The sequence below is a fragment of the Malus sylvestris genome, chromosome 11 (assembly GCF_916048215.2).
Source record: "Malus sylvestris chromosome 11, drMalSylv7.2, whole genome shotgun sequence".
In the NCBI taxonomy this organism is placed as follows: domain Eukaryota; kingdom Viridiplantae; phylum Streptophyta; class Magnoliopsida; order Rosales; family Rosaceae; genus Malus; species Malus sylvestris.
The window spans coordinates 3,333,406-3,403,672 of record NC_062270.1 but is presented as its reverse complement, the minus strand read 5'-3'; the positions used below and the strand labels follow the sequence as shown (position 1 = coordinate 3,403,672).

At 37.0% G+C, this 70,267-nt stretch overlaps 8 protein-coding genes and 1 long non-coding RNA gene across 14 annotated transcripts; 1 reads left to right on the top strand and 8 right to left on the bottom strand.

Annotated features, from left to right (window-relative positions):
• Positions 1 to 11,762: 11,762 nt before the first annotated feature.
• LOC126588623 (uncharacterized) lies at positions 11,763 to 21,628 on the bottom strand. Its single transcript, XM_050253730.1, has 11 exons — positions 21,600 to 21,628; positions 16,026 to 16,173; positions 15,059 to 15,332; positions 14,855 to 14,954; positions 14,634 to 14,758; positions 14,481 to 14,562; positions 14,265 to 14,397; positions 13,401 to 13,558; positions 12,277 to 12,726; positions 11,939 to 12,091; positions 11,763 to 11,847 (listed from the first exon to the last, which is right to left on the bottom strand). The coding sequence occupies exons 2-11, from the start codon at positions 16,167 to 16,169 to the stop codon at positions 11,817 to 11,819; spliced, it is 1,650 nt and encodes a 549-aa protein (XP_050109687.1). The 5' UTR covers positions 16,170 to 16,173; positions 21,600 to 21,628; the 3' UTR covers positions 11,763 to 11,816.
• LOC126589277 (uncharacterized) lies at positions 16,169 to 21,190 on the bottom strand. The gene is made up of 6 exons (XM_050254529.1): positions 20,887 to 21,190; positions 19,293 to 20,675; positions 19,016 to 19,181; positions 17,190 to 18,640; positions 16,307 to 17,095; positions 16,169 to 16,173 (listed from the first exon to the last, which is right to left on the bottom strand). Exons 1-6 carry the CDS (start codon positions 21,188 to 21,190, stop codon positions 16,169 to 16,171), a joined length of 4,098 nt encoding a protein of 1,365 aa, XP_050110486.1.
• Positions 21,629 to 23,135: 1,507 nt separating the features above from the next.
• On the bottom strand, positions 23,136 to 29,121 carry LOC126588626 (uncharacterized). Its single transcript, XR_007611537.1, has 3 exons — positions 27,796 to 29,121; positions 26,779 to 26,840; positions 23,136 to 24,211 (listed from the first exon to the last, which is right to left on the bottom strand). It is a non-coding gene; the product is annotated as an uncharacterized LOC126588626 (long non-coding RNA).
• A 6,375-nt stretch (positions 29,122 to 35,496) lies between these two features.
• Positions 35,497 to 36,336, bottom strand: LOC126588625 (heavy metal-associated isoprenylated plant protein 47-like). Of its 2 annotated transcripts, XM_050253732.1 has the most exons (3): positions 36,277 to 36,336; positions 35,876 to 35,954; positions 35,497 to 35,777 (listed from the first exon to the last, which is right to left on the bottom strand). In XM_050253732.1, the coding sequence occupies exons 1-3, from the start codon at positions 36,280 to 36,282 to the stop codon at positions 35,497 to 35,499; spliced, it is 366 nt and encodes a 121-aa protein (XP_050109689.1). In that variant the 5' UTR covers positions 36,283 to 36,336. The 2 variants fall into 2 exon arrangements, with proteins under 2 accessions (XP_050109689.1, XP_050109688.1); XM_050253731.1 differs by lacking the exon at positions 36,277 to 36,336 and having other exon boundaries at positions 35,876 to 35,978.
• A 6,685-nt stretch (positions 36,337 to 43,021) lies between these two features.
• On the bottom strand, positions 43,022 to 45,892 carry LOC126588346 (uncharacterized). 5 transcript variants are annotated; one of them, XM_050253438.1, is made up of 3 exons: positions 45,798 to 45,892; positions 44,842 to 45,580; positions 43,022 to 44,623 (listed from the first exon to the last, which is right to left on the bottom strand). In XM_050253438.1, exon 3 carries the CDS (start codon positions 43,863 to 43,865, stop codon positions 43,191 to 43,193), a length of 675 nt encoding a protein of 224 aa, XP_050109395.1. In that variant the 5' UTR covers positions 43,866 to 44,623; positions 44,842 to 45,580; positions 45,798 to 45,892; the 3' UTR covers positions 43,022 to 43,190. The 5 variants fall into 5 exon arrangements, with proteins under 5 accessions (XP_050109395.1, XP_050109393.1, XP_050109396.1 ...); XM_050253436.1 differs by having other exon boundaries at positions 43,022 to 44,665; positions 44,884 to 45,580; XM_050253439.1 differs by lacking the exon at positions 44,842 to 45,580 and having other exon boundaries at positions 43,022 to 44,665; positions 45,798 to 45,845.
• A 3,974-nt stretch (positions 45,893 to 49,866) lies between these two features.
• Positions 49,867 to 51,190, top strand: LOC126590944 (uncharacterized). The gene has a single exon (XM_050256461.1). The coding sequence runs from the start codon at positions 50,109 to 50,111 to the stop codon at positions 51,063 to 51,065; it is 957 nt and encodes a 318-aa protein (XP_050112418.1). The 5' UTR covers positions 49,867 to 50,108; the 3' UTR covers positions 51,066 to 51,190.
• A 789-nt stretch (positions 51,191 to 51,979) lies between these two features.
• LOC126590943 (sufE-like protein 1, chloroplastic/mitochondrial) lies at positions 51,980 to 53,768 on the bottom strand. The gene has a single exon (XM_050256460.1). It carries the CDS (start codon positions 53,681 to 53,683, stop codon positions 52,541 to 52,543), a length of 1,143 nt encoding a protein of 380 aa, XP_050112417.1. The 5' UTR covers positions 53,684 to 53,768; the 3' UTR covers positions 51,980 to 52,540.
• A 1,725-nt stretch (positions 53,769 to 55,493) lies between these two features.
• LOC126589583 (fructose-bisphosphate aldolase, cytoplasmic isozyme 1-like) lies at positions 55,494 to 58,096 on the bottom strand. The gene is made up of 4 exons (XM_050254915.1): positions 57,939 to 58,096; positions 57,064 to 57,336; positions 56,520 to 56,929; positions 55,494 to 56,004 (listed from the first exon to the last, which is right to left on the bottom strand). The coding sequence occupies exons 1-4, from the start codon at positions 57,964 to 57,966 to the stop codon at positions 55,642 to 55,644; spliced, it is 1,074 nt and encodes a 357-aa protein (XP_050110872.1). The 5' UTR covers positions 57,967 to 58,096; the 3' UTR covers positions 55,494 to 55,641.
• A 539-nt stretch (positions 58,097 to 58,635) lies between these two features.
• Positions 58,636 to 64,306, bottom strand: LOC126589582 (uridine kinase-like protein 3). The gene is made up of 15 exons (XM_050254914.1): positions 64,167 to 64,306; positions 63,020 to 63,180; positions 62,815 to 62,906; positions 62,574 to 62,643; positions 62,070 to 62,188; positions 61,776 to 61,872; positions 61,305 to 61,384; positions 60,709 to 60,903; positions 60,532 to 60,615; positions 60,354 to 60,414; positions 60,194 to 60,254; positions 59,778 to 59,871; positions 59,587 to 59,659; positions 59,339 to 59,421; positions 58,636 to 59,231 (listed from the first exon to the last, which is right to left on the bottom strand). The coding sequence occupies exons 2-15, from the start codon at positions 63,174 to 63,176 to the stop codon at positions 59,052 to 59,054; spliced, it is 1,446 nt and encodes a 481-aa protein (XP_050110871.1). The 5' UTR covers positions 63,177 to 63,180; positions 64,167 to 64,306; the 3' UTR covers positions 58,636 to 59,051.
• Positions 64,307 to 70,267: the final 5,961 nt, after the last annotated feature.

The window sequence follows — 70,267 nt, the reverse complement described above, 5'->3', positions numbered from 1 at the left end:
GAATATTCCGTCAAGTCTGACAGAATATTCTCACGCCATTAGTTAGTTTAGAAGGATTTCGTTAGCTTTAACGGAATATTCCATGGAATATTCCTAACGGCAGTTAGGATTCCGTGAGGGTTGGCCGCTCGTGGGGGCCGTGCACTCGCCGACGCGTGAGGCCTCAAAAATTTATTCTAAAAATTTAGGGATGATCCTGAGATTGTGTAGGTCACTGTGGTATATTCATATACCCAATATGAGCTATGTATGAAGAGTTATTACATAGTTTTGTATATGTGCATTAAAGTGACGTTTATATAGTTGTTGCCTCTATAGGCGAGACTTATCCGGAGGACGAGCGTAGCCAGGCTAGGCATGGGGGTTGCGACCCAGCTGCATATTTGTGAGTGGGCAGTTATTTTCAGTAGTGTATATATATACACTTGACGTTTTTCCCAAAAAACGTATTTAAGAAAATGTGATTGAAATGCCATGCTATGCCTATATTTTATTTTAGTATATGCATTATCATAATTATGCATATTGTTGCATGGTGCTGTGGAGGCTCAGGTAAGCTCAGGTAAGTTATGTTTGGTTATGTGAATTGTCGATGATGTGATATGTAATTGAATATTGTTGAGCTCATAAAACTGCACGAAGGGTGATTGTGATTTTAGCCAGAGATATGACAGAGGCCTATTTATTATGTCACCTCCCGCACCATATGCTCACATTGGATCCAATTTAGGTGTACAGTCTTGTCGTACAGACCTTATTTATGGTTCCAACTCGTAGGTGACTAGCGATTTATAGCCCGACTATTATGTGAGAGTAGTATTGAGCATAATTATATTACACCCATTATCGTCGTACAAACCTTTGCATTTGGTTCCGACTCTTGTGCAGTATATTGTCGTATAGGTCATTGTAGTGACTCTGGTTAGATTGACTTTTGAGCTATGAATTCAGCCGTACAGACTACCACAGGGGTTCCGGCTAACATGTTATATTTCTATGAAATTATTCTTATCTGAATCGCTTATTTGGTTATATATATATTTATGTATTCTATTTTCTGGGAAAGTATCTATATACTTGTTTTACGGCGAGGGGTTAGTATATTCAAAGAAAAATAAGGTTTTCGTGTAAGAATGTTTTTACTGACCCATTCAACTTTGTTTTTTCGCCCCTCCAGGTCTTAGATAGCAGAGTTTGGTGGCCACGAGAAATCCCACGGTGTTCTGACAGAATTCGAAGAAGTAGGATTCACCTTCGGGTGTTGTATCTTAGTAATTGTCCTACTTGACTACAACTAGACTTTCTCATTGCTCTGAAAGTGTATTCATACACTTAGACTCTCACTAGCATCCTTTCTTAACTAGGATTGCTAGTTGTTTGGTTTTAAATTGTTCATATTTCCTTACTCTTTATTGCTTCTGCTTTGCGCACAAGGCTACGTCACGCTCACGTGACGGCCAACACGTCTCTCTCCGGTCAGGGTGATACCATTGTAACATCCCACATCGCCTAGGGGAGTGATCCTTAAATGTACATTCTCATCCCTACCTAGCACTAGGCCTTTTGGGAGCTCACTGGCTTCGAGTTCCGTAGGAACTCTGAAGTTAAGCGAGATGGAGGCCAGAGCACTTCCAGGATGGGTGACTCACTGGAAAGTTGCTCGTGAGTTCCCAAAAACAAAACCGTAAAGGCGTGGTCAAGGCCCAAAGCGGACAATATCGTGCTACGGTGATTAGGGGTGGGTTCGGTTTAAATCGGTTCGGTTTTTTGCCAAAACCGAAACCAAACCGAAATTTCGGTTCGGTTCATTTTTTTTTCGATTTTTTTCTGTTCGGTTTTTTCCGGTTCGGTTTCGGTTTTTTGTTTTTTTATTTTTTCAAAAAATGAAATACATTGAAATTTTAAATTTTAACATATCCAACACAATCATAACATAAGCATTCTAACTAGAATAAAAGACAAAGAAAATAAACATTTAAAGTTGAACTAAAATCATCAATCAAGTCTTCCAAAGTCCAAACTAACAACCTCACAACACAAAAATCGTACAAATGACTTAGAAAAGTTTAATTGTATGATGTTGTTCAAAGATCAGGGTTGTTTGCTTGTAACTGCATGTTGACAACTTAATTAGTAAAAGTAATGTGTGGGTGGATTTATTTAGTGTGTGTTGGATTATTTTCCATCACAAATTACCCAAGTAATCTACCCGAAATAAATGTCTATGGATTCTGTTACATGTTATATGAGAGTAGATTTGGAAAAGAAAGTTGGGGCAGAAGTAGACAGTGCTATGGAGATGGATGTATGTACTTCAGGAGGAGGTTTGGTTCCGGAACCTTATATGGGGGAGAAATAATAGGTTAGGGTTTAGAGTTTTTATAGGCATTTTTTTAATATTTTGAGCTTAAAGTTTGGCAACACATTGAGTTTAGCACATTTTAACTTACAAATTGGGTTTAGAAAATAATACCCAAAACAAATAATTAAATAAAAAAATTAATTTAATTAATTCGGTTTGGTTCGGTTTCTAGATCACTAAAACCGAACCGAACCAAAAGAATTCGGTTCGGTTCGGTTTTTTCGGTTTCGGTTCGGTTTGGTTTTCGGTTTTTTTCGGTTTTCGGTTTTTTGAACCCACCCCTAACGGTGATGAAGCGGGCCCGGGAAGTGATTCGCCCCAGGCCGGGATGTGACATCCAAGGTGTTTGAGCTTTGCGTGTTTCGTTTTAGTTCCATAGGATATCAGAGATAATTAATAGATAAAATTTATCGATCAAAACTTTGAGTCTTAAAGCATTTTGAATGCAAGTAAACGCTTTTAATTACTTGAATGATAATGAATATGTGTACATGGGTTTAATACAAAGCAAACTAAACTTTCCATTTAATTTTTACAAAGGGATATTATGAGGGTAGAATCGAAAAAAGTCTAAGCCCGTTGTTATCATAGATCTTGCTAATGCGAAAAAAAATACTGTCATGTGTGAGCAAAATTTAAAGACCCGTTTGATACCTATTTTACTTGTAATTTTCAGTTTTATAATTTTTAATTTTGTGTTAAAGATAGAGGATAAATACATTATCATCTATGTGAGTGTTGATGGTGTGTGTCTATCCTGGTAAAAACATGGTGGAGTCTAATTGGCTATTGGTACAATTGATCAACCGTGCATTTGCATGCAATGTTAATTTGATCCACCCGTTTAGTCTTTGTCACTTAAATGAGGGGAAGACCCAAAATATCTAGAACACATCCTTATTTATTGGGGCTTTATCTGTTTTGTACTAGTTCCGTAGGATATGAGAGGATAATTAATCCGTACTAAATGATAATGAGTACATTGACACAAAGTAAACTAAACTTCCCATTTAATTATTTAATTTTTTTTTATGCAACCGATATTATAAGGGCACGTTGAAAAAGTCAAAGTTTTATTTATTTATTTATTTTTTGGGAAATTGTTGGTTGTCATGGATCTTGCAAATGCGAGACGAAAGTATAAATTGAACAAAACAAAAATGTAAGGGCTTATTTGGGATTATGATTATCTTCCTTCCTTTTTTTTTTTCATTTCTTTCCCTTCTTTCCTCATACATTTTTTATTTTGTCTTTCTCTTTTTACAAAAAATTAACATAAGATGTTGACGTAGTTTAACCGTAACCGTTCAAATAGAAGAGGAGGGAAGGAGAGGAAAAAAAAGAGGAGAGAGAATCCTACTCCATCCATTTGACGTTTATCTTGCTTTAATTTTCAATTTTAATTTTTTCTAGAATTAAAGGACAAATATATGGACGAAATAGGATATACAACAAGACGGGAGAGAAAGAGAGATAAATGCCACTTTGGACTTCAATGCTCACATAAGGTCACTTAAGCTCACAAACAACGGAGGAAAATGATAAGACATCAATTGGCATTATGGGACTCTTCACATATGGGTCAATCTGACCCAACATGAAGAAAGATGAGATTTCACCATAAAATTAATTGACAAATGGGGAGTAATCCAATCTATTGTAAACCCTTGCAAGATTTCTCTTTTATGAGACTCTTTTACCTTTATAAACTAAATTTGATTGTAGCACTGTTTTCTTGTAGGTCGCACCCTCCAAATTTTGACTTATTGGTGGCAAGCAAAGTTGGTGTCCTATTTCACAAACATAAATTGGATAATTGCTTGTTGGAGGCAATGTCTGAAATTTCGATATTATCGGTGATATTTCGCCGATAATATCGTTTTTGTGAGACATCGATATTTCACACGTATCCACTGAAATATTGTCCAAATATCGCGATATTTTAGGCTAGTGCGAATCGGAGAAGAACGCCAGAGCTTCTACAACTCCGGCCGACTGTAAAAGAGCACCCTAGACTCCGATCTAGGTATCAAAATGAAATACAAGACGAGAGGAATGTTTTTATAACTTGCGTTTGCCGTGAAACGGTTGGAGGTGTTCGGAAAGTTCCTCGACACTCACGGCCTCGCCGGAGAGTTCCTGGGTTCCACTGTCCTAGCTGCACTGAGAGAAAGGGAAAGAAAGACGAGGTTTAGATGGTGATGATGATGTTGTTGACGGAGTACTACGAAGGGCGTAGAGGTCACGGAAGATGGAGACGGCGCCGACGAGGCGGAAGACGCGGACGAGGAGGAAGGCGAGGGAGGAGCAGAAGGCCATGTGGGAGAAGGATCAAGAGACTGAGGTCTCTGTGCGTGTGTGTGGGAGAAGGGAGAAGAGAGAAGGATCGAGAGATCTGTGTGTGTGTGTGTGAGAGAGAGAAGGGAGAATGGAGAAGAGAGAAGGATCAAGTGAGAGAGACTGAGGTCTCTGTGTGCATGTGTGGTGGCGTGTGATGTGAGAGTCTCTGACTCTTTGTGTGTGTGTGGTGGGTGGTGTGTGAGAAAAAAAGAGCATCCAAATAATTCAAAACCCTGACAACTTTTACAACTTGTACAATTTTTGACAAGACAAAAATAATGGTGGTTTCATCAAGATTCAAAACTGTGCGCCACGCGTGGTATTCTTTCACATTCTCAGAGGTGGAGTATCAGATCATCACACATTTTTTGACCCTTCGAAAATTGAAAACCCTCTATTACACCTTTTCGTTTCTTCTTCTTCCCTTAGCCCTTTCAGAGCCATTTGAAATCCATTCCAGAGCCATTTCAGAGCTTCAAATTGAATAAATAGATCTGCAGCTCACGCCACTCCAAATTAAATGTTAAATACCTTATTTCTCTCTCATTTATTCACAGACGGCAAGCTGCAGAGGATCGTCGAGGTTTTGCTGCTACGTACGACATCGAAAGTTCCAGATTTGTTACATTTGTGTAATTATTATTTTATTGTTGCTCCACGTAGATTCATTATATATAAATGATTATGGTGCGTTTAAACTTCTTTCATTAATTACTACATATTTTCTACACTCACAATGTTTGCCAGCTCGCTATATAATCAACTTAAATCAGTTAAATCCATCATGCAATGCATTTCCTTCCAATTTTTTGTGATAAACTAATATATAATTGACTAAATAAACATCCTGCAAAGTTTCAATAAAAATTTCCAAGTTTTTCTTACAATTTCCGTAGTTTTTATTCAATTTTTATCGATATCGATAATATTCTGATATTTCTATCGATATTTCCGTATTTTTGGACTACCGATATTTCCAATATCATCGATATTTTATACCTTGGTCAGAGGAACTTAAATATTTGCACTAACAATTGGCGAGGCCGGTGAAAATTGAACAGTACCGATATTGATAAGCGATGCACAAAATTTTCCTAACCGCTCTTCTTTGATTTCCCCAATTGATAAGAAAATATGACTTTATCATTGTACATGTTCGCAGTCGAAACAAGAAAGAATTATACCAAACCAATCCCTCCGTGTTTTAGAGTTTTAGAAAAGAGTTCACTTATAAAAAGTCTTTTAACATTTCTATCTAGTTTCAAAGAGCTTGATATCAAAATGTTGTATTGACATGTATGCAATTATGTAACAAAACAAATTAAACCAATCTTTTTTCTTTTTTTCTTTTCAGTTTTGTCTTATTTTGTGGGTCTTGACTTCGTCTCCCCAATTTCATCTCTTTATTTTTATTTAAATTAAATTTTGGAGATGGGGGACATAGGTTTTTTCTAGGCTTATTATATGAGCACCTCATTGAATAAACCTCACATTTACTTTTTTTAATTAAAAATTATCTTAATACTCCCCACTTCCTTCTCCATAATACCCTCAAACCCCACATTCTTAATATACACCTTACATTTTCTACACACACCTTACATTTTTTATACACCCCACATATCTCAAATCTTATAACATTCATTTTTAATTTTGCCAAATAATTTCAAACCATCTGAACGTTAGTTTGCCGAATGATTTCAAATTGAATGATTTGAAAAAATGTTTAGGTTCATTTGAACGTTTTTCAATAACAATAATAATGATTTCAAAGCTTTCGAAACACCGATTTCATGTTCCATTTGTCAAAAATATTTTTTCTCAATCAACATATTTGTAGTTTCATTACTTAGGGGTTTTATTCAACAATGGAGGATGATAGGGATTTTGATAGTTGAAGTAGATAAATAATACGTTAAAAGTGATTTGAGATGTATTTATAAATTTTTTTATTATTTTTTACAAACCTAATAAGCTCAAAATTGTCATTGCATAATAGAGTAAATAAGTTATTAATATTAAATTTTAATGTGGGGTGCATTCAACATTTTATGGGATGCTAATATAAAAAGCCTTTTTCTATTTGGAAGTTAGTAATTTCAAATCGCTACGAGCAGAAAGGAAGTAGTCTACTTCTATAGTTGATGGCTAATTCCTGGGTTTTGGTTCTTTTTGACCACTTTGTCCGTATTAAAGAATAAGCAGTGTTCTAAAAATCGGCCTAGGCAGAGCCCCGACTCGATTTAGGCCAAAGAGTTTACTTTAGGCGGGGAAGATTTAGGCGCCCGCCTAGGCACTTGCTAGGTGGTCCAGCGGCGCTAGGCAGCAGTCTAGGCGGCTACAAATCCTAAACTTGCTGCAACTCTCGCAACAAATCTGAAACTTTCGTTGTTGTACATAACAACTTCTGTAGCTTGCCGTCTATGAACAAATGAGAGAGAGAGAGAGAGAGAGAGAGAGAGAAGAGAGAGAGGGTATTTAACATTTAATTTGAAATGGTGAAAGCTGCAGATTCACTGATTCAAGGATCTGGAAGGGCTCTTAAAGGGCTAAGGAAGAAGACGAAACGAAAAAGGAAGAAGAAGAAATGAAAAGGTATAATAGAAATGGGCTTTTCAATTTTCAAGGAGTCAAAAGGTATGATTATCTGGGACTCCACCTTTGGGAATGTGAAAGAGATGGGATAGCACACGGTGTTGAATATTGAAACCACCCACAACTTGGGCTTTTTGTCTTTTCAAAAGTTTGAGATTTACATAATATATATATATATATATATATATATATATATAAATGTTATATGAATTATTTGGATAATATTCTTTTTTTCCTCAGACCATCAAATTATGTAAATAAAATAAATAATATATAAAAAATTATCTAAATCCACCTAGCCTGCCTAAGCGTCCTTCTAGCCGCTTAGGCGCTAGACCCCAGCTCGCCGTCCAACTAGCGGGTAGCATCTTTTAGAACCTTGAGAATAATGCTACTTTTGTAGTTCAACTCGCCTGATCCTTCATCATTCTCATTTATATATAAAAAAAGATTCAAAGTATTTAAGTATATATATGCTTAGGTAAAAGTGCTTATACTTGGGTTGGCTATTTGCTACAATGAGAATCTAGAATAAAATAACTTTAAGGGTAAATTACATAAAACTACCTCAACTATTGGGCTAGTCACAGTTTCATATCCCATCTTTAAAACATTTCAATGTGATATCTCATCTTATGAATTTGTTACAATTTCATACCTTCCGTTAGTTTGTCTGTCAATTTTTCTGTTAAATAGTGATGTGGCTTGAGATGGGACCCACTCTCGACTTTGCTCAAGGGGTTGTGGGTTTTGGCTCAAGGGACGAGAGGTAGCTGTGCTTGGGTTATGGGGTCGAATGAGAGCGGGTTCGATTGGATTTTTTTGGGTTTTGGTTTAGGGTTCGGGAAAGGAGGCAGGGAGCGACGTTGACGAGCCGTGGGGGCGTCGGGGGGGGGGGGGGGAACAACGGCAGAATCGGCCATAAGAGAAGAGAAGAGAAGAGTGGGGAGAGAATAGACGGAATTGGCGTAATCGATCACCTGCAAAAAAAAATTTGGGTTTTTTTGTTTCAAAATTTGTTTGTTTTTGGGGAGAGGAGAAGAGTGGGGGAGTGGGATGAGTGGCCGAGGAAGGTGGGGTGGGGGGAGATGTTGGCACGGGTGGAATCTGGGTTTGGGGTGGTTTTGGTTTTGGGTTGGGGAAGGGGATAAGGGTGGGTAAAAAAAAATGATTTTATTTTTTTAGTTTTTAATATTTAATTAATTTTTTAATAGAGAGTGGGTCTTGTCTCAAGTCACATCACTATTTAACGGAAGAATTGACAGACAAATTGACGGAAGGTATGAAATTGTAACAAATTCGTAAGATGAGGTATGACATTGAAATATTTTAAAGATGGAATATGAAACTGTGACTGACCAAATAATTAAGGTAATTTTATATACTTTAGCCTAACTTTATGTAAATGTGCCTAATCCATCATAGTAGTACTGCACAGCTGGATAATGTGGATAGTGAATATAGCTTGACGCCAACTGAATTGGCTCAGCTGGCTTCTCTTCCCCATTTTTTACTTCTTCAACACTTACTACGGTGGTGAAGCCAAGCTTGTTCTTCAACGACTTGGCCAAACAAACGGCATCAACTCCATTTCTGATCGCCTCCACCTTCTCTTTCTCTACTTCTAAGGACACTTTGCTCACACCTGCTTAGTTAGTAATTAACTCATATTAGTTAAGTGTCAATTAACATATTTATTTCCTATCGGTGACACATCATTTGATTTGTAAATTTGGTTTAAAAATTTGGTCTTCCTAGCATTATCCGTTGAGGAATGTAAAGTGACGTATGGTTGTCTATTATACACTATTAAGTTGAGAAATAATAATGTTATGGGATCCAATCTTTGACAATTGTATTCCAATTAATCTTTTCCCTGGTAAAGAAATTAGGTTAAAAATAGAAATGTGCCCTTACAATATCTTACAAGTAACAAGATGAAGTAATATTGTGATGAAATATGGTTAAAAGGATCGAAGAACATGAAATCAGCATCAAGGCTCGAGCATTGTAGATTTGGGTTTCAATATTTGATTTGTGCCTATGATCAACAGTTTTGAATGGCGAGGCAAAACATTGAGCGCTATGCTTGACGTTAAATGTTTTGTGCAATTTTGGCCTTGACCCTAAGGTGTTAATTGTTTTGTGGATGCAAATTTCCGCCTTCTTCTTCTTGGACAAAATTGCACCTACAAAACAATTAACACTTTAGGGTCAAGGCCAAGAGCCTCACGCGCCCACGATGAATGGAGGGGCTTTGGCCCAAGAACCTCCGATGCCAAAGTTAGAATTTAGGGAGAAAAAATGTTTAGAGAGTTTTTGGAGTTTTGCAAGAGTGTGGACCTAAGTTTGTAGAGAAAATGGGGCTCAATTTATAGAGTATGGCCGGTCCCCTTTGAAGAAAGGTGGCCGGCCTTTGGGATGTTTTTTGGGTGTTATTTGGTGATTTAATTAGCAATAAATATATTGATTAGGAATAAATATATCAATTGGCTAATTAACATAATAAAAGGAATGTTTTTGGGAGGTTATGGAATGAATAAAATAAATAGCTAATTGATTAGCTAAAAAGGGAAAATGAGGTAAAAAAATATATGGAATGAAATAGGTTTTGGGAGTTACCTTGTAGAAGGGATTTGATGAGATATGTTTTGAATTGTTACCTATTTTGGGAACTTTTGACTTGATTGAGGGATGATTGCCCCCTGCTCGCGCGTAGGAATCATTTGGAGAAAAAATTGGGCTCAATATATAAAGTATGGCCGGTCCCCTTTGGAAAAAAGGTGACCGGCCTTTGGGATGTTTTTGGGTGTTATTTGGCGATTTAATTAGAAATTAATATATTGATTAGGAATAAATATATTAATTGGCTAATTAACATAATAAAATGAATGTTTTTGGGAGGTTATGGAATGAATAAAATAAATAGTTAATTGATTAGCTAAAAAAGGGAAAATGAGGTAAAAAAAATATATGGAATGAAATAGGTTTTGGGAGTTACCTTGTAGAAGGGATTTGATGAGATATGTTTTGAATTGTTACCTATTTTGGGCACTTTTGACTTGGTTGAGGGATGATTGCCCGCTGCTTGCGCGTAGGAATTCTGTTATACCTCAAGAGTGTTTTTGTCCTCTTCTATCCAAAAATCTTGCCTTATGATTATTTTTGGCTCCACAGGCTTCACTTTTTCAACTTCAACTATAGTGCAGGAACAGCCGAGCTTCTTCCTCAATGACCTCGTCAAGCAAACGGAGTCCACATCATCCCCGATCTGTTAGTGTTTAGGCTAGTTTTAGACTAAACTAGGAAATAAGCCCGCACGTTGCTGCGGGAACCAACTATTTCAGGCGTAACTGCATGAAGAAGACACATTTCAAGCGTAACTGCATGAATAAGACACAAAGTCAGTAAGTAAAGCTCAAATTTTTAACAGTGTTATTTTAACAACAATTTTGAGTCCTACTGAATTCTATGTCCAATAGGAATTTAATTGCTTTTCTATACCATGGAGTGGTGCCGAAAGATTATTTCATGGAGTTACTGATGAAAGATCTGGAAAATACTCAGTGGTGTTTTTTGCAATAGGCGTGCAGCAGCCAAAAGTAAGGTTATATTTCTATCTATTTAAATGGCTGCCATATTGTTGTTTTTATACATGTCTACGGATTATATAACATCCTATTAAATTTTTGTTTCTTTTCACTATTTCTAATTCCTTGATGGGTTTCGTTCCTTGCATGTTCTGTATTTCCAATTGCCTTAAGCTACGGCGGGATGGATGATGATTACAACACGTTTAAGTTGATGTCTTCTCATATTCGTGTAGAAGAATCATATTTGCAACATCGTTTGTCATTCTTGAAGAAAGAGGAAAATATTAGTTTTAAAAAAGGGAAAATTTCTAGTGCTCAGAGTTATATGTTGATGGGAACCACTGATCCAACAGGAACTCTAGAAAAGAATAAAGTTTGTGTTCTTCTGTATGTACAATTTCTGCCCTTTTTTTAATCCCTCCTGTTACACAATTAGTAGGATGAAAGTGAATGTTAAAGTACTTGTTTAAGCAGCTAACTTCCGAAGCACAAATATTAAAAGCAAAAAATATGCAAAAAGGTTGTTACCATAAGAAACTGAAGAAACAGAAACAACATGCAGTTAACACTTTGTTTGCTCCTGCAGTTAAGATGGTTAAATATATGTGTTGCAAGCTAGCCACTTGTTTTAGCATTAAGAAAAAACATTTCCGAAGCACAAATGTTAAAAGAAAAAAATATGCAAAAGGGTTGTTCCCATAAGAAACTGAAGAAACAGAAGCAATATGTAGTTAACAGTTCGTTTGCTTCTGCAGTTAAGATGGTTAAATATATGTCTTGCAAGCTAGCCACTTGTTTTAGCACTAACAAAAAACATTAAAAAGTGTTTCATTCTTGTTCCAGCACCTAAGTTTTTAAGCACAAATTTTCAACCCAAAAAACATGTTGCACATCCTGTAGCACTCGATGATGAAGATTGTGGGTGTTCACTTTTTCTGAGATCGGACATCTTCCACACTATAGCAAAAACACATAAATAATAATTTAGCAGATACTGCCATCATTGATATTGTGTAGATGTGGGTGTGAAAAACAAATTATAATTTACCTATCTTTGGTTTTTTTGGCCTGAGTTTTTGTCTTGAGTGCGGCTATTGGTACTTTGTCGGCCGGTTCAATTTTGGGGACAACCAGATTGTGGAATTCTCTAGCAATTCTTGCTGAATTGGTTGTGTCTGTTTGCTGGGGGCGAGGTTTTTTGCTGTTAATGAAGGTAAATTTTATAAGGTTAAAGAGAAACATGATAGCCATGGAGAAGAGTGCGAAAGAGTGGTGCAAAAAGTTTTGTAGACAGTTTTTCATGATTGGCTAGATTTACACTGAAGAGAAGCAAGTATAATTATTAAGATTGACACATGACAACATTTATTGTCAGGAAAACTTTACCTGTCAGGTTTGTCCGTTTGATCAGGGAACAATACTCTCTTTGAAGTTATGGCGGGTGCAACTGATTTGGGTTGTTGATCTGGTTGTTGGGAAGGTGTCAATGGGGCGGGGGTTGCTTGACTGGTAATTTGTTTGCCTAGACTGGTAGCGGGTGTTTGTGGTATGACTGAGGCAATTGTTGGGTTGGAGAGCGGTTGGTCTTCAACCAGTCCATTAACGATGAAGTCTGTTTTTGCAAAGTCGGTGTTTTGCTTTCCAAAAGAGAGTTGAAATGTTTTTGAGTTGCCGACCAAATTGTTAAGAATTGGTGGCACCACGAAAGGGTCCTCGTGTCCGTTCTCTATCACCAAAGTGTAGCAAGAAACGCCAAGCATCTTTTCGGCTTGCCTTCCTATCATGAGGAAGTTGTGTTGGTTCGTGTTATCTTCGACAATCAGATTGATCTTGAACCTGTGCAAGAGGAGGATATTTTGTGTTAGACAATCATACATTCTAAGCGAAAGTTGGTAACCAAAATGGAGAGGTCCTACAATATCCATTTCGTCACTGAACTTATTGAATTCAACATACCAGTTAACTTTAAACTAAAGAAAGTGTGCTACAATATTTAAAAGCGGTCATATGACAATAGTTGAGAAAACAACCATTCCTCCTAAGCGGTGTAAATTTTATTGACTTATTACATCAAAGCAGCATTCACGTATCATCATTATGGTTGTTTTGGAAACTCTTAAGTTTCTTCTTTAAAGGTGGGAAAAACACTATAGGTGTAGAGTATCCTAAACACATTATAGCAGGAATATTTACGATAATGTCACTAATACACTCCCAAGGGTCAAACAGTAGTCAAAGTATAATGGAGATGGAGACCATTGTAAAGTTATTTGTATGCACGCATTTTAGATCATGAATCAAAGACCAACATATGCATGAGAGTGAATGCAAAAATATATGTTGGTTGAAGAAAGCTGTGTGCTCGTCACATGTTCTACCTTCTCGTCTCATAAAATATCATAGATATAAAAGCATTATTATGTGTGAATTTGATAATCATAAGAATTTCAAAAAGGACTCAACAACTTAATATAACCGTTAGACGTAAAATAGATGCAAAAGATTATTACCATGGTTCGGGTAATTTGTTTATCAAACCATGTTCGTTGCACTGAAATGATCCAGACATCTTCTTTACAACTTTATGGCGGGATGGGCAAGAGTTGTACCACCAACCTCTGGCCAAATCGAAGTCAACAACAGTCGCTTTGCATGTGAAACTTGTATTCTGTTATTGAAACATAGGTTTTAAAATGATCATCGACATTTAATCATCACCTTGGAAACATGGTGTATAAACGAATACACACTCTGTTATACTTTTAATATCTTGGTTATTGGAAGTTATCAACAAAATATTTGTGGACTGCTTGTTCACTTTAATTGTTTCTCCTATTCATGTTAGTTATTATTCTAAAGCCTATGTTTACATAAATATTAAGCGTGATAACCATAAAGAAAAGGTATCTGATAGCTTAATGAACTTTACATGTTGCATTTGACTTTTCTTTTGAGATGTCTTAGGGGTATCATATTTTCATTAATCATTTAAGCATCGCTTTGGAAACATGGAGTAAAAACGAATAGGCACTCTGTCATACTTTTAATATCCTGGGGGTATTGCACGTTGGCAACATCATATTGGTGGACTGCTTGTTCAGTTTGATTGTACTTCTCATTCATGTTAGTTATTATTCTAAAGCCTATGCTTACATAAATATTAAGCATAATAACCATAAAGAAAAGGCATCTAATAGCTTAATGAAGTTTACATCTTATATTTGACTTTCCTTTTGAGATATCTTAGGGATATCATATCTTCATTGATCTTGATATTAAATAATTGATTTCATTCCGGGGCATTATAATTGTTGGTGTGTTTTTTTTTGTAACAGTTTGAAATTTTTGTAACAGGTTGGTAATGATAGACTAACCTTGTGCAACGTAGGATCAAGTAAAAGCAACTCGTCTATCGTTTTTGGTTCAGAAGCAGCACCAATAGCATGCCTTGTATACATGTCAGTTGAGCTGGGTAAGATCCGCATAGGTGATTTTAGATGTTCAAACCTATTTTTTGCATGTTTTGGGTGAGAAAGATTAAACTAAAAAATATAAATGCAAAAGTTCTTAAAGAAGGGTTGTTTATTTACCTGCGCTTGTATTCAGAGAGTTGTGGAATGTCCGGATTGAAAACATAAACGGTTGATCCTGTGCTTCCAAGAACAGGCTTTCCTATAGATAAAAAGAGAATAATGAACAAATTGAAACTTTAAGCAGTTTAATAAAGCATGTCGGGGCATGACCTTGGTATTGTTTAACTTTGAGGCATGTTAAAGCAACAAACACGGGTGGCAATAACGATTGTATTCCACTGTCCTCAAAATTTGTCGCAGTCTCTCCCCATAAGGTGATCCTTACTGTTTCACCCCTGTAAATAATTAAGAAGGTGTTAGTCAGTTATACGTTACGTCTACGGTGTCATATGTGAAAATTGTAATCAGAGTTTAACGCATATAGAAATAACCTAAAATTTTGGAGATTAAGATTTCTCTTCTTTGCAATTCTTGTGCGTTGGATGGTTACCTCTTCAATTGGCTGCACAGCCGTCAAGCAACCAAATATATCTATAGACGATGTTCATTAGCGAGAATGAGTGTGCACCAAAGCCAACAAAAAAATTAAAATGATTCTCATATTTTGGAGTGGCGTTTAAGAGTAAATTTGTTACCTGTAAGTTCAACATCCCTATCGATTTTTTCGTAAAGCTGCTCAAGCTCAATTAAATTGAACCAATGCATCGGGATTTCCTCGCTTGTTTTGTCAATAGGAACGATTGTGGTTTTGCTGTTCAATTCAATTATGGCAGCATGAGGGACAACCTTGCTTGATGTCCTGTTGTGAACAACACGAAATTTGTTGATTTCGTATGCTTCGCCAACCCTTAGATGGTTAAAAAAATATTGCATGTCTCGACTGTTCATGGTTGCATGAACCGCATCCCCCTTTCAGAAGAAGAAAAATAAAATCAGACAGTATACTAAATGAGCAGGAGAACATTTAACGCAAAAGGTTATGGAACCACGTAAGAAGTAAGCGTAGCATAGTGGTTCCTACAGAGATAACATGTAAGATCATATGGAAGATAATAGAGAAGATTACTTTAAGAATGAAATTCGCAGCAATTGAAGCAACTTTGTAAATATATATTTAGTTTCATTTGTACAGGTAGGAAAAAAGAAGAGAATAAATTAAGGAAAAGAATAGTTGGTAGTTGATACTCAGCTTCGTTTGTTCAGTTAAAAAATCTTCCTCAAAAATAACAAAATATAATCTCTCTAGTGAAATATAAAGAGAGCCGAATTGTGTATGGTGTACCATGAATATTTTTGTTAATAATGCAATTTATTTTAAGCCATGCTATTATAGGGAAAAAAATGGAATTTTGATTTGTTGTTCACCTGCATGAACTGGTTAAATGCAGCCTCTAAATGAATGTCGAGGGCTAACATTGAATCTAGCAAAACAATTCGCCAAATATTAATTATGCAGAAATGATGTATAATTGTGTAGAGGATTTGGTTCACGAACTTTAAGATAAGTTTGATCACAAAAGTGTGCTGTAATAATTGTGTGCACATTTTGATACACGAAAATAGTAGTGTTTGACGACAGGTTAAAAGGTGTAAGAATCTTACTTGTTTATCAACAAATACACAATCAAGACTTGTAGGTTGAGGATCATTTCCGATGCTCTTCGTGACCCATATCCTACAAACCCTGATCTGGAGTTTGTTTCCTGGTTGGTACGGCGTCAGAAAACTAATCGGCATCGCATCCATTAATCTAGCAAAAGATGAAAAATTTAGAAGCAAATTAAATTCAACATTGAATAGGGTGATTTATGAAAGAAATGGTGGAGCCATGTTTACAAACAAAAAAAATAACAAAGGGACAAAATGTGAACATAAACGTATACCTGTATGTAAATGTTTCAATACATCTTTATAAACAATGTTTTTTGTATAACCGTAAGGCATGTCACTATTGTGAGCAATAACAATTTTGAGACCCTTTTTTGAGGTGACCCTGGATAGCGCAACATAGAGTTGTCCATGAGAAAAAACAGTCTGCGATAGAAACAAACCAACCATTTTCAAGGATTGTCCTTGACTTTTGTTGATTGTCATTGCATAACAAATTTTTAGAGGGTATTGTCGTCTTCGCACAGTAAAAGGATATTTATGCTGAGATGATTCAGTAATGATCCTGGGGATATAAACTCTTTCGCCAATGTTGCTTCCCGTCATGATTTTTGCTTGTACAACTCTGTCGTTCAATTGTGTTACAACCAATCGTGTTCCATTACACAGCCCTTGACTTTGATTTAAATTTCTGATCAACATCACTGGGGCACCAACTTTCAAAGACAACTTGTGGTGCGGCAAACCAGGTAAATCAAGTTGGTTTAGAAATTCTATTGGATAAAGCATATCTAAATTTTCAGAATTTTCTGTTGCAGAAGACACCGAATCAAAACTGAGATAAGTATGACTTTCGCCAGGTACTATACCCAACACAAAATCGTTGATTTTAGTTGCTGTATCATTTCGTGGCGTCACAATAGCTCTTTCTTTCAGATATGAGACATCTCGGAAATTTGCTTTGAAATTTGTATACACAGCTGAAACCATGGCTTTGATGGGATCGTCATCAAAATGGATAAGGAATTGGTTTGGAAATTCGACCCAAGAGCTTTCTTCATCAGCTGAAGATATAGATTTGGCAACAGTACCATTTCCAATATCTAGTATCCACTTTGCAAAATCAGCGAGTTCTTTTTTTTTCCACTTCGTTCAGACCTGTTTTCGAAAGCCTCATGTTTTGTTTAAGGAAAAATATAGTTAAATAGGACCAAAGGTATGAACTCGTAAATGAAGCTTGAACGATGTCAGCAACACTTCCGCTTGGAACAACAGGAAGAATTTGCCTGAAATCACCTCCGAAAAGAATTGGCTTACCTCCAAATGGCAAATGGTCAAAGCCTGGTTTTGACCCTTTAAGAACATCACGAAGGGATCTATCTAGAGTTTCAAAACACCGTTTATGATTCATGGGGGCTTCATCCCAAACAATAAGAGTAGCGTCAGTGATTAGTTTTGCAAGATGAGTCCCTTTTTTAATTTCACAAACCGAACAATCAGTGATGTTGATAGGAATTTTAAATCTAGAGTGAGCCGTCCTTCCACCAGGAAGCAAGAGGGAGGCAATTCCAGATGAAGCCACCGCTAAAACAATTTGATTTTGGGATCTAATTCTAGTTATGATGGTGGTCCACAAAAAAGTCTTGCCTGTTCCACCATGACCATGCACAAAAAATAGGCCAGATCTATTGTTGTCAATCGTCTCCATGACGCTGTCATAAACTAATTTTTGCTCCTTGTTTAATTGGCCGATCAGGAGTGAGTGCTCTTGTTTCAGTGAGTTAGCATCATAATTTAACTCTTCTCTCAAACTCCTAGCTTTAAGTCTATCCATCATTAGATTATTCGGTTGTGGTAGGTGATGCTTTGATAGAGAACTATTTGAAGCTGTAAACAACTTTTCTAACTCGTACAAAAGCGAATTTCTAAGTTCATCCTGATATTTAGAAAGATCTTGTAGCCCAAAAGCATTATGCATGTTCTTGGAAATGTCATCGCACATGGTTTTCCAATGTGCTTCAAACAAAGCTGATGGATCAGTGACATCACAAAAGAGCACCAACGTGACAAACAATTGCCTCAATTGGAAAGATGATGCAGTGATAACTGCTTCTAACATAGCGCTATTCCATTCCCTATCATCTCCCAATAAACCAAGGGACATGCATGCAGCTTGGAATGTGGGTTCAAGAACCTCTTTGACGGTTTTTAAATGGTCAAAACTAAAGATGCCTTTCTGGTAGTTTAGCAGCAACCTCAAATAGTATAATTCACCAGCAGCAGGGTGAACATACGCAACCCTACCTAAAGATCTGCCTTGTTTTCTACGGCTCCATTGTTTCTCATCATTTTTCCAAACATACTTCGTCGGAAATTCAACATAAGATAACTTACGTGCATCAGGATCTTGGACATTGGTTTCAAACCATTGCGTTAACATTGTTCTTTCGAGATTAGGGTGGTTGATAACATAGTTTAGATCATCGGTCTCTCTAAAAACAACGTTTTGGTCAGATTGAAGGTGTACAGACAATCTTTCAACCGATGGTTCCCTAAAATGAATGTGAAACTGTAACAATCTCCAAACAGCTTCGTAAGGGCATAAATATCTACAATTTAGATAAGCCACAACCTCATCAAACTTTTCATCCTAAAAAACAGCTCTAGCCCGATCAACACCTTTAGTTATGTACTTAAAAAGATACTTGATGAGTGTTGATTGGCAGCATGATTCAACATTTATATGCGCTTGATAATTCAATAATAGCTCACGATTATAAGGGACAACAAATGCGTTATCAAGCTTGATTCCTTTTTTTAGAACAAACAAATTTTCTATATCCCGACGCTTATATGCAACGAAACCATCATCAGAAAAAGTGGTTTCACTTGTAAAAGGTTTTGGAAATTTTTTTGAACATTTGTTTTCTTTCATGCATGGTGAAAATCGATTTGCAAGACCACATGGCCCATGGATCATGTACTGTGAAACCGCATCGTACCCAACTTTGTCAACATCTGCATCAGGAATCTCAGCCGAAATGATAGAATCAACATCGTAGGGAGAATGACATTTATAATGTTTGTTCACCCAGACCAAGATATGACAATGAGGAAGACCCCGTTTTTGGAACTCCACCGTGTAAATCACTGTTTTTAAATAGAGAATGCAAAGACATCAAAACAAAACACTCTAGATATGTAATGATTAGATAGATAAACAAAGAAAGGGAAAATTTTGGCCAAGAGCGATTAACTAACCTGATTCAACATCGCCAAAAGGTTTCCCTGATTTGATGAATTTAATCATATGGTTAAGCTTTGCTTTAAAAATTCGGGAGACTATATCAGGCCTGTCTTCAGGCCTACAACCAGGTTTATCACGTAGATCTTCAATAATTTCAGGCCATTTAGCATTGCAGGTGAAAGTGATAAATAAATCAGGATTTCCAAAGTGACGGCATATGGCCATCGCATCCTGATAATTATTTATCATATATCTAACGCTGCCAGTAAACGAAGTTGGCAAAATGACTCTCTTGCCAACACCAGAACTGCTTGTATTTCCTGCTTTGAGAGCTTCATGAATTGCTTTAAGATTTTCTGTTCTAAAAGAATCTTGATTTGTCCTAATAAAATCTAACATATCTTCTTCAAGCGTGGCATATGCATCAACTAAATATTGTTGAAACAATCTACCACCTTTCAATAGGGTGTCATTTTGTCCTGGTCTATCCTGAATTTGATAACCTAGAAACGCTCTTAGTGATACTCCCCCAGTTTTTGGTTTTTTCCCTTTATAATCTGGATTCCAAGGAAGGCCTTTCTTATACCCATCTTCACCGTAGGGGAAAAGAAGAGGATATTGTAGTGCCATGTACTTAGGATGTAACTTTGTGATTCTTTGCAGGCCATGCGTCCTATGCTCCACAATGATATCTCTTTCAGTGTGGAATTCGCCGATATCCCCAACTATCAAGCCACCTATCTCGTCACACGCCGGCAAATTATATTGTGCATCATGGTTAGCCTGTGCACCGTATAAACGCAAACGTAAATGACTTATGGACCCTTCATCAATCATATCTCTAGCGAGTCTAAAAAGCTTAACGACCTCATTACAGTCGTCTAGCATTTTAATGAGGCCATCAACAACATGATGGTCGAGTTTTTCAACCGTTTCTGATCCACTAAAACAACCAATACGATTACTGACTTCATTTTGAGTATCATGAATGTATAGTTGTGCAAATTTAGGAATTTCGCCCTCCAGAGGCAATAAAGAACCCATCAAATGATGGACTTGACCATTAATTTTAAAAACATAAGGACCCCGACCCTTGTTGATTGATGCATCGACTTTGGCTCCCATTGATGTTAATGCCATCATTGAATTATACGATCTAATATTTGTTTTAAATTGCAAGCTGTTTCGAGAATTTTTGGGATTCAACAAATCATCCAAATAAGGAGGGGTGGGTTTAACGCGTGGGAATTTTACTTTTTGACTCATGCAACACGTGGTGAACTGCAAGGTAGAAGATGAAGCATTCTTGGCGGACTGTTCTGTAGACCAAAACAGAGCACTGCAATATTGACATTGACAATTTCTTAAGCCAAAATCAACATATTCTAAATCAATCCCTATAAAAACAAAGATTAACATAAGCATTCATCAAATCGACAACCTTAAGTTAACTGATGGAGGAAACTTAACTTTTGAAATTAGTAAGAATGAGAATAGAGTTATGTTGAAAGATTGCATACTTTTTCTTTTTTTTTTGATAGTTGGCTTGTCCGGTTATCAGCGGGTTCAAGCCAGAATGATTGGTTTGAGCATGAATGGCTAACAAACTGTGCTCATTGGCACGATCAGCAAGGAAAACCGGTACAGAAATCTGATGAGAACTTGTCCCAGGTTCGAAATGTGGGTTAAAAACACCACGGATGGGAATATTTTGTTTTAAAGCTGATGCAAATGTTTGGGGAGGGCTGTCTTGGTTGTTCAAAGATGTTGAAACATCATTATCTTGATCGTCGTAAGCGGTGGGAACATCTTGCAACTCTGAATTATTGAGATCACCATCCGCAACAACCGCATCCAAATAGGCACGTTGAATTTCAACGGCCCTTCTAGGTCGCCTTATTCGTTTAGACATAAAACTATACAAAGGGGAAAAAAACAGAAACAGTAGCGCACCCTTTAATAAAAGCAACACATCAACGAAAGAACCATCTAAACCAAATGAAATTAGCAGCGAGCTATAACCCATTAAAGCAAGGGGTGATTGAAAACACAAACACATTCTAAACATAACAGTAAAAACACAATCATAATGAGATTAGATTAGAACAAAGAATAGAGAAACTTAATATGCGGCTGTCTTCTTGAACAGCGTTGTTTCCCGTTGAAACGGTAAAAGGTATGAATAAAGCATGTAACGATTGCTAAAAAAATAGCGATAAAGAAGACGAACATAAAGATCAAACAGCAAAGCAACCATAAGGTCTCAAAAGAGCAAACAGAAATGAAGAAGGTGATGTTCCTTAAAGGTGCAGAAATCTAACCGATATAGAGACGGGATTGTAGCTGGGCACAAATCCTACTGAGCAGTAATGCAAGATTGCAACGATTAAAACAAAAGTTGTAGAACCTACAAAAAGGAAGAGAAAATATAAACACATATATAATTGGAACGACGTATGTTTTAATACTTTAAAGAAATGACATGCATCAAAAGTCTTTAGGTTAGCAAAAGCTTTTGGGTTAGCAAAAAAAAAATGAATTGCCTGAAATAGAGACGATCAGGATTTAAAACGTTTAAATTTTGTCCTAGGTTGACTAATTAGATGCAAAAGTGAGACAGCATGAACAATTTAACACCGAGAAAGACCAACAATACTAAAGCACAATCGAGCTAATAATAAAAAAAGCATATAATGCAAAAGAATAACAACAGGGCAAAACACTTTTGGTTGATCTTACAACAGGCTAACAGGATAAAATAAATCACCAGATATTGCAACCATGACAAAGTCCGGAAGGCAAGATAATGGACTTTTGCTCTAGCTAAAAAAATATTAGCATGTGTTACAAGCAATGTAATGTTGTGATGTAGTTTCATTCTTTTTCACAAAGCTCTCAATTTGGACTCTTATGAAATGTTGAGCTTGATACAAATTATTAATGATAGAAATACTCTAGCATGTTTTGAGTTTAAGCGCATCACTTAACAATGCCAGCTCATCTATAGATTGACTAATTGTAATTCATGACGCAGTTTTTATATACTTACACGAATAAAAACCGACAAAGCATGTAAAATCAAATTGATAGTAAAAGAATTAGGTAAATCCATTCAACAACTACTAATCAAATTGTAAAAGTGAGATATGCGTTTTTCTAGGTTTAATAAAAGCACCAAAGTAAAAGGTTTTTATATGCGTTATGAGAAAAATTCATTACGGCACCAAAAATCGTTGCTGAAAGCAAAGGCAAAAAAAGCAAGAGCCACACAATTGATGCTCTTCATCATCGTGGGGTAAAACTCTAGCTAAAGAACATGCCGCACCTACTTGGGGGATAGGCAAGGCAGGAGAAGATACCACTCCAGCATACGAACAAATACCGCCAGAGAAGATACCGTATCTGTTTGGGGGAAAAGTGGAGAAGCCACCATTTCTGCCTGGGAGGCAAGTAAAGCAAGTGAAAATGATACATCAACCGTGGTGATTTTGAACAGTATGCTCCAGGATCAAATGATTCAGGTGTTGAATCCTCGTAAATGTTGATATGAGATCCATAGGCATTTGAATAGAACACTAATGGGGCGGGTCGTGTGGAATTATGATGTGTTTGTAGTACTATTTACAAATACAATGACACTTATAGACGCTCCGGCTATTTTTGAGTTCGTGTTGGTTTGTGTCCGTAGTGTGTAACGTATGCATTTATAGTTTAATCCATATATTTTCACATGCTGCTATATGCTCTGTTTTTAATAAAAAAAATTAAATTTTAAAGATGGAGACATGCAACACGAAACCTACAATTAGATCTGGATCACAAAATGGCAAAAAAAAAATCCTAATCTAAACATCTGTATACTAAAACCCCATTTAAGTAGCCATTAACATCTGATCCAGTACTTCAGCGACTCACCAACCCGCCATACCGTCATGTCTCATCCCCTCTCCACCACTGACTAAACAAACTAAAGGTGCAATTGGATAACAAATCCACTCAATTTTAGCAACCTTGCTACATACATTGGCTTTGTTCAGCATGAGACGATATAAGCAAAGGAAAAAGTCGATGACAAGAGAGGCCAGCTCACTATGAAAACTAAAACATCAAGATAGCAACGGCTTTAAAAGTGTAGAACCAGCAAAGAAGCATCAGCTAAAAGATCCTATCAACAACAACATAAATGGCATAAAAAATAAAAGGAGAGAAAAAAAATCCCAGCACGATAAGGTTGTTGCTAGGAAAAATCATTTATCAGTGAGATAGAAGTCTACCAAAAAGGTGCAAAGAAGAGTGTGAACAAAAGTTTATCCTTAAAAGAATATAAGGGTCAGCAAAATACATTCATCAGCAAGATAGAAGTTGACCAAAAAGGTGGAAAAACAGAGTATTAACAACAGTTTATCCTTAAAACGGTTAAAGGCTTATCTGTTTACATTATTGCCCTTATGACCGAACAAAAAAAGTTTACATTGCCCTTATCTTATCTAAAGACCCACCCCTTCTCTAGACATTTAAAACTCCAAAGGCCGTTGTGGCGGAGGCAAGCAAGAGCAACAAAACTCCAACCTTTTTCCAGCTAGCAAACTTGTGGATGCCATTGGAAAACCCCAAAAAGTGTTGTGAAAGTGTTTTATCCAGCGGAACTTTTTCTTTCGGCGGATTACTACGATTTGCAGGTGGATACATAGTATGGACCACCAATTTGTTTCGGTTTGCACCCCTACCATAAACACGCAAACCCATCCTTGTTTTTTCTATTTTCACTGAATTCTTTGTACCAGGTCCCGGGGCAGTGTCAGAATATCTCACTAATGTCCCTCGATTTCGTTCATCGTGTCGAGCCTTAACCAGTTGCCTTAAATTTTTGACAAAAACTCCTCCTAGAATCTGTTGTTCCCTTCGATTGATCTCTCGTACCATTTTATTTACCCTGAATCAAAATTTAAATATAGCGTCAATATTTCTGTTTTTTTTGAAGTATCTTTAAGCTTGTGAGTTGAAGAATAACACCATGAAAAACTTAACAACTCACATTAATAAAGTAAAAATATAAGATTACCAAAAGTTACATATAAATTTAAAAAAAAACACAATCAAAAAGCATTTTGACAGTGTTTTAGATCAAATTTTGAAGTTTTAGCCGATAAAGAAAATACATAACCTAAGTATTTATGAGTTAATGATACTTGTAGTTTTAATGTTAATAGCCATGAATTTTTCTGAACATCTTAGTTGCATTCATGCATTGTTAAAAGGTTACTCATTTTCCTAAGTATAGAAGTTGTGAATTTTTTTTTTTAAAATGTCTAGTTCGTTGAGAGAGCGCAGTTGTGAACAACACATGTTAAAGAACTTCGGGAGGATGAGATAGTTCATTATTAGAAAACCTAACGAAAACACCAACCAACCAATAACAGAATCACAGACTGAATTGTACAAACAAAATTTAAAAAAAAACAAACAAACCATCCAACCTCTGGACAATGAGAGGATTACAAAGACAACCAAGAATGAGAGCAAAGCAGACAGCAGACAAATAACATAAAGCGATCGAACCAAACAGTTAATTAAAAAAGAATCATAAAGATAAGAAGTCTGAAACGGAAAGAATGGGAAAAGACCATATTTAAGTTCAGGTGACATATGAAAGTCTTGATTCAAATGTGATTTAAATATAAGCAAAAGAATAGACGCATATCATTTGTATACACACACCACCATCTGCATAACCAACAACTTCAATGAATTTGCACAGAATTCCAAACTCTAACCCTAAACCACACCCACCTTCTAAAATCTCGAAATAATAGAATGCAAGTGGAAATTAAATTTCAAAAACTCTCATTTCCACATCACAATTAACCACTGCAACTATATATTTTGCAACCAGAAAAACGATAATAGTTTCTTATTTTATACGTGTATAAATCTCTTAGGAGAAATGGAGTTAAAATAATATAAATTAAATGAAAACTTGAACAAATATTTCAAACCAACGAAAGTTTTTTTTCACCTGTCAACACAGATTACATAGTAATGCATTAGCTAATTGTAACAATTGGGAAAAACCACTTGAACAACTAAAAAAATCAGTTTGGTCCAAAGCTATAACACAAATCCTAATTTGTTCTTTGCTGATGTTGCTAATTCTATGATCAAGATGGGGAATATTAGTCCTCTTACAGGTACAACCCAAAGTATGTGACGACTGGTGAGTGTGTGTGTGTATGTGTGTGTAGTGAAGCGTTCACTTGAGATGCTTAAGATAATATTTGAGCAAACTCTGGCCTCAAGGTTTTACTTACCTCAAACCTAGCCTTGATCTTCTCTTAATTCACTGTTTATTAACATGGCTAAAATCATTTTCATTTGCAAATGCAATATGATATTAAGTGTGCTGCTACGTCTACTCATATGTTCTATGTAGCATATGAATTCTACTCAATACCCTAACATTACAGCGAAAATTAATTGATATTATAAAGAAGTTGAGACTTTACCAAAGCAGCAAGGTAGCGGTTGCAAAATTCAGAGGCTAAAGCTTTCACTTTGTTTCGATTTGCAAAATACCAAAAAAGATATTTACAATCGAGGAAAGAAAACACATTTCACTAAAGAATGCACTTCAGCCATTATCAAATTGTCAACTGAGCGAAACGCGTAAAACCATACACATATACACAGCCGAATTCTATTCTTTTCAGCAGTTCCAGGTAAAAAAACCAATCTCCCTACAGAAAATCAACGAAAACAAACGCTGGTTGTATGACTCTTAGGCCTAGTCAAATGATCCTATTCCATATCCAAATGGGTTTTCTTAAAAAAACCAATCTCTCAGTTATCCTTTTCTTTTCTTCTTTCAAAAAGTCAAATCAAGACCAAAGTTTCACAGATAATGTATACCCAGAAAAATAAAAAGCAAAATTAATGTATTTCAGAAATGGACATCGGGTGGATGTTGAACCTTTAAAATCTGTAAACCCAGCGAATCAAATGAGTAAAGAAAAAGAAATCGAAATCCTACTGTTTTGAATTCATTCTTCTGTTTGCTAATCTAAAGATGAAGGGAAAGTTATCATAATTTCACCATGCAAGATTTCGCTATGCCAGATTTCATTTGCAGGCACCAAAACACGCGCAAAATTAAAGTTGGGGTCTTCATACTCTATTGGGTATCTGAAGTCATGTGAAAGCTCGGAAATAACCAAACTAACATCCAATTTAGCACACACCTAAGAAAAACTTAAGCAAGAAAATATATCCAACTGCTCAATCAATAATCAAACACGGTAATACAATCATTGAAAAATTTTCAATCATTTATCAAAATTGAATTAATAAAATTGAATGTTGGGGTCAAAATAAAAAAAAAAATTAATTTAATTATAGTTAACTAATCAAGGTTAAGATTAATGAAAAAGCTTGAAAGTCTCATATCTAAAATTACACCTTAGGCTGCAAGTTGAATCAAAACCATGGAAGATCAAAACCACTAACCTTAAACACAGAGGTCTTCGTAGGCTTCAAAGAAAAGTCACCAACTCGAAAAATCCAATCTCCTGAAATCGAAAACAAAATCATATTAACCATCATCACCCAGAATCCAAAGCTCAACAGCTTGAATCAACGTTCGAATCATATATGACATCTTGTTTCAATTTCCATACATGAGTTCATTACATGCACAAATGCAGCGTTTGGTGTGTGAGAAAAACAAAAGAAAACCCTTTTGAAAAGGTTTTCTTTCATTGAACAGAAAGATGAAAGTAACATTTCACCACGACTATGTTAATTGAATACAAAATTATTTTTGTGATTATTAATTTAGTATGGATAAGGATTAAGGGTTGCCAGTACATGCAAACTTTCAAGCATGACTTTGTTGTCGGAGAGGTTATGTCATGGAACCAAGTTTTAGTTTTATAGATTATGCCATGCAATCAAGTTTTACAAATACGTTAATCACACAAAAAAAATAAAAAAATCTAACCTGTTCTCAACCTTGGGCCTAGTGCTGTATCGTTTCAACATTCACAAAATATCGGTAAGGATCTGAGTCGGAACATAAGTGCTTACAAACTCTCTATTGGTAGTAAGTTTTTGCGACGCTAAGTTGAAGGCCTAACTCTTGTTCAGTGCTGCATCATTTAGATAATCGTAGACCTAGAGTAAAAATTATTAAAAAAAAGAGAGGGATTTTCTCCCTGATTGTTGTGATAAGAATCACTCAAAGACAATAGGAACCACTCCAATTCATAATAGCATTTCACTGAGTTCAATACTGTAATGGAAAAACGCAAGAATATAGAAACATAAAGTGAGGAAGCACACTTCCTATATTTCATGAAACCTCGCACAAAGTTACAGTTTTCAATCTAAAATGTTCCCAGATAAAAGAATCCAACAACCTAGTTTAGAAAAGAGCAAAACTTTCCTAGTATTATCTCAAATTTCCTACCGAATTTATCAGGCATCGTCTCTAAATCAAAAGTCTAAAATCTTGAATTTGCTCACCTTAAATACACAGTGCTTTGAAGGCTGCAAACAAAATGCCCAAATCTGAAGAACCACGATTTCCTAAAGCAAAAAACAAAACAAAACAAAATTAAACACGACAACAGATGAGCAAAACAATAACTAAAAGAGCCTTCTAACACCCTTATCACATAAATACAGCAGCAACAAAGTATGGAGAAACAATCTAGTAACAGAAATACATAAGCAACCAAGATTTGCAAAAACAATCTATCAACAGAGGAGCAAAACAACAACTAAAACAGCCTTCTAACACCCTTATCACAAAAATATAGAAGCAACAAAGTATGGAGAAACAACCTAGTAACAGAGAGATATTCAAAGGATGTAAAGCAGAAAGGAACCTCAGTTTGATTTGTTGAGAAGGAAACAGGAGCAAAGCATGAAGAAACAGAGAAATGAGCACAGTGTAACTACCAAAGTTATAAAGACACAAACCTGACTCTAACAGTGCACGAAACAGTGCACTAACCAGATTGATCTTCCTAACACCCAACTAAACGGGCTATAAAATTCCTTTACAACTTAATCGAAACAATAAAATGTTAATCATAGTTTTAACAAAGCAAATGACAAACCAAACAATAAACAATGACTGAAAAACAGTGTTTGAGCTATTGAATCAGAGTACAAAACCTCTAAATATCCCTGCCACTCAATCAAATCATGCTTTCTGCCCTCTCCCTCTCACTCTCTGTCCTTCTTTAAAAACATTGGACAAAATCCATAAATGTCTCCCACAACCCCAGAAACTGCATGCAACCATGCCTTCCCCATTAATTGTTGAAGAAATGGCATCCAGCTGGAACCAAAATCCCGAAAGGAACCCTACCCCTAGCCTTCCCAACTTGCCTCGCCGTCTCTCTCCGCACCCTTTGCTGTCGACCCTTCAAACCAAACTCTCAGGCACCCCTACCCTTGATTCGCTCATCCTACCCCTCTCTCTCTCTCCTCCCGTCTTTCCTCACATCCCGTTTCAAACGCACGACTCTTCCCTCTCTCCTCTTCTCTCACCCACGACTCTTCCATCTCTACTCTACTCCCTGCCATTCTGCAAGCTACACTGGACTCACGACATTCACCTCACCGCTTTCCTATCCCTACCGAAACCAACCAAATAAAACCAGCCATAGGCCAAACCAGCAAAAGGCCATCTGCCCAAACCCAAAAAAAAGCCCCCAGGCCGAACCCAAAACTTCCACAAAGCCCAGTCATTAAACCAATGGTATGGATGTAATTAAACTGAAATTCAGGTGCATGAACAGTAAGGAACAGTGACAATTCCAATGCTTTCTTTAGACTAAAGTAATTTCTCAGTGCAATTGTAATCAAATCAACAAGTAATTGAAATGAGATTGAAGATGATGTATAGAAGATGAAATTCAGAGAAGAATGGAGTTCATAGCTCCTCGAATCTACGTTGGATTCCATCCACCAAAATCGGCTACAAAGTGGGGATTATAGCCGTTGCACACCCACACAAGCAGCGTGACTAAGATCACGTACTCAACACATGTTTTCATTAACTTTTTAACAAACTAGACACGTGGCAAGATATACACTATAAAGATGTTATAATCTTGAGCACTCATTACAAGTATTTAAATTCAACTAAATCTAACACTTACAACAATTCGATCTTCATCTTCTTCTTCCATGTTGCAGCTGCATTGCTTCAGTGATCCAGCTACCATGCTTTTGCACCAACACGATCACCTCCATATGATATGTGTTTGCTCCTTCTATCGCACTTTTGTAACACCTGCTTTCATTAATTTTGATACTCTAATTATTTACATGCCAACTATAATTAACAATGAAAAAGTTGAAAGAAATTTTGAATGATAATATCGAAAGGCGCGTACCCTTGTGCAGCAGCTGCAATCTTCAAGGCCTTGGTTCTGCATTTGTCACAGTACATTGGCACCTTCACAACTATCTTCATTGCTGCACCATCAATTTGTGTACAAGATATAAAAATAATGGGGCTTTTAGATCTAGGTCCAAAAACATAGATGGTTTTTAGGAGTGAGTCCAGTTATCTAATTACATGTTTTTATTTCTTTTATACTCATTTTATATATTTTTTTAAATATTAAAAATCAATTAAAATCTTTTAATATTATGCATTTTTCAACTCCAAAAAATCTAATTAATATCTTACAACAAAAAAAAAACTAATATACTAGCATAAATTATCTACAAAACATTCTACCTTAACTCAAGTAACAAATATATGAATATATGTTATACCTGTAAGCGAGATATGAAACCTAACTAAAAGGTAGGAAAAAACATAATATACCTACAAGCAAGACACATTAATTTGTGACACGTTGATTATAAAAAAGAATCTGTCATATAGATACATAAAAATAATTAACTTGTGATATAGGTTGATTATAAAAATTAAAAATAAAATCTATAAATGGGGTTTAAAGCAGGAGGAAGAACAAGAAATAACAAAAAATAAAAATAAAAAGAAATAATCAAAGAGATAATTAGGAAGAATTTGATTTTTATAATAAATCTTATCATTGAATAGATAATTATTGATAATAAAATAACTAATTTAAGGAATTGGACTTATTTTAATAAATTGGATTATTCCTACTATTGGCTACAAAAATTGGACTTATATCAAGTTTTCCCAAAAATAATATGATCAAATTATACATTTAATTAATGTCAGTTAAATTGAAGAAAACCTTCTCGTTTTTAATTAGTTTCAGTTGGATGAAAGGAAAAAGATATATAACTTTAACAAAATGCAAGAGTAGTAGAATATATATAGGAAACCTTTAAGAGAAGGGATTCCTATTTTTTTTATAAAAATGAGGATTAGTTGTAAGGTCCACACCACATCGAACTTTAACGATTTGAACTGTCTATTTTTCAAGTTGCACCTCATAGATCATCCTTGCAAAATATTAGCCCAATCGAAAATGTTTAAGACATCTAATTGAGTTCAAAGAAATTAACAAATACTTTGTTATATAAGAAACAATGAAATTTTATCTTGATAATTAAATAGGCAAATAGTTTCGGATTGAATTTAATTTTTGTAAGGATGATCTATGAATCAAGATTTACAAAATAGACTGTTCGAATCATTAAAATTTGATGTGGAATAGCCTCCACACCTAATCTCCATCTTTTTCAAAAAATGAGAATCACTTTGCATAAAGGGCCATAACATTTTTCTTGACTTTGTGTTACAAGTCCATACACATGCTACTCAGGACCAATTACATGAGATCGTACCTTTCTTTTTCTTTTCTATTTTTTTTTGTGTGAAAAATATGAGATCGTATATATCTTATAGACAAGATTTTATTTGTTGTTATATAAGAACAGTCAGATCTGGAGAGACACTGAACTGAATAGGTTTTCTATTATGATAAAATTAGTTACAACATCTATTTTTATATTACTCTGTAGGACCCCACGTAGCTATGATTAATCCACTTGATCTACAACATAATGATAAAAAAATTTGGAAAAATTAGTATCCGGTCCCTAGTTCTTACTGTTCATTGACTAAGACCTTATTAGTTCTCAAATTTTGATTCAAGTCCCTATCATTAATGTGATAATGAATTTACATGTTTATTATATAATTTTTAATATAAAAATTAGTAATTAATTTAGGGTTTAATACTCACACCTCTATTAAACTTCTAATTAATTTTCAATTCAAACATTTCTAAAATAATAAAAAATTAAATTAAATTAAGTTTGTACCTATTAGTTTTTTTTTATATATATATAAAAAGATTCTCAATTTTTTTTAATATTAAATGTACCCATTCATATAATTTTTCAATTTTTTTAATCTTAAATGTACCCATTCTCAAATATATCAATTTGTTATATGTAAAATGTACCTTTTTTTTAATATAAAATCCATTCAAATTTTTTAATCCATGTTTAAACTTATATGGGTACATTCTTTTTCGTTGATTTGAGAATGTATCCATGTTTTGGTACAATAACTTTTTTTGTTAATTTTGGTTAATGTACCCATACATATATGTACACACACACACACACACAATATAATAGAGAGTATAATATATATTTTATTATTTTAATCCCATAAATTATGGGTTTTATTTAAAAATCTTATTAATATAAACAATTACAAATTTCAATTTTTAATTTTTAATTTAAAAATATAGTAACTTACATTATTACATTTATGTTAGGGACCTCAATCAAAAACTAAAAACTAACAAGGTTTCAATCAAAGAATATTGATAGCTAGGGACCGCATCCAAAGTGTCCCAAAAAATTTAGTATTACAGGAATAAAAATGTTATTATTACTACATTTTTATACTATATTTGTATCTTCTCTTTAGTAGAGATGAGATCCATATGTGTTGATTGATCATATTTCTATTAGATGATACAAGTGTAAATTATAAATTTCAAAAATTTAGACTAATACATCGTCAAAACTAAACACAGTTCCTGGATGTTTATGAAAGCGCAATATTTAATTCTCACAATTCACCTTTGTTCATTACCTTAAGGTATGCAGAGTAATTTTTTGTTGTAGCCGTCAAACTGTTACGTAAATTTGTAATTCATTCATTTTATAATAAGTAAAATAATAATAAAATATAACAGTCTGACAGAACCCAAACTTTGTCACAAATTGTGTAAATATATGGGATGTGCTATTCACATACACCTTTTTACCTTTTTTACTTTTCACACACCCCTTGTTAATTTATGTCCGTTGATCTTCTTCATTTCATCCGATTCGACGGCCGAAAATTAGAAGGATGTGTGAAAAGTAAAAAGGGGTGTGTGGATATCACACCCCTAAATATATATGTACGTTTACTTTCTCAAAAAAAAAATGAAGATATATATACATATATATATATATATACACGTTTTAACACGTGTATATACTTCTAGAATTCTTCTTATCGATGATCATTATCTTGTTGTACTTCCCTGTTGGCAAATCGAAGTCAAAGTCTTTGAGTAATCATGACAAATTGATAGTGAAAAGCAGTTTCCAGAATCTGAAAATTTTCCTCGTTCCTTTATTTGTTATTCCAACCTGCAGCTATCTTTGTCATATATCTTGTGAATACAAATGTGATAGCAGGCATAGCAAAGTCTCAGTCTTCTGTTTTTGCGAAAACTAATATATATGGCACTACCACAAATTTTGAATGAATTCTTCTTTCTTGACGGCCAAGCCACTATAATCAACTAACATGGCACTAAACTAAATAGGGTTTAGTATTGTGAAAGTAGGGACAGTTCCTTGTATAATTGGTAGCTGGGGCAGTCTAAAGGGACTCTAAATCACAATTATATAATTTCCATGTGCTGTGTCTTTTATTAACCATTTTCAAAAATAGATAATGTAAAATATCATGCATGGGAAGAAGTTGAGGTTCTACCATAAAATTAATTGATAATATAGATAGTAGTTCAACTTACTTATAAGTCTATGTCATGTCTCTCCTCTCATCAATGTGAGATTTATTCTCAACACACTCCTTCACATGTCTCGAATTTTCAAGCCTAACATGCAACATGCTTTGATACCATGAAAAAGTTGAGATTCCACCATAAAACCAATTGATAATATGGAGAGTAGCTCAACTTACTTATAAGCTCATACACGATCAATTCTCCTATCAATGTGAGATTCATTCTCAACACATATTGTGTTTGCAATGAAACATTGGTCCCAAAGATAATGGAAACTAAATCCTTGCCATCATTACGTTTTCCTGAATTTTTTTTTTTTTCAATACAACAACAAGAAGCTGCGGGAATTTTTTTTTTTTTTATTCTCTTTTCATACAACAACATTCCGTGGCGATCGAAGAATGTTGTCATCATATATGAAAAGTGAATGTTTTATACTCAAAACTAAAACTTTGGATAACGAAAATGATGTCATCACTAAATGTTCTGTTATTTGTAAATTATTAGTGAAATTTTTGGAGCCTTGATTTATTGAGGTAAAGTTAGAGCCATAATTCAAAGAAGGCAACCGGTACTTTGTATCTCAGATCATTTCATCTTTGCATGAGCATTTTACGAATGTGTCTCATATTAAGTTTTAGTGGAAGATGCTAAGTGTTTGCTGCAATCGGACGCTGAAGTTTCTTGCTTCCTACATCCGCCACCAAGCAAAATGTTTAGCGCATAGGGCTTGCTTATTTTGCCCTCTATTCTGGTGGTGATTGTACTTGGTTGGACGAACTTCTTATTGTTAACTGTCATCTACTTGAGGAAGATATCTTCTTGCCCTATACTGAGTAGCCTATTCTTGGCTTTTTGAATGAAATTTATGTCGTCTCTTATAAAAAAAGGGTTTATATTACAAATGGTCCCTGAAATTGACCTACATCATCAAGATGATCCCTAAAATTGAAAATTAATCAATGTAGTTCTGAAAATAGGTGTTGCAAATCAATGTGGTTCTTCTGTCACAATTCCGTCAAAACTTATATTACGTGTTGATGTAGCACATAAATGGGGCCCACAAGATATAAGAGTTTTTATCACAAATGGTCCATGAAATTAACTCACACCATCAAGATAGTCCTTGAAATTGACCCACCATCAAGGTGGTCCCTGAACTTGAAAATCAATCAACGTAATCTCTAAAAATAGGTGTTGCAAATCAATGTGTCATCCCGTTACAATTCTATCAAAAATTCTGTCATGTGTTGATGTGGGTAATTAATTAAAAAAAAATTCAAAAAACTTATTTGCACAATGAGATTATCTCAAGGCAGAGCTCGCCACTCTCCATGTCACCAAGATCACTGGGGGAGCGCCTAACAAGCTCTCTAAGGTTAAGGTTATGAGGTTGTCGATTGCCCAAATATTGACCGTAGAGTCACAAAAGTTGTCACCAAAGTAGTCCCAATCCTAGTCCAATTCGATGAAGGGTGTGAAAATGAGTTTATTTTTTTGTAGAGAAAAGACGACAAAGTCTACCATAGATGAAGGTAGAAGAGTATGGGTTAGGATGATTACGGGACCGAGTTTCTGGGTTGACAACTTTTTTATTAGACATATTTCTAATTTATTTTTTATTTAGTTATACTTGTGGGCCCATTTATTTTCCACATCAGCACATAACAAATTTTTTTACATAATTACGACGGAATGACTACATTGATTTGAGATATCTATTTTCAGGAACTACATTGATCAATTTTCAATTTTAGGTACTATTTTGATGGTGTCGGTCAATTTCAGGGACCATCTTGATGGTGTTAGTCAATTTCAAGGACCATCTGTTATTAAAAAAAAAGACTTGTGGGACCCATTTATGTGCCACATCAGCACATAACAGAATTTTTGACAGAATTGTGATAGAATGACCATATTGATTTGAGACACCAATTTTCAGGGACTACATTAATTGATTTTCAATTTCAGGGACCATATTGATGGTGTGGGTTAATTTTATGGGCCATTTGTGAAAGAGGAAAACAAAAAAGAAAAACAAAAAACCCTATAAAAAAAGAACCAGCAAATATTTGAAGTTCAATTTTCTCCTTAATTGGAATCTCAGTCACACACAAAAATACATTTAAATTTAAGAAGTCATTAACGGAAGGGGAATATATATATATATATAGACACATACACACATGTGTGTGTGTGTGTGTGTGTCAAAGGACAATTACATAATGGAGCAAGTTGGTTCTGGATATTCACGAACCACTCCATAGTACATTGGAGGACATTGCGGAGTGCAATAATAGCTTGCTGATGACGTGCATTCAATAGTAATTGGGTTTTGACCATCATCCGCAGTAACGTCTTTCACTTGTTCAATTTGGACTATGGCGGCGAAGCCGACCTTCTTCCTTAACAACCCCGTCAAGCGAACGGAGTCAACTCCATCTCCTGTCACCTCCAGATGATCTTTGTTTTCTCCTTCTAATGACACTTTGCTCACACCTGCTTTCATTTTAACGATCATCAATTAATTACTTAATTATCCAACACTAATCAAATATGAACGAAGAATTGATATAAAATAAACTCAATTGCATTACCGCATGCAGCTGCTGCAATCTTCAAGGCCTTGGTTCTGCATTTGTCACTGTGCATTTGCACCTTCACTAGTATCTTTTGCTGCATCATATTGTATAAATTAATGCCAAACATATATTGTTAAAATCTTAGATCGTTTATAGAGAACGTTTTAATCGGGAAATTTAGAAAAAAATGTATTCTTGCCTCTTTTATGTGTAAAAACTTAACCGACCCCATAGTTTTGATTGCATCCAAACTCTTTGACTAGTTATTATTGCTCGAGATTCCGTCTGGAACAATTGACCCTATAATTTTGTACGTGAACAAACTTAACTGACCGATAACTTTTTGTAAATTTTCCATTCGATAAAATGTAAGAGTAGTACTAATGAAATGTTTTAGAACAAATTAAAATGCTTACCTTCATGTTGGTGACTTGAAAGAATGTACGAAATAAGTTTTAAGCTTGTTGGGATAGAAAACTCTATGAATCTATGAATGAATTAATCTGGGAAAGTAGAACTACATATTTATAACGACCTTAGTCCTTGAGTATTACTCCTTCCTTCCTGTTGACTTGTATTATATATGAAGTCAAGAATATATACATAAATACACTCTACTCAATCCTACCAATTACATTCGACAAAAAAAAAATCCTACCAATTACATGGGAGTATATAGAGACTAGTTTTTTTCAGAATAAGGTACAAAAAGTCAGATCCATATTCTCCGCGGTTTCGCAGACTCAGTCATGCTAATGGTATTGCAAAACGTGATCTGTCCGCTCAGCTATTTGCAAATAAAAGATTATACATGATCATTCTTAATTCTTAATTCTCTCTGTAACTCTTTTTTTTGTTAAACTTTCTCTATGTATTAATACAGGCAACCCAGAGAATTTTTCTGTATCACTTTTAGATTTTTTTCCCTTCCGTTTTCTGGCATTTAAATCAGTTTTGTTAGGGTTTTTCCAGTGATTGATCAGTAGTCTCAACACCCAAAGACTTGAGTAAATCAGTTTTACTAGGGTTTTTGGTAGCTTATAAGCTAGGAGGAGCTAACAAATGCATTTCAAGAGCGTCAGTAAATTTTCAAGAATACGGTTCGATCGACCACAAAAAAATTACTTTGTTAGAGGATTAAACTAACCTAGAATTTTCACTCTTTATTTTGTTTCATTGCCTTAGGTTAATTAATTAATTGTATAGCTCAGAGAATTAATGGTCTTTTAGATGAGAGATTGGTAGGCGGTTCAGCTTTGCAAACTCAGTTTATATAGTCTTTGTACAACTTGGGGGTGCTATCCATACACAGCTTTGTACTTCTACATACCCCTCTCAATTTTCTGTCGCCAGATCAAATGAATTGAAGAAAATCAAAGGAAAAAAAATAACAAGAGATGTATGAGAGGTACAAACGAGAGTGTGGGTAGCACCACCCTGTACATATCAGGCTGTGGAAAGAATTGATTGTGCTTGGTTTTAATCCTTGTATGAATACTTTCTTTGTGTATGAGTTAAGGTTCAAACGGGGTCTAACAATACTGATTGATGAGATCACGATTTACTTTAGACATATATAGTGAAGTAATCATATATAGTCTTTTAATAATCCAAAAAAACTCGTAAAAGGTCTTTTACAGTGTGAAATCCCCTTTTTTCCAGCATACCTGATCTGCATGACTACAAGTTTATTTTTCAAACCCTGCAATGCACCTTCTACATAGAACAGTAATATATAATGGGGTGTGATATCCACACACCCCATTTTACTTCTCATACACCTTTTTAATTTTTGGCCTTCGGATCGGATGAATTGAAGAAGATTAACGGACATAAATTATCAAGGGGTGTGTGGATACACACCCCTATATAATATATGGAAAAGAAAATATTAGTCAAGGTCTTTTTCTGATTAATAAAAAAAAAGTCAAAAGTTTTTTTTTCCCACATAAAAAATAATATGGCACGATCATAAATTTGAGTGGAAATTTTTTATTTTGGGGAGGTCGGGTGGGGTGGATGAAGATCCATATTTCCCAGCCTCCAGGGACAGATTTTCGAACATATGTGTGACTATGTCAAATAAGATATTCCCTTAAATATATGCAAATTGTAAAAATAAACATATATGATTCACATTAAGTGATGCAAAACGACAAGTGAAGAATGATTGATTATTTTTCTTGACACCCAAACGAGACAAACCTCCACTATATATAGATTATCTCCCACATGCCTACGGCCACATTTAGTTGGATGATGACCCCAACCAGTTGTGAGATTTTAAATTGTTGAGTTGCTATATAATATGCCCTCAGGCATGCACCAAGTCGTTGAGGCAAGATCCTTATACTTCTTGGACTCACCATTTGCAACTTGGACGACGTGTGGAAGCATAGACTGAATGGTACCAATCATTCGATCCCAAATATCGAAAATATTAAGATAATGATTTTTTTTTTACAATTGTTTATGTATTATGTTGTCAAACTATGTATGAATACAAAAAGACATGTAAATTCATCTAGTTTCTAACAACACAACGTGCTCAATATCCGGTAAGACATTATGTATCCTAATGAACATAAGGTGTTGTTGTCACTCTAAAAATTTATTGTGCACTTAGCTTTATATAATTAGAAAGAAAATTACATTTATGAGGAGTGCACATTAAATTTTTTGAAGTGTGAATAACAAAACCCTAAACTATTGTTGTAAATATTGTTAATTACGTAATTCTCCGGTTTAGTCATTGTGTAATAGTCAATTTTTTTTATATAGGAAAACTTAGAAATATCCACCAAGTAAACCATAAGCATATAAATAGACATTCTAATGAAAAATACACACTCAATCTCCATAAGGCTATGTGTGGGTAAGCTCGCATGGCCACATTGTCCGGGTGTAGGGACGCTACAAGGTGTCCCAGTTTCGGGTTGTTTTTCTAACTCAAAATGAATTCACTTTAGAGCAAAGACTTCTGTTGACTTGCCGTATACAACTTAAGAGAACCCTATCGTTGTTGGCGCAAGATATCTGGGGAAAACACCATTTTTGTGGCTGAAGCTCTGGCACTCGGGACGCCCTTGGGACTGCAAAAGGAAAGGGATACAAGAGCATGTGTTGAAGGTGACTATAAATTAGTCATTGGCGCCATTAAAGGCTCCTACTCAACTCCTTTGAGGTCGAAGAACATCATCGAAGACATTAAGTGGTTGGTGACTTCTTTTGACTCTATGTCCCGTATTCAAGTGCTTATGGAGGTAAATTTCCTGACAAATGTAGTCCCTAGCACTGATTTTAGTTTTAGTAACTTCCACATTTGGGATAGAGCCTTGCCTTCAGTGGCAAGGAAAACTTTCTTATTTGATTGTATTGGAATTGGATTTAATCATGGTCACACTATTTAATGCTTATTTTATTTTCTTGAGCAAAGAAAAAAAAAGACGGGGCGTATGTGTGGTTAAGTCTGCAAGGCCACATTGTCGAGGTGCAGGGACGCTAGAAGTTGTACCAGTTTCGGGTTGTTTTTGTGTATCCTATCCATGTGGTTACTCCGACAGTCGAACCTTAGAATTTGCTCAATTTAATGTGTTTTTGTAACTCAATGTGGGCTGAGAGTAGAACTACCATGGACTTGATTTGGGTAGCTAAACGTTAATGGGCTAATCAATTCGACCCACGAAATCTGGTGCGGTGTTGATCCATCATTAATTTAGGTAGACTATTTGGGATTTTCAAGTGTCATTAACATTTTTTGTTTTTTTTTTTTTTTTGTTTTTGTCGAAAGAGTCATTACATAACTTAACTCCGCCTATGTCTTACATGGCCGGTCCCAAGCCCGGATAAAGGAGGAGGGGGAGGGCGTCAGGTAGTCGACAGCCGGCACTCCATGATCACGTCGAATCCTTATGAAAATGAATCCAAAACAAAATCGCGCTAAAGCTAGGGCGTCACCCGTAAGTGGCGCGCTGTGTGGCCTGAGCACAGTGATAAGTGAGCAAGGGTCGCTGTATCTCCATCGGCACCCGGATGCAGTGTTAAATGAGCAAGGGGGCCATAGAAACTTCTTTTCGAACGACTCCACTCAAAGTTGTTTGGGAGCATATGCTCCTATCAACTTTACCCGGGACACACAAAAGAAGTACTTTGATCCTATTAGACGGGGGAGGGTGAAGAAGCTAGGACAGAAGGGTACAGTTCAAGAGAGCAAAATGCGTTTAGGAACGTGGAATATAGGAACCTTAACGGGAAAATCTATGGAAGTAGTGGAAGTTATGGTGAGGAGAAGGATAAATATTATGTGCCTACAAGAAACTAAGTGGGTTGGTAGTAAGGCAAAGGATCTAGAAAACTCAGGGTTTAAACTTTGGTATTCGGGCACAAATAGAACGAGAAACGGTGTTGGCATCATCGTGGACAAGACCTTGGTACAAGATGTTGTAGATGTCAAGAGGGTAGGAGATAGAATCATGGCAATCAAGATTGTAATAGGACCAGAACTTATCAATGTGATTAGTGCGTACGCACCTCAAGTAGGGTTGGATACGAGTTCGAAGGAGAAATTTTGGGAAGATCTTGGAGACTTGGTGCAAGGAATTGCTCAGACGGAGAAGTTATTTATAGGAGGAGATTTAAATGGACACGTGGGCAGGGAGACAGGCAACTATGGAGGTTTTCATGGTGGCCATGGTTTTGGGGAGAGAAACGAGGATGGGGAAGCTATCTTGGATTTTGCAATGGCATATGATCTCTTCTTAGCCAACACCTTCTTTAAGAAGAGAGAAGAACATGTGATCACCTACAAGAGTGGGTCGTCAAAAACACAAATAGATTTTCTTCTAATGAGGAAAGGGGATCGTATAACTTGTAAGGATTGCAAAGTTATACCAGGAGAGAGCGTGGCTAATCAACATCGCTTGTTGGTGATGGATGTACATATCAAAAGAGTAAGACAAAAGAACAAGACTTGGAAGTGCCCAAGGACTAGATGGTGGAATCTAAAAGAAGAAAAACAAGCCATTTTCAAAGAGAAGGTAATCACCCAATGTGTGTGGGATAGAGAGGGGGAAGCTAGCCAAATGTGGGATTCCATGGCTAGTTGTATCCGAAAAGTAGCAAAAGAGGTATTAGGAGAGTCCAAGGGCTTTGCCCCACACCAAAAGGAATCTTGGTGGTGGAATGAGGAGGTACAAACAAAGGTGAAGGCTAAGAAGGAATGTTGTAAAGCCTTATACAAGGAGAGGACTGATGAAAATGGTGAAAGGTATAGAAAAGCGAAGCAAGAGGCGAAGAAAGCTGTCAGAGAAGCTAAGTTAGCGGCTTACGACGATATGTATAAACGACTAGATACCAAAGAAGGAGAGTTGGATATCTATAAACTATCTAGAGCAAGGGAAAAGAAGACAAGGGACCTAAACCAAGTGAGGTGCATCAAGGATGAGGATGGAAAGGTTCTTGCTACAGAGAACGCGGTTAAAGACAGATGGAGAGGTTATTTTCATAATCTTTTCAATGAAGGACATGAAATGAGTGCTTCTTTAGGGGAGTTGAGTAACTCAGAAGAGTGTAGAAACTACTCTTTTTATCGTCGAATCCGGAAGGAAGAAGTGGTTGTAGCTTTGAAGAAGATGAAGCATAAAAAAGCAATAGGCCCAGACGATATACCAATCGAAGTGTGGAAACTTTTGGGAGAGACAGGTATAACATGGCTCACTGACCTTTTCAATAGGATTTTGAAAACGAAGAAGATGCCAAATGAGTGGCGAATGAGCACTTTGGTGCCTATCTACAAGAATAAGGGCGACGTACAAAATTGCATGAACTATAGGGGTATTAAGCTAATGAGTCATACAATGAAGCTCTGGGAGAGAGTCATTGAGCATAGATTGAGGCAAGAGACACGGGTTTCGGACAACCAATTCGGGTTCATGCCAGGGCGCTCAACCATGGAGGCAATCTATCTCTTACGAAGATTGATGGAAAGATATAGAGATGGGAAAAAGGATTTACACATGGTCTTTATAGATTTGGAAAAAGCGTATGATAGGGTCCCAAGAGACATTCTTTGGAGGATTTTAGAGAAGAAAGGAGTACGAGTAGCATATATCCAAGCTATAAAGGATATGTATGAAGGAGCAAAGACTGCTGTAAGAACTCATGAAGGACAAACCGAAAGCTTTCCCATAACTGTAGGATTACATCAAGGCTCATCCTTAAGTCCTTACCTTTTTGCGTTGGTAATGGATGAGTTAACACGACATATTCAAGATGATATTCCTTGGTGTATGCTTTTCGCAGACAATATAGTGTTGATAGATGAAACTCAGGAAGGGGTAAATGCAAAGCTTAACCTTTGGAGAGAAGTGTTGGAATCTAAAGGTCTTCGCCTAAGCCGATCAAAGACAGAATATATGGAGTGCAAGTTCAGTGCAAATGGAGGCCAAAACGAGTTAGGGGTGAGGATCGGAGATCAAGAAATACCAAAGAGCGACCGTTTTCGTTACCTAGGATCTATCTTGCAAAAGAACGGAGAATTAGATGGAGATCTCAACCATAGAATACAAGTTGGATGGATGAAGTGGAAGAGTGCATCCGGCGTGTTGTGTGACCGCCGTATGCCACTGAAGCTCAAGGGAAAATTTTATAGGACGGCAATAAGGCCGGCGATGCTGTATGGCACAGAATGTTGGGCGGTGAAACATCAACACGTACACAAAATGGGTGTAGCGGAGATGAGGATGCTTCGTTGGATGTGTGGGCACACGAGAAAGGATAAGATTAGGAATGAGGATATCCGGGGTAAAGTAGGAGTAGCCGAAATTGAAGGAAAGATGAGAGAAAATCGGTTACGGTGGTTTGGACATGTGCAAAGAAGGCCTACTGACGTTCCGATTAGAAGATGCGACTATGGGACAGAGGTTCAGGGCCGAAGGGGTAGAGGAAGACCTAGGAAAACTTTGGAAGAGACTCTAAGAAAAGACTTAAAGTACTTGGATCTAACGAAGGACATGACACAGGATCGAGCACAATGGCGTTCTAAGATTCATATAGCCGATCCCACTCAGTGACTTGGATTTTCCAAGTCTCCAACCGAGAAGTTTTCCTCACTCGGGAAATTAAGGGAACACTACCCCAACCTACATGCTCCACTCAGAAAGCTTCAACATACAAGCTTTAACAAAAGAAAATTCAAAGAACTTAGCGAAGAAGGCTTCGGTGTATTTAACACAATACGTTGAAATGAAGGAAAGCTTATTTATTGATATCCCCGATAAGCTACAAATATGTACATATACATGAGTCAAAATAAGCACACAAGAGGGAGCCTTCACAAAGGTTGCTTAGGAGAAGTCTCAGCAGTCGGTAGAGCCCCAAAAAGAGAAGGCACCGGAGGGGGATCATTTGGAGCCTCAGTACTGGACAGAACCCTAGAAGGAGGAGGCATCAGAGGTTGATCATTTGGAGCTTCATTACGCGGTACAGCCCCAGAAGACGAAGGCAATAAATGCCTTTGGAACAAACCCACAAATCTCTGATGATCAAGTAAAACCTGACCATCAGTTTCCTTCATCTGGTCAAGCTTCCTCTTCATGTTTGTAGCATAGTCATGTGCAAGCCGGTGCAACTGTTTATTCTCATGCTTGAGCCCTCTAATCTCCTGTTTGAGACTCATCACTTCAGCCGCCAATGATTCAACTTGGCGGGTTCGAGCAAATAGGCGTTGGGCCATATTAGACACAGAACCTGCACACTGAACACTGAGAGCCAGCGAATCCTTAACAGCTAACTCATCAGACCGTTTGGAAAGTAGTCTGTTATCTTTGGGAGTGAGAAGGTTCCTGGCCACCACCGCAGCGGTCATATCATTCTTCATCACGGAATCCCCAACGGTAAGAGGACCAGTAGGGGAGACGAAGGATGGGCGCCATATGTTGTCTGGAGAAGGCGGGGCTGCCTCTTCAACAAGGTTCAAGTCAAAACGACGGTCGGAGGGGCCAGACATTTTCAAAGGTGTTGAAGAGAGAAGAGGTCGGACAAATCAAGATCTTAGAAGTGCAAGAATGAAGCTTCTACTGGTGGAGATTCAAGTGTGCTTTGGAACTTAATGCCAGCCCCTATAAAAATCTGCACTCGACGAAGCTTCAGAAATCGAAGAGGCGCCTGCTCAGAAATCGAAGAGGCGTTTGCTTTCTCAAAAGCTGGGCTGCTTAGAGATCACGAGGGTTGATCTCAGAAATCGAAGAGGCGTTTGCTTTCTCAAAAGTTGGGCTGCTCAAATACCACGAAGGCCGATCTCAAAAATCGAAGAGGCGCTCGCTTTCTCAAAAGCTGGGCTCCCCAGAGACCACGAGGGCCGATATCAGAAATCGAAGAGGCACCTACTTTTCCAGCATTTTCCAGCCTTGTCAGCACCTGTCACACGCACACTCAGTTTTGTGGAAATTATGGGCATTCTGTCAAAGACTTCTGGGGAAGTAGAAAACACATGAATCTTACTGTTCAATCACCCACTTCCCACACGCAACAATAGCTCATGGGTACCACAGATAACTTTGCCAAAGTTCTCTGCCAAAGTTAAGCACGTGAAGCTTGCAGCTCCCACTACATCGCTCTGACCAAGAAGGGTAAAAGAATAGCAAAGAAACAGCACTAACAAAGTTTAGACCCATAAATTTTGAAGGTCTAGCTACCATATTATTACCCACAAGGGTAAAGGAACAGTACCACTGCTGGATAATTGGAAAGTCCCTGTGTGTCAACCTATGTGCTTCGTGGCAAGGTAGACTAGCAAACATGCCCAACCTTTACTCAAATTCAAGAAAACACCCCCAATAAGATTGCTTGCTCCAAAATCGAAGAGGCACCGTCCTCCGAATCTCGAGAGCCAGACTCCCAACATGACTACTTTCTTAAAAATCGAAGAGAGGGTAAAGGAACAGTACCATTGCTGGATAATTGGAAAGTCCCTGTGTGTCAACCTCTGTGCTTCGTGGCAAGGTAGACTAGCAAACATGCCCAACCTTTACTCACATTCGAGAAAACACTCCCAACAAGATTGCTTGCTCCAAAATCGAAGAGGCACCGCCCTCCGAATCTCGAGAGCCAGACTCCCAACATGATTACTTTCTCAAAAATCGAAGAGACACTGCTCCCCGAATCTCGAGAGCCAGACCCCCAGCATGATTGCTTTTTCAAAAATCGATGAGGCATCGTTCTCCAAATCAATCGAAGAGGCGCTCGCTTTCTCAAAAGCTGGGCTGCTCAGAGACCACGAGGGCCGATCTCAGAAATCGAAGAGGCACCTACTTTTCTAGCCTTGTCAGCACCTGTCACACGCACACTCAGCTTTGCAGAAATTATGGGCATTCTGTCGAAGACTTCTGGTGAAGTAGAAAGCACATGAATCTTACTGTTCAATCACCCACTTCCCACACGCAACAATAGCTCATGGGTACCACAAATAACTTTGCCAAAGTTCTCTGCCAAAGTTGAGCACGTGAAGCTTGCAGCTCCCACTACATCGCTCTGACCAAGAAAGGTAAAAGAATAGCAAAGAAACAGCACTAACAAAAGTTTAAACACATAAATTTTGAAGGTCTAGCTACCATATTATTACCCACAACTGTAAAGGAACAGTACCACTGCTGGATAATTGGAAAGTCCCTGTGTGTCAACCTCTGTGCTTCGTGGCAAGGTAGACTAGCAAACATGCCCAACCTTTACTCACATTCGAGAAAACACTCCCAATAAGATTGCTTGCTCCAAAATTGAAGTGGCACCGTCCTTCGAATCTCGAGAGCTAGACTCCCAACATGACTACTTTCTCAAAATCGAAGAGAGGGTAAAGGAACAGTACCATTGCTGGATAATTGGAAAGTCCATGTGTGTCAACCTTTGTGCTTCGTGGCAAGGTAGACTAGCAAACATGCCCAACCTTTACTCACATTCGAGACAACACTCCCAACAAGATTGCTTGCTCCAAAATCGAAGAGGCACCGCCCTCCGAATCTCGAGAGCCAGACTCCCAACATGATTACTTCCTCAAAAATCGAAGAGACACTGCTCTCCGAATCTCGAGAGTCATACCCCCAGCATGATTGCTTTCTCAAAAATCGAAGAGGCATCGTTCTCCGAATCTCGAGAGCCAGATACCACAGACCACTTTTTCAAAGTGCTCTGACAGAGTTAAAACATGTGAAACTGGCAGCTCCCACTACCGTGCTATGACCAAGCAGGGTAAAGGAATAGCATTACTACTTGTTGTTAGGGAGACTCCTATATATGTCGACCTCCATCCCCAACGGACAGGCAGACCTGCAAAAATGCTCAACCCTTCATCATATCTGAGAGGGCACTCCCAACGAAGCCTTTCGAAATATTCAGCTTTCTTTCCCCCCGATAATACCTCTGCAAACAAGCTATACTAGAGCAAGAATATCTCATATCATCAGGGTTAAAAGCAAGAGTATCACATATCATGCTTTTTCCCTGTCTTTTCTTTTGGCCTTGTTTTTACCTGCAAGACAAGGAGAAAGAGAGCAATCAGTCAGCACTTGGAATCAAGCTTCCAGCCAGGAACTGACTGCCTGGAACCCTTACCTGATTACTTACCTGGCATTGCTCTCGAGTACTCATCTTCAACATCTTATGTTTCCAGGGAAGATTCCGCATCTGCTTGAGGAACAGATAGGGCAAGTGCGAAGGATACAAGGAAGCATGTGGAGACAAGCGTAACAGCACACGTGCCGATACATTCATTACTCTGTCAAAAGCAAAAGTATCCCATATCAGCAGGGTGGAACGTACTCTAGATTTGATGGACTTGTTTTGACCCTCAAATTCTTCAGTCGGCCTTATACTCTGGAGAAAACCAGAAAACCCTCCAGCTCAGTTCAAGAATAAGCCTGTGGAAAGTTACTTCTTCAAAAGCAAAAGTATCTCATATCATCTCTTCTCATTTTTCTTCTCTTTATCCTTCATGCTGCTGCAAGATGGGGAGAAGGTGAACAATCAGTCGGAGCTCTGATTGCTTACCTTGTCTGTCACCTCTTTCAACAGACCCCCTAGCTCGGCGACTTGGGGGACTCCTACTACATGGTTTGTATCGCGCTTGACCAAGCCTGAAACTACAAGTAAGCTTCAAGTGAAATTGATACATTACCTTGTGCATCTCCACCAGTTAAAGATACCACCCCTGGATGGAGGAAGAGTACTTCCAGAGAAGATGCCACATCTACCTATGAGACAGATAAGGCAAGTCAAGACGACACCACACTCCGATACTTAGAAGTTTCGTGATTACGAGATCATTCTCCCACAATATTTCCTAATGTCATTTGTACTAAATCATTCACTTGTACTCACTAAATGAGAGCTTGAACCTATGTACTTGTGTAAACCCTTCACAATTAATGAGAACTCTTCTATTCCGTGGACGTAGCCAATCTGGGTGAACCACGTACATCTTGTGTTTGTTTTCCTATCTCTATCCATTTATATACTTATCCACACTAATGACCGGAGCAATCTAGCGAAGATCACAAAAAGCGATCGTTTTCGCTACCTAGGATCTATCTTGCAAGAGAACGGAGAATTAGATGGAGATCTCAACCATAGAATACGAGCTGGATGGAAATAGTGCATCCGGCGTGTTGTGTGACCGTCGTAGGCCACTGAAGCTCAAGGGAAAATTTTATAGGACGGCAATAAGGCTAGCGATGTTGTATGGCACAGAATGTTGGGTGGTGAAGCATCAACACGTACACAAAATGGGTGTAGCGGAGATGAGGATGCTTCGTGGGATGTGTGGGCACACGAGAAAGGATAAGATTGGGAATGAGGATATCCGAGGTAAAGTAGGAGTAGCCGAAATTGTAGGAAAGATGAGAGAAAATCGGCTCCGGTGATTTTGAACATGTGCAAGAAGGCCGACTGACGCTCCGGTTCGAAGATGTGACTACGGGACAGAGGTTCAGGGCCGAAGGGGTAGAGGAAGACCTAGGACAACTTTGGAAGAGACTCTAAGAAAAGACTTAGAGTACTTGGATCTAACGGAGGACATGACACAAAACCGAGCGCAATGGCGTTCTAGGATTCATATAGCCGACCCCACTTAGTGGGAAAAGGCTTTGTTGTTGTTGTTGTTGTAGTCATTACATAACTTATTCACTTTTCGTGTATTCGAAACATATGCATATACGTCATATTTTATTATATAAATGAAGAGACGTTTGAAAATAAAAACTTTTTTTTCGCTTGTATAATAATACTAACATACAACTCCGTATTTCGGACATATTAAAAACTCTCTCTTTATTCACAACATGAAAGGCCCCATCTCCTATACCTTCCGTAGCAGATCGCACTGGAGTAGAGTTCCGCTGTACCAATCCACCCAGCTGCCAGCCTGACCTAAAGCATTCATGATTGGCATGGCTTTTGGGGTATATGAATGAAGGAAATTGCAAATTTTAAGGATCTTTATGCAGCACTAGTTCTGAGTACTTGACAGTACATTTTTGGTGGGTGATTTTAACGCATTTGTTTAGCTTGTTGTCATCCGAAAATATTCGGTTTAGAGTGCCATTAGTTTAAAAATGAGTGATAAATCTGCTTGTCTTATAAGAAAATTATGTGTCCTACCCATCACATGATTATGTTTTAAATGTTTGGACGGTCAAGCGTCTACACGTGCAAAAAATACGTGTAGCGAATGTGAGAATGCTTCATTGGATGTGTGAGCACACGAGAAATGACATAATCAAGAACAATGATATTCGAGGTAAAGTAGAAGTAACTGCAATTGAAAATATGATGAGAGAAAATAGGTTAAGGTAATTTGGACATATGAGCTGAAGACCTACAAATGCTCTGGTTAGAAAATGTTATTATGAGATAGAGGCTTAGGCAAAATGGGTAGAAAAAGACCTATAAAGACTTGGAAAGAGAATAAAAGATATAGAGTACTTGGAGCTAACGAAAACTTGAAGTAAAATCAAACGCAATGATGTTCTAGAATTCATCCAACCGATCCCACTTAGTAAAATGAAATTTTGCTGTTGTTTATGTTTAAAAAAGAAGGAAAAGACAAAAGTACAAATAGTTCATGCTCCTTACTTTTGAATCTTTTTGTCTAATATTTTCTGTGCTGTCTTTATAGAGGGCCTAACTTTCGGCCTTCCTTAGTGGCTAAACAAATCAAAACACATACAAGTCTGTATGAAGCTGAAACCAGCAGCATGGTAAGATTATTACATCATAAGCTCCAAACCCCTTGATCTGGTTGATGTTTTTGGATTGCTTCGGTAGCCAACACTTACGCTCACAAGTGCTTATGGTATAATTGTTTTCATTAGAAACACGTAAAAGTTAAAAAATAAAATAAAATAAAAAAAGAATCCAAGAACATAATGAAAAATCATTTGACATGTAAAATAATTAAGTCTTAAAAGCACTTTTAACTGTTTATGCTAAACGCAATGGAAAACAGTTTTAGTTGTCAAAAAATATTTTTAGCCCTCTTAAATACAGTTGCAAGCAGCCACTACATCTAAGGTATTAAATATCGATGATATCGGTAGTTCAAAAACACAGAAATTTGGATGGAAATTTTAATATCAATAAAAATTGAATAAAAAACACGGAAATTGTAAGAAAAACTTGGAAATTTTTATTGAAACTTTGCAGGATGTTTATTTAGTCAATTATCTATTAGTTTATCATAAAAAATTGGAAGGAAATGCATTGCATGATAAATATAACTGATTTAAGTTGATTATATAACGAGCTGACAAACATTGTGAGTGTAGAAAATATGTAGTAATTAATGAAAGAAGTTTAAACACATCATAATCATTTATATATAATGAATTAGTACAATATTTTATACATTGCATGGTAAGATACATGAGTGACTTAACAAGGTCTAAAATACCAATGATATCGAAAATATCGGTAGTCCAAAAAAATATCGATAGTTCAAAAACACGGAAATTTCGATGAAAATATCAAGTTATTATGGATATCTTAGACCAACCACTCACAATTTCAACTGGTCTAACCAATCAAATAACAAAAGTGCTTATAATCAAAGCACTTTGCAGAACAAGGCCACTTCTGTTTAGGACTTTTCCACACAGTGCTTGCAAATTGAAATCAGCAATTTCAAAAGCAAAAACATTCAAACCACAAACATCAACAAGTTTCCCACCTTTAGCTCCACCCAAACCCCCTTTTACAAATACCAATGAAACAATTTGGTCCCACTCCTACCCCTCCATCAAATGCTTCTTTTCCTTTACTTGCTTTAATCAATTTCCTAATTTATTTAAACAAACAATTATCTTCATCTTCCCCCTTCATTACTCGGTTCAGCTGTTTTGCTTCTGGTTGTTTTCCGGAGATGTCAGCCCATCCACCTCCACCGCCGTCCCCAATTCCACCTTCACCGCTACCTCAACCCCCGCCCCAACGGCACAGCAGACGCCCGCCCCCATCCCAAAGGCCAACGACACCAATCTCCCTCAGCCAAATCATCATATCAAAGCGCGCTGCGAATGGAGAAGCTCCGGCACCTGATGCAGAAAACCTTATCTCAAGTAAACCGACAAAGCAAATAATACTCCGGCAACCTCAACGGACAAATCCGCTTGTATGGTGCTGTGCAATTGCGTGTCTCGTATTTAGTGTTGTTCTTATTTTCTTTGGAATTGCGACTTTGATACTCTTCTTAGTTGTTAAACCAAAAACTCCATCGTTTGACATCCCCAATGCAAGCCTCAACACCATCTACTTCGACTCACCGGAATATTTCAACGGCGACTTCACCTTCCTCGCAAATTTCTCCAACCCTAATCGGAAACTCGATATAAGATTTGAGTATCTGGATTTGGAGCTTTTCTTTTCTGACAGGCTCATAGCAACTCAATCTCTTGCACCCTTCACACAAAGACCTGGAGAAGGAAGGGTGGGATCGGTTCGCTTGATATCGAGCTTGGTTTACCTTCCTGTCAATCACGCTGTGGCACTTCAAACGCAGGTGCAGAACAATCAAGTTAACTACAATATGAGAGGAACATTTAAAGTGAGAGCCAGTCTAGGTATGATCCATTTTTCCTACTGGTTGCATAGCAGATGCCAATTACAGATGACAGGTCCGCCGAGGGGTGTTTTAGTTGCAAGAAGTTGCAAATCTAAAAGATGAAGATCCAGGAGCATTCTTTCCTGGTATCTTCCTCCTATGTTCCTAGTATGTATACATTGAAACCTAAATGTATAAAGGTCATATGAGCTATATAAATATGATACATGAGCATTCTTTTCTACAAACTTATGAAAGTCCTTTTCTTTTCTGTTTTTGCATTCGGACATTCGGTTGGTTGTATCACAAATCCATTAGTAATAAAACCTACAGAAGGACACAATTTATCATCTTGAACAAATACAGTGCTAAACATATGGGACTAAAGAACAAAGGAAACACAAACACAAAAGCCTCGTCTGCAGAACGGAAAAAGAAAAGGTCTGCTGAATTGGAACTCTGATTGAGGAACTGGAAGCACTAGACTTCTACTTGTGGAAAACTCTAACAAGAGATGTATGGAGATTCAATCCTGCAAAGATTTGCACATAACTTCTCCCTTGTTTTAACACTGACACATTATTCCGTTATGGTGCTCCATCACCGCACTACCGCTTTCATATGTTTACTTAATTAAAAGAATTCATATGAAAAAGCAATGTTCGGTTCAAATTTTTACAGAAAGTTAGCTAGACAACGAATCACGACAATAGTTGGAGAATCCAGCAACAGGTATGTGTTTGTGGGGGTTATTTTTCTAGATAGTTCCCATGTCCAAAGTGTCCTAATCAGAAATCACCTAATACACTATAACTTTTAGATCCATCAACAGTTTATATATTCAGAAAAGATATAAAGAGATTGATTTGTAGTTTAAAGAAACACCACAAGATCACAGTCCGATGTTCAATACGACTATGTACTAGACAATCAATCATGTTACGTAATGGACAGCTTGTGGCTGGAGCGTAGCCAGCAGATGATAACTAGCACAACCTCTAAACTTTGTACTAGAATTTCTACCAGACAACAATACATATCTAAACTGCCTTACAAAGAGATTTAGTCTGCAAATTTACGGTTACCATTACAATTATTGATCTCCCTAAGTGCTATATCGTTACGTTTCATTATTTGCTTTAAAAGCATATCCATTGTCATATACCAAGTCAATCAAAGTTCGAAAGAATCGCAAAGACTACTACAATATATAGATTAGAGTTGGTTTCATACTTGCCCTTTAACTGACTTCAGGCCTACCAAAACCCGATAAATGTCCGTTAATACCTTGGGTGCTGCCCCTTGCATACATGAACATGTTTGTAGTATACATTTTCAAATGACTTCAAGCATACGAAGACTCCCCTAATATTATTTCCTGATCCGCCACTGGTTGGCACCAATATGTAATTCAATTATGCATTGTAAAGATTCAAGACAGCATATGTTCACATTCTAACAAATCTTATGAGCACTATGTGTACAACAGTTCTGAAAATTCAGACCAACAGCCTCATTGTACGATCATCGAAGCAATATATAAGAACAAAAATTCAAAAAATGAACCTCTTTTACATGAGAAACCCGGAGACGTGCCTTCACCCTCCACTCACTTCAGACGGTGTTTTCGCCACAATCGACAATGCATGTAGTCCACTTTGCAATTCTTCTTGCAACAAACCATATATAAGCCTATGCCTCTTAACCAAACTCTTCCCTTCAAACTCCTTAGACACAACTCTCACATTGAAATGCGTCTCCCCATCACCACTTCCTCTAACCCCGGCGTGCCCGGCATGTTGATAAGAGATGTCTTCCACTTCCAATTCCACAGGACTTAACTCTCCCATCAATTTCTCCTGAATTCTCTTCCCTCTGCTTCCCAAGTCACCTGAATCTGCCACATTTTCGCTCATTTCACTCGCTACCAGTTCCAATTGCTTAACATTTTCTCCAGAACTCAATCCAATATCCTCACCCTCAATCCCACCATCAACTCTCAAACCCGAATTCGAATTCTTTTCCCCACCCACTTCAGAATCCACTCCAAGCTCCAAACTTATGACATTACCTTCAATTTTCGCTGCGAGACGCTCACTCTCCCCTCCATTTTCTTCCTCCACAAGCAACTCCTTCGCCTTCCTCTGCATCAACCTCAACATATTCAAAAACCCATTATTCCTCGACGGCGTCAAGCTCTGCTGCAGCCCCAGAAGTACCGCGAAATCGGGAGAAACCCGCAAAACCTCATCCACCGGGCGGCCCGATAACCCGCTAACTAGCAAAGCAGCGAGCCCCTTGGTGAGGACCGAGTCGGAATCGGCCTCGAAAAACACATTCTTCTCCGAATCAAGATACGCCCTGACCCACACCTGCGAGACGCATCCCTCCACTTTTTTCTGCTTCGTCTTGAACCGATCATTCAACGGCTTCAAATTCTTGCCGTAGAACAGGAGCTGCTCGTACTTGGCCTTCGGAACCTGTACGGACTGGAAAAGCTTGACAATTTCCTGGAGCTTCGGAGGGAGATCCTCGACGGGCTGCAGGGAAGTGGAGCTCGAAGCGGATGCGGACGGCGGCGGAGGGGAGAAGGTGGATATGGTGGGGATTCTTTGGAAAGTGATGTGCCTTTGGGGAAAAGACAGAGATGGGGGATTTGGGGTTTTAGGGTTGAGAATTGAGGTAGGGATTTTGGTGGTGAATAATCGAAACGACGATGAGATTGAAGAAGACGACGACATTTTTAGAGGAGGAGAGCGAAGACAGGGACCCAATGGCAGATTCAGAGATTTGAAGAAGATGGACTCAAAACTCCCCGTTTTGTCTTTTGCTAATGAGTTGGGTTGTTTTTATGTTTTCTGGGCCTTGAGTCTCATCGTACCCAAAAAATTAAAATAAGTCGAGTATATATGGTTTGATATAAATTCTCTATACAAGACGTTCATTCTTAGTTAAGCGGCCAGGTTGACAATACTGCATATGTATTTGTCTCTAGTTTGATAACATGACATTTACAACAACAACAATTAAGCTTTATTTCATTAAATGGAGTCAGCTATATGAATCTTAAAACTCGCTACGTTCAGTTTTGCATCAAGTATTTCGTTAGCTTCAAGTACTCTATATATTTTCTTACAGTCTCTTTTCAAGTTTTCCTAGATCTTCCTTTGCACTTTTTATCTTGTGTCTCCGTTTTATAATCGCATCTTCTAACCAAATCATATGTAGATCCTTGATTCGCATGTCCAAACCACTTAATTGATTTTTCTATTAAATGGACGGATTGTTATCAAAATTTTACTCCTCATTTAACCTTGAATTTTCTTTTCTTGTTATGTGACTAATTTCGTAGAAAAATATGACAGATATCAAATCGTGCAGGAAATAATATGAGTACGAGCGAAAGTTGGAATCTCATGAATAATCTTGTTACTAGGATATAATCATTTGTACCATTTGAAAGGCGGCTGTTTTCTATGGAAATTTTTTAGCAAAACTTAAAAAGCTTTCCTAAGCACAATTCTAAACATCTTTCGTTTGTGCAACCTAAACATCTTCGTTGTATAGATTACGTCCAATCACAACATTATATTAGTTAAGTGAACGTTATTCATAAAACTTGGAACCTCGTTCAACATTAAGAAAATAAATACTATGAGGCAGAAAAGTTCAACCATGTGCAAAACTCAAAAGTTTCAAGTTTATTTAGTTGAAGCCACGGTGTTAGTTAGCGTAAACGTAAGACCTCAACCATGCACTCCAGCACAATTAAATTATAAAAAACAAAAACGAATTCAAGCAGAACAATTTTGAAGGGTTTGATGGAAAACAACTTTGAATAAACAAAATAAGCAACAAAGCTTCACGTCATACACTTGAACAGACTAACATTATATGACGACCAAGATCCTGGAAAAACATTCACATATTCTTGAGGACAACATCTTCATTCGATAATTGGTGATATCCAGTTTCTTGACTGCTCTCTGGGCATCCTCCCGGTTCACAAACTCATCCAATCCAAATCTGCTGCAGCTCCGGATATAACCGCAGCAACCGTGAGTGTGAAAAAAAGTTAGGGTTCTACCATAAATCTAATTAGTAATATGGAGGTAACCCAATTAATTATAACACACCCTTACGATGAATTTTCAAACTTAGAATGTAGACAACACAAATCGGGCGATGTGGGGCACGGGTGGCCATTGAACTTCACATATAGAACAACCTGCTTTAATACCATGAAAAAAGTTGAGGCTCCATTATAAAATCAATTTGACAATATGAAGAATAGCCTCATTACTTGTAAGCACATTCAAAGTCCATTTTCTCCGATGTTGGGTTAGTATGCTCTCAACAGAGTGTGCTATTGGGGCCGGTCATATCCTTGGATCATGGACGTGGCAAAATTAGCATGAGGGAAATGTGGTTGTGGTATGAGATCTTTTGTAGCACCACGAAACTATGACCTGTATGCCGTCAGTAGCAGTAGCACGAGGAAACAAGTAACGTTATGTCTTTGTTGTTGTATGGCACTTCTCTTGGAGTGTGTTTGTTGCACTGATCAGTTATATATATCGGACTGGACTAACTTCAAGGTATTGAGCAATAAGTAGAGTTGAGAAAATAAAATTACACTGAATATTTTGTTATTCTTGATCTTATACCGGCCATGCAGTTAAGGGCTTTAGTACTAGTTCTAGTACTTGTATCCCTTAACAAACAAGCTCTCAGAAGCCAGTCCACCAGCACTTCCTCCAGAGAACTTTCCAAGAGTGGCATCTGAGTTTGCCTTGCACCTTGTCAAGAACGTCTCCTGAGCTTTCGCAACATTCTCCTTCTTCCCACCCCAAGTCTTGAGTGTGCTTGCTTGCAAAGCTCGCCCGAACGAGAACGAAAGAGTCCATGGCTTCAACACATCCAACCTGTTCATTGCATCCAAGTTGAGTGTTGCCTCTTCCTCACTTTGTCCTCCGGACAGAAACACAATCCCCGGCACAGCTGCTGGGACTGTCCGGCGCAGTGCAGTCACCGTGCACTCGGCAATCACCTCCGGCGTAACCTGTGCAAAGATTGAAGCCATTACAGTTTGAAGAAAAACTATGTTGATAATGCTGTATGTGCCGGTTATATATTACCTTCCTCTCTCAATACGTCTACACGAAACTACTTTTATATGATGCGACCAACATGCATGTGCTCTATCAGAAAAGAACTTTTATGTTACAACCCTTATCGTAACTCCAATAAATATAACATGTATACGATGCTGCCATAGTATTACAAAGTCATCTAAATCACGATTCCTACAATATTTAATATAACATTCAATGGTGAATTTTTAAACTTAAGATACAATTACTTGGGTTAATTTTATACGCACAGTAGACTCTTACATTCCACATCTTCATGTTAGTCATATATACAACAGTGTATGCAAGAAGTTCTTTGCGAGAGACATTATACATAATATATCAACAGACACGTGTGTATATATATACAACTATTGTACGTAATAATTTCTTTGAGAGAGAGAGCTCAAGAGAATTTCGAGTCAATAATCAATTTTTATTTCACCTTTGGGCTATCAGAGCCTGGAGTAACCATGTTAGGCTTAAGGAGTGTGCCTTCAAGAAGAACATGTTGTTCATTGAGTGCCTTGTAAACTGCTGCAAGAACCATTTCAGTAGCAGCTGCACATTTCTTAATGTCATGATCTCCATCAGTCAAAATCTCTGGCTCAACGATTGGCACTAGTCCGTTCTCCTGGCAGATAATCGCATAGCGAGCCAAACCTTGCGCATTCTGCTGGATGGACAGTTCCGAGGGCTCGGTTAGGCCTATCTTGAGCACCGCACGCCATTTGGCAAAGCGCGCGCCCGCCTTGTAGTACTGTGCGCACCTAGCTCCCAGAGAGTCAAAGCCTTGGGTTGTTGTCTCTCCGTTTGTTCCAGCTAACTCAACGGTGCCCTTGTCGACCTTGATCCCTGAATCAAAGTGGTAAATATTGACGTTAATGAAAATAACAAAATATGGAAATTTGAAGAGAAGTGTAAAAAAAAAAAATATGTCGAAAAAAATTATGTTGCTTCTATTTATTGAAATTTAACGTAGACCATGCCTGGAATGACATTGTTTTCCTGGAGGATTTCGACGAAGGGTTTGCCATCAGAGCTCTTCTGGTACAAGGTCTCCTCAAAGAGGATGACACCGGAGAGGTAAGGGAGGGCGTTGGGAGAAGTGAAGAGAAGTTCTCGGAGAGCTTGGCGGTTGGACTCGATGTTCTCGACGTTGATGCTGGATAGGCGCTTGCCAATGGTGCCTGTGCTCTCATCTGCTGCCAATATGCCCTTGCCTGGGGTGGCAATGTACTTGGCATTCTTTATGAGCTCCTCTGCACAAAATCAAAAGTGCTTGAGTATCATTCGAACTTTTTAGTTTTACGAGTATGACTGCAATATATGCCTAAATGTTCTTTTAAGGAAATTGTTTTTCTTTTGAAAATTTTCTTGGTCAATGACCTAAATTGTTTTGAACGCAGTGCTTATCAGGACTCACGTCCACAAGACGAACTCATTTGCAACTGGTTATGTAAGAAGTACTTATGCTCACAAGCATTTTATTGAAGAAGTGTTTATTTTCCTCAGTCAATGACCTAAATGGTTTCCTACACATTGCTTACCATGACTTACGTCTACTAGACTCCTCATTTGATACTGATTCCGTAAGAAGTACTTATGCTCACAAACTTTTTATTAAAATGTGCTTGTATACATATGTAACTTTTCTTTTCTAAAAAGTGTTTCTTGAAAAGTATTTCGATCCAAAAGTGCTTTTTAAAAGCAGCCGTAAACAAGTTCGTCATGACTATATAGTTGCATGAGAGGGAAACATGCATATGTTACCCAACAATACCATATGTATTTAGGAAAATCATATTTAGAGAGAGAGAGAGAGAGAGAGAGAGAGAGAGAGAGAGAGAGAGAGAGAAAGTACCAGCATACTTGCCAACAAAGGCTGACATGGTTGAGGATTTAGGATAGGTATCGGATAACACTGGACGAAAGTGCAAAAACAAACTTACACACCCAACAATCTATATAGACAAGCTCCGGCGGAATATGCCATCAGAAATCCACCATGGCACTTACCGACACGTGTCAAAAGGTTAGCCCAAGGAAAGTTATCAGCCTAGGATAGAGCAACGAGTGATCACTCTCCTTGCCAAGTGGCAACTCATCCTTAGGCAAAAGTTTGTGTGGAAGGGCTAATGATCCTCATCCTAACTACTCAGAAGTTGAAGAGAGAACCAAAGGAAGATTTTGGATTATACTAACAATGATGTGTGCCTATCCATTTCAGTTTTCTGTTTTCGGTTCATTATTAGTAAATGGAATGCAAGGGACAGTCACCCGATTGTTAGCGGTAATGTATGCATCTCGATTAATTTCACATATATTAACGGCTGACAAGCAATCAAAATCATTAGTTGAAACGACATCATGTCTCGCAACTAGTCACTTTCATAACAGCTGGCCTTAGGTACATGTCTTCCAAGGAATTCTTGGTTACGAGTGTATACCACACCTCTCTCACATCCTTCACAATTCTCATCGCGTGACGAGTTATCTTGAGAGGGGTATACCCCGCTGTATGCAAGAGTATGCAAAAATGAGGAACGACGAGAAGAAAATTGCGAAGCAACAAAAAAGATATTATCATCATGCCGGTAAATGTCCTGGTTCATAATACATATCATGGGGAGGGTCATTCATTTGCCCGTAAATCGTTTCCCCTTTAAGCCATACAAATGCAAAGTGAAGTTCAAAAGGGAACTTGACTATCTAGGCACACACTCACTGCCTACTAGGACAACTAGCGGTCCAACCCTTTCAACGGCATCGTCACTTTATAAAGACCATCATTTGCGAAAGAAATTCCCTATAAGCCAAATAGTTTGAAAACAAAATTACCAAAGACTTGAAGGATGATAATTCGGTTTCATGAAGTCAAAATTTTTTCAACACTGAAATGTAGAACCCAGCAGCATTGCCGAAAATAACTCTGAGTTGATCAAAGGGTTGGACCAACTAGCAGTTTTCATTGGAACTACACTGATGAAGGCGCTACCACTTGTTGATCGTCATCATCAGTTCCAAAATATCGGTCCCCAAACTCACCCATGCCAGGTACTACACGAAAATCTTCGTTCAGACCAGTTTCAATCTCAGATGTCACAATCTTTATTCTGGGGAAGCGTTTGCAGACCATGTGCACACCTTGAGGTGCCTGGCCAATTGATATGAAACATCATTAGGAGTAATAGTCAGAGGGTAGTCCAAAATCAAACTATGAGTCAGAGGAACCTGAAGCACGTTAGAGAGCCGTTAACTTACAGATATGAGATTGAGAAATATAATGTTGGACTCTGGCACGCCCTTCTCTAAAATTAGAGAAATAGCTTGAACAGCCGAGTTTCCTAAAGACAAAGGTATAATCGTATAATAGCCAATAATTCAACACAATTTTAAAAAGAACCACTTTTTGACAGTCATTTCTTTTCTATGTTATCGTAGTTGATTACGAAGAACCAGCAAGTCCAAAGTCCAAACAATAACGATATATTATCAGAAAAAAAACGAACCTGTGCCTAGGATAGGATCCAACAGTAATACATGCCTCTCTGAAATGTCGTTGGGTAGTTTTTCATAAATTAGCTGTTCAGACAATAAAGCAATAAGAAAAACAATCAGGGGTAACAGGAATGCAGACATGCAAATGCATGCAGTGGGACCAACACGAAGGGTGGGAGTGAGAAGAGAGAGAGGTGTGAACCTGCTGACCATTGTCTCCTTCTCTATGAATAAGAATCTTTCCAATCTTGATACCTTTACAACATGCTCGCAAAGCATTCTCCATACTCTCGCCACTGGTAATAGGACAATGTTAATCAAACCATGAAAACGTATAGCAATTCATTTTATTTTTTTTTGACACAAAATCAAACTCAACAGGAGATACGACATTTGTACATGATGATTACACGAGCATATGGTTCATAAAGACGCAGTTGGGTTTCGATTCAGATCTACTTAATGCCTCTAACTATCTATAATCATCATTTGTTTTCACAAGAATGCATTTGAGCGAAACCGTTTGTTCATGTGTAAAGAAAGCCAAACTAAAAAGAAACATAGGAGTATATTTTTTCTATCCAGAAAAACCAAATGCCTTATAAGGAACGGATGTACCTCCTGATGATAGACACACCGCACAACCTCTTACAAAAATCCACACCGATATACACAGACCCTGCATTCAGACCAAAGGAACGTTGAAGAAAAGGATTGACCAAAATCAAATATGGGAAAATGGTATTATGATAAGATGCACAAATGAACATCATCTTACCAGTTGGAGTGATCACCTGCTTTTCGGTAAATGGTAGATGTCCCAGGCCATGTTCAACAACCTATTCAAGATTAAGCACTTATGATGAGTGGTTTAAACAGATAATAATTGGCCCTATTTCACTAATGATCTTAAAACCATCAAAGCATCCCCTTGACTCAAAGAATCAAATACCCACCAAACGAATCAACCGGTCTGAATAGAAAACAAAATCATGCTTTGTTGTTTGAGAATCACGTATGAGAGTATGCATACCCCGTATCTGCATGAGACCAGCAACAATAATTGGTGAGCCAAAAAAATTAAACATACAAATACATATTGAAGCTTGAATGAAAATATAAAGGATGGGCACCTGAAAGGTTGAGTGTATGACATATAGATTGGGATATATTTTACAAAGGTCATGTTGACCAAGCTTAGTACGAATATGTTGTACAATCAAATCAACAGCTATGTGATTATCTCCGCCGCGAGGAATAATGATATCAGCATACTTCTTTGTTGGAAGAATAAAGTCATCAAAAGCCGGCTTAACAAACTTTGAGTACTGCATTAAAATGATAAGCACCATCAGAGAAAAGGCACCATAAAATAAGTACGCTGTAATCATTAAATTGGTTGCCTAAATCACGTGATCATGGGGAACAAAGGTAAGAAGAGGTAATAGAGACGAAAGAAGAAACCCTTAACACCGTGAGTAAAATAGTTCAAAGAATGGTTTGAGTACAATAGGGTAGAAAATATTCAAGAGTATACCACTTATCTTGAATTCCTTTCTACAAGTACTGAGCACTAACAATCTACAAGAAGAGAATTCTAACAATTATTTTCACTGAGAAAAAATAGTCACATACACTATTTTATGAATTCACAGCATGAAATGAACTCTACATATAAGCTCGGAAAACCAACATAAAGCTAATAACAACAAAATGGAAAGTTGCAAACCTGATCAAGAACTTGACCAATATCCCTTCCTTTCTCAACTGTATCACGCCTTATCCTCCTAGCCAACCGAACATCAGCATCTGCACTGAAAATTTTACAATGTGAAGTGGCCTAAATTTAGTAACAATATGACGTGACATATACCGTTCTACTTATAACAGTAGCTTAAAAAATAAACTATTACGAACAATTGATTTCAATGTAGGATCAGAAGATATTAAACGAAAAGCAATAAAACCATGCAATGACAGAGACCCCATACCCCGGCTGATCAAGTTAAAAAATTTAACATGAAAGCCAAATCGTATAAATTAGATGAATATACTAGAACTTGAAACAAAGAAACTTTTCAGAAAGTGAGACTATGAGAGTCGTTTGTGGTGACATAAGCTTTGATAGAGCACTATATCATCGAAAGGCAAAGAAAAATTATCAGTTCGAAAGGAAGAAGTAGGTAAAAAGAAAAATGACCTGTATCAACAAAAATCTTCATATTCATCAACTCTCGTACACGAGGATCATGGAAAGCAAGAATGCCTTCCAAGATGATGACATCTGAAGGGTTTACCTGTTAAGGATGATAAGGTAAGATAAGCATTTCAGTCCATCAGAGAATTACACAAGATACATGAAAATGAGAATGTGTAGACATGTGTTTTGATATAATTCCAAAAACTATCCCTTCGCAAGAATACGGCCTCAAAACAACAGGTAACTAGATGTTGGACAATATGCCTAATAGATACTGCAGATTTCAAAACTTACCCGTCTAGCTGGACACACACTATTTTTGTAACTTTTGAAATCATAGTTTGGAATATCTACTGCTTGCCCATGCTTCAACTTGTCCATTGAAGATAACAGTTTCTCGGTGTCAAATGCATCTGATGATACCCAAATACTATGAATTAAAATTTGAAACACAGCCAGCATAAAACAGAGCCAACTAGCACGCATTATAAAGTACTTTGAAGAAAAAATTAGGAAAGAACTGAACAAATTAAATGTCACAAAATAATTTTAAATTTCTATAATCCAACCATGTGCAAAGCACTAAAGAAAAACTACACAGAACCAACTTGTTGAGTTACTCAGAAAATAAGAGCATGACATTACTACTGTCTGGTTACCATTTTTGGTGTCTCAAACTGTAGCAACGTGGAATTTTTTGATAGATTGCACATGTTTCATTTTAAAATCATGACATTTTCATATAGATATTTGTCCATTTACATTCCCTTAAATTTGAAGTTGCAGTATTGCCCTCACCAGGATGGTCAAAGTTGTATTCATGTACACGTTTAAGTTCCTCCTCAGTCAGATTATGATAAAAGGAATCCTGTAATAATATCATCCATGATATATAAGATACTAACTTGGAAAAATGGTAAAATTCTCAGTCGTGAAATACAGGAGAACCAAATAATAAAAAAGACATGCAAAGAATATGTAACAAGTAACAACTACCCTAATAGATCACAAAATTCTACACTTGAACAAGGAATATTACCTGATTAACAAGAACAACACGCTGATCATGAAGCTGTTGTATAATCATATCACAAACTGTAGTCTTACCAGAAGCTGCCCCACCAGCAACACCTGTGACAATATGTACGAAATGATGGATCATTTGAAAGCAGAATTAAAGAAAGTAGCTACCATGCCTGCTTAGAAACAACAACGAAATAACCAAACCGTAAATCTATACTTACCAATAACAAAGGGCTGTTTATGCATGTTTCCATGTGCTGATGTTGTTGGTTGCTCCACCTTGGATCTTTGTTCTAAGCCATCCATGTGAAATCCAGAAAAATGAACCCCTGAGGAGGCCTCTATCATATCCACAACTGAATTCGAGCCCATGTTCATAGACCTACATAGAAAGAGGTAAGGAAAAGGTTTATAAGGTCATGAAATAGAAAGCAGCATTCAACTCTACTTTGGCACTAAAACTTAAATTGATTAAACCAAGCTTGTGTTAAATTCAGGTACAGGTAGCTGTTAGTTATTTCAGAAGAGCGGATCTATTATTTTTCTTGTATAGGTGAAGTACTCTGAAGTGAATTTATAGCTCCCCGAGGTATCAAATTAAACCGTTTATACTATGCAATCCATTCTAGATTAATCACGATATTAAGTAAAGTTGTAAAATGATGATATTAAATTTTAAGAAAAGTAGTAAATTTTAAGACGATGTTACTAATATGCAAGTAAAGTTTTAAACTTTAACATGCTAGAACGACCAAACAAATGAGATACTTATGAAACCAAACAATATTGGATCAATGTCGTATATTGCGCATATCTAATCATAACACTTTAAAAGCTATTAACTAAGCTAAAAATTACTGATCAAACCTCAAAACGAATAACAACAATACGAATACAATAAGAGAATACCACGATCGTGCGGACTACACACTCCTTTTTTGTTCCGTGCACCATTCATCTTCAAAACAACAATAATCACGAAACCAACAGATTCCCAACCACAATGGCATCGAAAAAGCGGATTCGATTGCACGAAATCACAACGGCAGCAACAAAACTAGCTCAAAAAATTCACTCCCTAATCATTGCATTTCCACATTTCACACTTCCAACACACACAAGCACAAAGCTTTTCATGCAAAAAATGAAATTGAAGCAATCATCTTCCGCCGAAAGCATCGAAAACAGCAATTGATCGAAAATTTCAATTCAGAGATCCAATGTGCATATCGAAAGATTCAAACTTTAATCCACCAATTAAAACCTCCCCATCAAACAATCAAAATTTAACCAAAAAATACAAATAAAAATTCGAAAAATTTAGATTCAGTAGCAAAATATCAACCGAGGAATCTGCCAATGCGATACCTGGTGAACTCCGCCGAGACTTCTACAGAGAGAGAGAGAAAGATATTCGAACGAACGCAAGCAGTTTCAAAGAAATTCCAGAGAGAGAGAATGATCCAGACCGATGTTAAAGTTAAAGTTGCTTAAATTACGGAAATGGTCCTGGGTTTGGTGGGTATTACGGTTGTGCCATCGACTTTGCTATTTTACTCTCTGATATTTTTGGGTTCGTACGGTCCACAGATTGGATCCACCTCGATATTGAGCTGTCCGGCCTGATCCATCGTGGCACTGAATCAGAAGCGGGACCCACATCCTTTAAAAATGTCTACGAGGTGAGAGACATTATTGCATGTGTTTCCCAACACGATTTCTACGGTGCACAGCAAATTAGGATATTTCTCGGGTCGTCTGTCGGGTTGAATAAGTTGAAGAATATCAACGATCAAAAATTAATAAAACGTATGTGACAGAAAAAAAGTGTATATCTGAATAATACCATCGTTATTTTTAACATAAATAATTCTCTTACGTTGATATATAACTCTCTTTTTTTTTGGTTAAGCATCAAACGCAATATTAATCGGTAAAAGTGGAGATTGACAAGGATTTTTTTAATCATTTATACTCTCAATAATAACGTCTTGATACGCGAAATGATGATTTTTTTTGTCAACGCAAAAGATATTTTCCATTTTCAAATTTTTAAAACCGATATAAAAAAAGGCAGCGATGTGTTCTGTGAGGAAATCTTCTTGGAGAAACTCTCAGTTTTAATTCTCTAAAACTTCTCTACAAAAACCGTTTTCGTGTTCAACTAACAAACCCTAAGAAAAATAGGAATTTTCCTTGAATCTATGTGAGTTTCCTACTGTAATACAATAGTTGGTAAAAGTAAATTGTGGAAAAATCAGTTAGCTTTTGAATAATAAAGTACACTATGTTTGGACGAGGGAAATAAACTTGAAATTTGGATAAAAGTCAAAATTTATAAATTAACATGCACTAATTCCTTTGTTTGGATTCATAAACATAGAAATTTAGAATTTCCGCATGGAAAAAAAAACTTAGAATTTGAGACCTCAAACTCCCAAGTTTAAATTTCATGTCAATATGTGTCATTTCCCAATTTCTATGATTGAGAGTTTAAAAATAAAAAATTCTATATTCAATTCCGTTGTTCTTTTAGGTTAACCGAACAAGAAAATTCATAAATTCTAGAGAATAAAATTTCGTCATTTCAATTTCCATCATTTTAAAATTTCTTTATCCAAACATAGTGTTACAGAAAAAAGAATATGCTTGAAGTTCTTATCACCTTTATCCATTTGAAGATAAAGATTGATAGAGTTTTGGTTCCTGAAAAAAGAGAGCGATAAGGAGTTTTCAATACCCGTGTTCTTCTCTCATACTTTTGGCTCACCGATGCAATTAGATTCTGAACTTTTGCTTCCAAGGAAAAGGACTGGCAGACGTCTTCTTTCGTTTTAAATTTCTAAATCTTATCCAAGACTCTAATAATGGAAGGTGAATTCTTATCTGTACGTGGAAACTTTTTGCCCGCATGGATCACTTGATTGCTAGGGTACAGCTAAGGTGCACCACCCTCGAGTGTACTAGCAGTCTCACACACATTTTATGCATGTAGCACAGTAAACGTTATGCATGCACATATGTGAGAGAAAAATATAAAAGACAAAATATATTTTAAGAATATTTTGGAAGAATATTTTGGATGTGGTTTCTAACTACCAATGTTTTTTTATTGAAATCTTTATGGTTTTTTATTTTTGATCTAAGTCTCTGATATTAATATAATAATGTATTTCTATGTAGGCTATTATATTTTTAACTTAAAAATGAAATTTGTAGTTATTTATATTAATGAGATTTAAAATAAAACCCCATAATTTATGGGATTAAAAATATTAAAGATAAATTATACTCTCCAATATATTGTGTGTGTATATATATATATATATTGTCACGTCCCGGCCCGAGCCCCAACCACATTCCGGACACGACTTCGGCTTTGGGCCCCGACCACGCCCTCACGATTTTGTTTCTGAAAACTCAGAGGAGAACTTCACAGTGGGTCATCCATCCTGGGATTGCTCTCGTGCGAACTCGCTTAACTTCGGAGTTCCTACGGAACCAGAAGCCAGTGAGCTCCCAAAAGGCCTTGTGCTAGGTAAAGATGCGAATATACATATAAGGCTTAGAGGATCCACTCCTCTGGGCGATGTGGGATGTTACAATCCATCCCCCTTAGGGGCCCGATGTCCTCGTCGGCACTCTTCCGACCAGGGATTGACTCTGATACCAAATTGTCACATCCCAGTCCGGGCCCCAACCACATCTTGGGCACGACTCCACCGTAACATGATATTGTACGCTTTGGGCCCAGACCATGCCCTCACGATTTTGTTTCTGGGAACTCACACGAGAACTTCCTAGTGGGCCACCCATCTTGGGATTGCTCTCGTGCGAACTCGCTTAACTTCGGAGTTCCTACGGAACCCGAAGCCAGTGAGCTTCTAAAAGGCCTCGTGCTAGGTAGAGATGAGAATATACATATAAAGCTTAGATGATCCACTCCCCTGGGCGGTGTGGGATATTACATATATACACATGGGTACGTTCATAAAATATTAACCAAAAAATTATTGCACCAAAACATGGGTACATTTAAAAAAAAAATATTAGGCTTAATAACATTATTATGTTTCTTTTATTAAACTTGACATAGATACATTGTCAAATTAACGAAATAAAATATACCCATATAAGTTTAAAAATGGATTAAAGAAAAGATTGAATGATTTTTATATAATAAAAAAATGGGTACATTTTATATTAAAAAAGGGTACATTTGTCATATGACAAATTGGTATATTAAAAAAATGGGAACATATCAATTTTTTTATAAAAATTTAATGGGTACAAACTTGTTCTAATTTTATTTTTTTATATTTTAGAAATGTTTGAATTGAAAGTTAATTAGGAATTTAATAAGGGCATGAGTATTAAAATTCTAAATCAATTACAAATTTTTATTATAAAAAAATCTGTAACTTACATGTAATCTATTAATATAATAATGATAAGGACTTTGATCAAAATCTAAAAACTAATAAGGTCTTAATCAATAAATATTAGAAACTAGAGACATGATACTGATTTTTCCTATATTTTATATACGTTAAACCTTATGCAGGCTAACACACCCCGACTAGGACTCCGAATCAAATTGTGTTGGTCGACACCTAGAAGGTGACAAAGTCATAAAATGTGATGATGTGTAAAATATGAATAAATTTAAACCTAAAAGTGTCTAAGTACACGAGTGCACGATGAACGGGTATGGACCAATTTCGCACGTGATTACAGAGCATAAGTAAAGTACAGTAAAGTAAAATAAGGATTATACAATCATAGGAAGCCATCTGTACTGGGATATGCCAAGAATCCTTGTCGACACAGAAACTTTGCTACTAGAACCTGGAGGGGCACAAAACAGAAAACGTGAGTGGGCAAAAACAAAGCTTTTGAAAACACATTTCTCTTTCTAAACATAATAACCTCTCACCGTAAAACCCGTATAATTTCCCAGAAACTAGCATACGTACATATACAGAAACCATACTCTAAATAGTGAAATCCATATATATACCATGTCAAATACCTCAACATAATAATTAAGTAAACCAGGTGAAGTAAATCAATGTAAAGTGATATGTTAGCCGGATCCACCTAATGTGGCATGTATGGCTGAACCTATAGCTCATCAAGTATGTCTGCACACGAGTCGGAACCACCTAGTGTGGTTTGTACAACAGGGCTAGGTATAATAAGTACGCTCAAGTGCTACGATCACGTGAAGGCTGTGTGATAAACGGGTCACCTACGAGTTGGAACCACCTATTGTGGTTTGTACGACAAGGTTGTGCACCAAACTTGGATCCAAGGTGAGCATATGGTGCGGGAGGTGAACATCACGTGAATGACTGTGCCCTGGCCACGGGCGGGAGCACTAACACCGGGGTGCAGGTTAATGAGCTCTAAATGCATCTTTAAATGCATCTATGTATAACCATTATAACGCACCTCACAATCATCAACACATATGCTCACCTGGAACTTACCTGAGCATCTGCAACATCAAATACTAACATATATAACTACTAAAGCATATTCTAAATTATAAAGCATTTGACATGGCATCTAAAACGCAAAATCATTTAAATCAATTTTTCTGGAAAAAACATAAGGCATATATATATTGAAAACCAAAAGCCCACTCACCTGGAGTCCGCGCTATAACTCCCTAGCACACACATCAAGGCGTCACGAACAATCGGCACCTAGAACAATTATCAAATCATGTCTCAGAAATCTTATCGACAAAATATGTAACTTACATAAAACACATCCTTATGTAATTCGATCCGGAAGATCCGCATCACGGATTTCCGATCCCTTACTTCCAAAGATCCACATTATGCTTATAGAACAACATCCTAAAGTTTCATTATGATCCGACGTACGGATCTTCCTGAATTGGATTTGTAAGTTTATAAAATAAAACGTTAACTGCCACTTGAATCTACAATTGGCGGAGATTTGGTATCAGAGCCAATCCCTGGCCGGAAGTGTGCCGACGAGGACGTTGGGCCCCTAAGGGGGGTGGATTGTAACATCCCACATCACCAAAATGAGTGGATCATGTAAGCCTTATATGTATATTCCCATCTCTACCTAGTATGAGGCCTTTTGGGAACTCACTGACTTCGGGTTTGATCAGAACTCCAAAGTTAAGTGAGTTGACGCGAGAGCAATCTCATGATGGGTGACCCACTGGAAAGTTCTCGTGTGAGTTCCCAGCAAGGAAGAAAATATCGGTAATATCGGAAATATCGGTAGTCCGAAAACACGGAAATATCGATGGAAATATCGGGATAATATCGATATCGATAAAAATTACATGGAAACCACGGAAATTGTAAGAAAAACTTGGAAATTTTTATTGAAACTTTGCAGGATGTTTATTTAGTCAATTATCTATTAGTTTATCACAAAAAATTGGAAGAAAATGCATTGCATGATGGATTTAACATTATCAAGTTGATTATATAGCGAGCTGACAAACATTGTGACTATAGAAAATATGTAGAAATTAATGAAAGAAGTCTAAACACACCATAATCATTTATATATAATGAATTAGTACAATATTTTACACTTTATACATTGCATGGTAAGATACATGAGTGGCTTAGTACCACATAGAGTTCCTATGAGGTTCAAAATTTTCACTATCTTCATCATCTCTATGTGTAGAGTGAGTGTATTTTGAAGAGTAGTTACCAACTATGGCAATGGTTTTCAAGAACCAAAACCCAAAAGTCAATAGGAAACCGAATACTTCGGTATTTTTCGGGATTACCAAACAAATGGGATTTGGAAACCAATCCCATATCGAAAATTTCGGTATTTTTCGGGATGGGATTCCCGAACTTCAGGATGGTTTTGGTTTGGGATTTTTCGGTTTGGGTTTAGGACTTTTTCGGTTTGGTTTGGGATTTTCCGGAATTTTTTCCAGCCCTTGACCAAATAAAAAATAGAAAAATTAAAAACCACTTGCCATTGACTAAGTAATTAATTGACACAATTTAAAATATAATACCACAAAAAATTTGGAATATGTGCAAATTTGTTTCTTGTAAAAATAAACCATATATATAAATATTGTAGCTTATTATCATAACAACATAAATGGTACAGTGGTTAAGGCGTTAAGAAGTTAAGTGGGAGGGGTTCGAACCCCTTTATGCTCAAAACCGAGTCTTTTCCAAATTTTAAGGAATTTTTGGACTAATATCGCGATATTTTGACGAAAACTCATTGGATACTCCTTAAAATATCGGTAAGTCAAAAAAACGATTTTCGCCGATATTTTCGATATTTAAATCCATGGTTCCCAGAAACAAAACCGTTAGGGCGTGGTCAGGGCTCAAAGCGAACAATATCGTGCTACGGTGGAGTCAAGCCCGGAATGTAGTGGGGGCTCGGGCCGGGATGTGACACAGACACTCATAACAAAATTACGTCACCTTTGAGAT

Excerpts from the sequence above, each read along its gene's own strand:
- LOC126588623 (XM_050253730.1), bottom strand. The coding sequence starts at position 16,169 with ATGGATGCGATGCCGATTAGTTTTCTGACGCCGTACCAACCAGGAAAC. Across the intron at positions 14,759-14,854 it reads CTTAATCTCCAAAATTTTAG|GGGTGAAACAGTAAGGATCA; the intron begins GTTATTTCTATA and ends AATTATTTACAG. Across the intron at positions 12,092-12,276 it reads CAAACGGACAAACCTGACAG|CAAAAAACCTCGCCCCCAGC; the intron begins GTAAAGTTTTCC and ends CTTCATTAACAG.
- LOC126589277 (XM_050254529.1), bottom strand. The coding sequence starts at position 21,190 with ATGTCTAAACGAATAAGGCGACCTAGAAGGGCCGTTGAAATTCAACGT. Across the intron at positions 19,182-19,292 it reads TTTTGGCGATGTTGAATCAG|TGATTTACACGGTGGAGTTC; the intron begins GTTAGTTAATCG and ends ATTTAAAAACAG. Across the intron at positions 18,641-19,015 it reads GGGTACGATGCGGTTTCACA|ATATTTATGCCCTTACGAAG; the intron begins GTACATGATCCA and ends TCTAAATTGTAG.
- LOC126588625 (XM_050253731.1), bottom strand. The coding sequence starts at position 35,963 with ATGATGCAGCAAAAGATACTAGTGAAGGTGCAAATGCACAGTGACAAA. Across the intron at positions 35,778-35,875 it reads GATTGCAGCAGCTGCATGCG|GTGTGAGCAAAGTGTCATTA; the intron begins GTAATGCAATTG and ends AAATGAAAGCAG.
- LOC126588346 (XM_050253438.1), bottom strand. The coding sequence starts at position 43,865 with ATGTCTGGCCCCTCCGACCGTCGTTTTGACTTGAACCTTGTTGAAGAG.
- LOC126590944 (XM_050256461.1), top strand. The coding sequence starts at position 50,109 with ATGAAACAATTTGGTCCCACTCCTACCCCTCCATCAAATGCTTCTTTT.
- LOC126590943 (XM_050256460.1), bottom strand. The coding sequence starts at position 53,683 with ATGTCGTCGTCTTCTTCAATCTCATCGTCGTTTCGATTATTCACCACC.
- LOC126589583 (XM_050254915.1), bottom strand. The coding sequence starts at position 57,966 with ATGTCAGCCTTTGTTGGCAAGTATGCTG. Across the intron at positions 56,930-57,063 it reads GGAAAACAATGTCATTCCAG|GGATCAAGGTCGACAAGGGC; the intron begins GCATGGTCTACG and ends ACTTTGATTCAG. Across the intron at positions 56,005-56,519 it reads CAGGCTCTGATAGCCCAAAG|GTTACGCCGGAGGTGATTGC; the intron begins GTGAAATAAAAA and ends ATCTTTGCACAG.
- LOC126589582 (XM_050254914.1), bottom strand. The coding sequence starts at position 63,176 with ATGAACATGGGCTCGAATTCAGTTGTGGATATGATAGAGGCCTCCTCA. Across the intron at positions 59,660-59,777 it reads AAGGAGACAATGGTCAGCAG|CTAATTTATGAAAAACTACC; the intron begins GTTCACACCTCT and ends TTGTCTGAACAG. Across the intron at positions 59,232-59,338 it reads TATTTCTCAATCTCATATCT|GCACCTCAAGGTGTGCACAT; the intron begins GTAAGTTAACGG and ends TCAATTGGCCAG.